At 39.4% G+C, this 58,966-nt stretch overlaps 4 protein-coding genes across 4 annotated transcripts; 2 read left to right on the top strand and 2 right to left on the bottom strand.

Moving 5' to 3' along the window:
* Window positions 1-12,151: 12,151 nt before the first annotated feature.
* On the bottom strand, window positions 12,152-24,367 carry mtfp1 (mitochondrial fission process 1). The gene is made up of 4 exons (XM_022215585.2): window positions 24,204-24,367; window positions 17,392-17,519; window positions 16,428-16,660; window positions 12,152-14,223 (listed from the first exon to the last, which is right to left on the bottom strand). The coding sequence occupies exons 1-4, from the start codon at window positions 24,271-24,273 to the stop codon at window positions 14,157-14,159; spliced, it is 498 nt and encodes a 165-aa protein (XP_022071277.1). The 5' UTR covers window positions 24,274-24,367; the 3' UTR covers window positions 12,152-14,156.
* Window positions 24,368-26,631: 2,264 nt separating this feature from the next.
* On the top strand, window positions 26,632-36,277 carry lman2la (lectin, mannose-binding 2-like a). The gene is made up of 9 exons (XM_022215596.2): window positions 26,632-26,860; window positions 27,180-27,298; window positions 30,858-30,975; window positions 31,055-31,137; window positions 31,288-31,320; window positions 31,950-32,111; window positions 32,559-32,673; window positions 34,957-35,079; window positions 35,197-36,277. Exons 1-9 carry the CDS (start codon window positions 26,659-26,661, stop codon window positions 35,337-35,339), a joined length of 1,098 nt encoding a protein of 365 aa, XP_022071288.1. The 5' UTR covers window positions 26,632-26,658; the 3' UTR covers window positions 35,340-36,277.
* A 2,187-nt stretch (window positions 36,278-38,464) lies between these two features.
* wbp1 (WW domain binding protein 1) lies at window positions 38,465-47,874 on the bottom strand. The gene is made up of 4 exons (XM_022215618.2): window positions 47,610-47,874; window positions 46,526-46,628; window positions 45,938-46,105; window positions 38,465-44,364 (listed from the first exon to the last, which is right to left on the bottom strand). Exons 1-4 carry the CDS (start codon window positions 47,670-47,672, stop codon window positions 43,823-43,825), a joined length of 876 nt encoding a protein of 291 aa, XP_022071310.2. The 5' UTR covers window positions 47,673-47,874; the 3' UTR covers window positions 38,465-43,822.
* Window positions 47,875-48,356: 482 nt separating this feature from the next.
* On the top strand, window positions 48,357-52,815 carry LOC110966300 (ADP-ribosylation factor-like protein 3). Its single transcript, XM_022215629.2, has 6 exons — window positions 48,357-48,511; window positions 50,246-50,389; window positions 50,547-50,663; window positions 51,305-51,355; window positions 51,602-51,787; window positions 52,439-52,815. Exons 1-6 carry the CDS (start codon window positions 48,509-48,511, stop codon window positions 52,484-52,486), a joined length of 549 nt encoding a protein of 182 aa, XP_022071321.1. The 5' UTR covers window positions 48,357-48,508; the 3' UTR covers window positions 52,487-52,815.
* Window positions 52,816-58,966: the final 6,151 nt, after the last annotated feature.

Raw genomic sequence — 58,966 nt, 5'->3', positions numbered from 1 at the left:
TGGAGAGAATACACATGTGTGTGTGTGTTTGACTGGGGGGAGTGTGTGGCTCTATTGAAGCCTATTTGTGTGATATAAAGTGATAATGAGCTGCAAACTATCAACATATACTCACATTATATCAGCTGACACAAACTTCTTTGCAACATATGAAGTATGTTTACTGTCCTGTAGCATTTTTATCTCTTTACTTTGTCTTTTTATCCTTTAAAATGGATCAAACCTAATAGAAGTGTTAGTAAGCATCTAAAGAAAATTAGATTTTAATCTTTTTTTTAGCTGATTCTCTGAAAATTTGGCCACAAATCTTTGATATTTCTTTATGATATTAAATATTCTTGATTATTAGAAAAAAAATTAGCTCAAAAAACATCCTTATTCAGTAAGTTTTTACTCTAACGATGATCTAATCAGCAGGAGATTAAAAAAACATTTATGGGCACTAAAAAATATTGTTCCCTCATCAAAAAATCCAAAAATTCAGCAAAAAATTCCCCAAATTTATTTAAAAAAAATTGCAAAATCTTCAGAAAGAAAATTCCAAAAAATCCTTGACAGTTTCTCTTAAAAGTTTTATTTTTAAAAAATCCCCAAAGTTGGCAAGAAATTTTAAAAGAATATATATATATATATATATATATATTTTAAATTGTACATATTTTCAAAAAATAAACCAAAATCTTCCAATAGAAAAATCCTAAAAATATCTAAAGTGATTACATATTCATCAGTAAAACTTCTAATGTTTTCTTTGGGAACATTCAGGAAAAAAAAATCAACCAAAACCCATCAAATTTCACTGGATTTTGGTTGATTTTTTTCTGAATGTTCTTAGAGAAACAATTTTTTAAACATTTATTTTCCACCAAAAAATTTTCAAAAATTTCCCAAAAATATTGAAAATGTGGAAATTTCCGCTGTGAAAATATGTTTTTTTCCCCCCAAAATGTTCAAACTTTAAAACAGGGGTGGCAGGAGGGTTAACAAAGTTAGTGTTAGCCTGCTAATACACTCAACAAAAATATAAATGCGACACTTTTGTTTTTGCTCCCATTTTTTATGAGATGAACTCAAAGATCTGTGGCATTGTGCTGTGTGATCAAACTGCACCTTTCAGAGTCTCCTTTTATTGTGGGCAGTCTAAGGCACACCTGTGAGGTGGGATGGATTATCTCAGCAACAGAGAAGTGCTCACTGTCACAGATTTAGACAGATTTGTGAACAATATTTGAGAGAAATGGTGATATTGTGTATGTGGAAAAAGTTTGAGATCTTTGAGTTCATCTCATAAGAAAATGGGAGCAAAAACAAAAGTGTTTATATTTTGTTGAGCGTATACTACCAATTCAGCGCCAAAAACATTGACTGTATACAGTTATGGTCAAGAGTAGCAGACATTTGACTGAAATACTTGGATGTAATTTGAGAATATTTTCAAATAATTTTCATAAAAACATGATATAACCTTAAATCTTCTTTAAAAATGCTACGCTAATAGCATGACAACCAAATTGCATTCACTCTACGCTAAATTATATGCTACTAATGCTACTAATTCTGATCAATATTTCTTCATGTATCCATGCATGAATAAAGCAAAGTAGTACTGATACATACAAAGAATTCTCAGTTCTGTTTAATATGTTGTTTGGCCTGTGTTTTAAAATCACCTCTCCTAGTCTTTCCTAGAGATTGCTTTGAAAATATCTGAGATAATTGGTTTTCTGAGGGTTTAAAACATTCCAAATAATAATTTTTAAAAAACTGCTATGTTTTCTAAATGTCTTACACGACTGTTCTCATTATTACTATTTCAGGATGAGCATATTGCAAGGGGTTATGGGCATCAAAGGAAGGGTGTTCATCATTCACACCCAGAGAGGAATGTGTTTCTTTGAAGAACGAGCAGCAGCCTCGCAGTATCTTCATTAGTGATTGATGGATTACCGTGCGCTGAGTTAACACACACCTAGCAGCAAATTCTCTCCATAAAATCAGATGGGAGTCTCGCCTCTCTTCGTGGGTCCAATACCGCTCTGGCATTTCCTGGAGCGCGGAGAGTCTGGCTGAGAAGAATAGATGGTGTGCATTATAATGAACATGGGCTGACACCGCCTCATCCATCATTCCACCCAGGAAAATTATAGCAGAGCCAGAGAGAGAGGCAGCGAGAGAGACTTTAAATCACAGAATGCGTACAGGTCCAACTCCTCTTGGACTGTCATGAGCTCACTGTTGGTGTTGTTTTTAACTGCTCAGCACACTTCTGGTTTTACTCTCAGAAAGAGGCTGTCTAACTGTTTGTCACCTTGTCAAGCTGCTGCACTGTAACTCTTTTAATGCATATTGTCTGCAATACGCTTGTCTGTTTCCACTTACATGCTTATGTGTCTGTCTATTTGCCATTCAGACGGCCTTTTTGCAGCAACTATGTACTGTTTTCATTATCTAGTAATCAGTGGATTATTTTGATAATTAATCTTTTGGCCTTTAATACCAAGCAATAGAGAAAAATGCCCATCATCAGTTCCCATTGGCCAGGGTCCAGTACTCCAAGATTTTCAGTTTATTAAGATATAAAGCAGAGCAAAACAGCAAATCCTGACATTTAAAGAGCTGGAACCGGGGTGAGTTTGCCATTTTTAGCCACGCGAGAGACCCGGCTCGATGGCAGGGTTCCCACAGGTGCTGGAACTCCTTGAAAACGATTGTAGCTGAAAGTGGTATTTTCAAGATTTGTAAAGTGCCTGGATTTTGAGTAGAGTGCTTGGACTGCTTGAAATTGTAATAGTATTACAGCCAGCATAAATCACCGGCTTGATGACACAACTAGTCTTCTTTCTGACGTGTTTCCATTCATAAAATGCAGTCACAAAACCTAATTTTAGTTTTTTGGTGCACAAAATATGCTGGATTTAATCTGCTGAAGAAGTAGCATCATATTTTTGTATACGTACACTGCCAATCAAAAGTTTGGACACGCCTCCTCACTCGCTTTTAATTTATTTGTTTTATTTTATACATTGTAGACTAATACTGAAGATTGACATTTTTTTGTTTACGACATAATTCCATATGTATTCTTTTATAGTTTTGATGTCGTCAGTATTAATCTACAATGTACAAAACCATTAAATAAAAATCACTGAATGACAAAGTGTGTCCCAACTTTTGACTAGTAGTGTACATGGATGTACAGTGTAAATGCTGCATATACAAACTCACCACAGTTGAGAGCACACTTTAAGTGCTAGTATGATAGCACATGGATTACCGTCAGATTTTAGACATTAATTTTCCCCAAACGGATAAATCCCATTGATTTAAAATATGACTGACTTTCCTACAGGACCACCAACAGGTTGAAAGTTTTTAGAATTTACTGCTTTATCTCAACATTTTTGTGATGGATTGGCTCAACATTTCAGACACGCATTCATGATCCTCACAGGATGAATCCCTCTGACTTTGGCAAGCCTCCATATTGCCATAATAAAGGTGTGTTTCTTTGTGTTGCTTATTTAAACATCTAATTGGTTGGTACAGTCCTGGCCTCCAGAGGATGAATTGTAGTAACTTCTAAACCCCTGCCTCGATCATGTGGAGTCATCATCAGGCAAACAATTTATATCTTTAATGCTTCAGTTCAAAACTCATTAAAGTGCCATTAGCTGTAGGTGTGCTTCGTGGTTAACATGCTAAACTTTAGTGAACATGATAACGTTTGCATTTAGCTCAGAGAAACTTTGCCTGCAGCCTTGCAGAGATGCCAGCATGGTTGAGGTCACACACACACGACTTGCATGACTACAATGTGGTGTCACATATTTTAATACCATCAGCCAGACTCGCTTCTCCTTTAGAGGGTCGCAGAGCTGAGAGTTGGGCGACACTCAGATCACAGGGTTAACACAGAGAGACAGACGACCCTTCACGTTCACATTTACAGCTACATCAGAACTGCAAAATAAACTAGAAAATATCATCGAGGCACGAGGAGAATTTGTAAACTGAATGCTTGAACCCAGACAACATCTTGCTGAGAAGTGACATGTCACCCAAATATTCTGCCGTCTTCTTTTTTTCTGTCCTGCTTCGGGATGCTGATGTTTTCAACCATTTCTCCTTTGCTACTAATGACTGCCATGTGCTGTTTGGATGCATTTCTCCAGCCGAATTCCTCCCGGTACTGGTTCTGATTTACTGATTCTATGCACATTTCTCAACGTGCACCGAGACACGATTAAATCACACCGAGAACTCTTGAGCTTTTGCGGACTTTTCGAGTCAGTCTAGGAAACGGTGTGTTCGTCTACCTGAGCCTGTGTGTCTCTTTGTCTGCCGGCGTGAGCATGTTCGTCTGTGATCTCGAGTGAGTCACTCAAGCACTGTGAAGTCTGTTGTAATGGTGTTTCCGCAGCATATTGATTTCATGATGAGCAGATGATGTCTTTGTAAGATGACTCAAGAGATGGGAAATTAGATGTTATCTCAAAACAACAGACGATGAGGAATCATACGGTGCGTTATCTGATTTTGGAATTATGTCAAGCTATCAAACTGATACACGGATGACATGTGTGCAGTGAGCCTCTTATGTTGCAGACACGGGTGATTACCATAGATACACTGTGATTAGTAAATCAAGCGCAAGGTGGTAAACAAAATATAGACGTTGATTTAAATTGCAAAATAGTGCTTTAAAGTTATGCAGGGTGGGAGATAGCCCGAGGGTTAGTGCAAGGCCTTTAATCCCCAGCTGCCCCGGTAAAGCTCCTCCGTGGCCACTATAGAAACGTGGTAGTGTTGCATATTTCAGCCTGCAAGCAGAAGAATATAGCTTGAGCCGTGTGCCACGCTTTCAAGTAGAAAGATTACCACAGATAGTGTGCTTTAAGTGACCAGCCAGCATTTCCACTTGGCTGCACCCTCTGATGCCACCTGAACAGAATTCAGTAGGAGCCTTCAAGCCTCTCATACATAATGTATCGCTGAAGGTCTGCTCAGTTTTCATGTTCTCCTAATTCATTTCACAAAGAGAGAGCGCTCTGCCGGCATACAGAACACACAACCTGTATCACGCTGTACATTGTCAAATCAGGAATTGCCACTTCTGTTTGTTTAAACCAGTCGTGTTGCTTAGTGTTTGGTTTTAATCTTGCATATTAAGCCAATGCACACTGACCCACATTCAATAGAAACATTAATGCCATTAATCATCATTATAAACACCGTTAAATCCTAGTCTATAGGATGTATCTGCTAGACACAGCATTGCGGTTATCTATGATGCCATAATATCTGTCATTTTATTCAAATTATTTGCTTGTACCTTAGATTTAGCCGTTATTTTCTTGTGTCACCATCCAAAAATAAATCACAAACTATATAATACCAATAATGTGCTAATTTTACCCCCTTCAAGCGTAAAGACTTTGATCAAATCGATGTAACAGCTCAATCCAGCAGGATTCTCCATGCTCTTTGTCTTCACAATTCAGAGACACAAACTGATATTTATTAGCTTAATGCTCGCTGACACAGCTCTGGCCTTGCCCTTCATTTTTTATGTTGCCTTCCCTTACTCCTTTTGTGGCCTGATTTGATGTGCCGTGATTGTCTTTTGTTTCTCTTTGGCTCACAGCATAAAATCATTCATGAAAATCAATCCAAACCTAGCCCTGCGCTCTGTTTTTCAAAACGTAGCCTTCTGCTGACCTCAATAAATCGACCGGTGAACGTTAAACATTTCAGTTAGTGCCCTCAAAGTGGCCTTTCCACAAACATAGTCCTTCACTAAAGGGGGACGCTAAGAGCTGTGTGTGTGCCTCAGAGAGCAGCGGAGGAACCACCGCTGTCGCCTAACAAAATTATGGCCCATTGCCCATTTCTAATGATTGCGTGTGTTCATTTCAGTTTATGGTATTTTAAGGAGTGGGGTCCTGCTCCGTCTGATCTTTCATCTGGGAGTCAAATGTAAGAACAGGGTCAAATGTAAGATTTTAAATCAGGGCTAACAGGTTCACAGATCAGGAGCTAAAGTCTCTTTTGCATTTATTCATAGGAGGTGAAGTGAACCCAGTCGTTGATGCTTTAGTTATGTTTGATGATTTTCAGCCTTTCTAGGTGCCTGAATTAGACATGCTGGTCTGCTGGGCACTCTGCTGGTCCACTACTTTGGTCCAGACTGAAATATCTAAACAGCTGTCTGATGGGTTGACCTGCAATTTCATAAAACTGCAGCAGAAAGGCAAAGTTTTCATTCGTCCTTCAAAACATTGCAAAAAACGTGATGAATTTTAAGCAGACAGTGGGATGCCTCCAGAGCTTTCCATGTATGACGGTACCTGGATTTAAACTATTGCTGAATGTCATCCCATTTCTGCAATCTGTCTTTTCTCTGTCTCCCTAACCTTGCTATAGATTAAAACATTTACATTTCCGGTTTCTGGAAGATGAATCCCACTGACTCTGGTAATCCCTTTACTTTCTCTCTGCTGCCACTATGAGGTTCATATTTGTGTTTTGAAGTGACACAGCTTGTAAAATTCCTCCGATTCCTCCCACAAAGAACAAAGACACACTCTGACAAAGAGTTACAAAATAAGTACAAACTCCACAGATGTGCTTTGAGCCTCTTTCGTGTTGTTTTGCAGTTGTTTCGCATGTCTTAGTGGTGATTTTACTTCTCTTTGCAGACCTTTTCGGTCTCATAATGAGCTTTCTGCATCTTTCAGCAGCTGTTCGTTAGTTGTCTGGCTTTACATCTATTTTTGCTCATTGTGCATCTCTTTTGAGTCTGTGTTGCTTCTTAGTAGTCCATTTGCATCTCTCTCTAGTTGTTTTGAAGCTGTTTTGTATCTCTTTCTTGCAATTTTGAGTCTGTTGGGGCTGTCTCAAATCTGCAAGTGGTCATTTTGCATCTTTTAGTGCACGTGTTGTGTCTTTTTTTGTTGATTTAGGCCTCTTTGTATTCATTTTGCAATTCTTTACCGCAGTTTTGAGTCTCTTTGCAGCTGTTTTGCTTCATTTTGTGTCATTTTTTACTGTTTTGTATCTCCTGGTGGTTGTTTTATTGATTTTCTATCATGCTGGCATTTTTATTGTCAGCATTGAGCACAAAGCATTGCTGTGGTATCACAGAGCTGATACTATGGCTGTGGAGACTCTTATTTATTTTACTGTAAAATGCAAGAAAGCAAGCATCATCTTCTCCCACTTACCAAAAAGCTGTTAATGCCTTGTTATGCTGTTGCTTCAGAGTCTGTTCAGCCCCCTGTGACCATGACTGGACTCTATACCAGCACTCATTGTGCACGAGGCTCATCCTCTCCACAGCATCCTATTGTAACTTCTGCTACTCCCAGTTTTTCTTTGGGCCCGTCTCCTCTGCACCCAGTGCCAGAGTGGTGCATTGGCATCCTTTCCATCCAGTCTTCACTCAGCATGACTGCTCCTTTACCTCCTGCAGTATATTCAGAGCACTCTCCTGCATCGTCTGCTCTCAGGCAGCAGATATTATCTGGTGACTGATTAGATCTTAATTTGTAATCCACACATAGCACAAAAGCAGCGAAGAAATCGGAGCTCTGTTTTCTCTATTGAATCGCCTTTAAGCATCTGTGCCTTTAGCGGGGCAGCTGCCTTTGAAGGGGCAGATGCTTCAGAGAAACAATGGAGACTAAAGACGGAGAGCAAAGTCGGTTTCCCCACCAGCTCACAAGTTTAAGTTTAAACAGGTTGAGTTCCTAAAGGAGGGAAGATGTCTTAAGTCTGTCAAACTTACTTTGTTTATTGATATAGAATCTTGAAGAGCATCGCAACGATTCATGCTAACTCTCTGACTCTGAGCAAACCGGGTTAGATTAAACAAAATATTAGCTTTTTATAGTCTGGAAGTCCAAACAAGGCAGCTTAGACGGGAGGTCTGGTTAAAAGCCAAGCTCCTCCACTTTGCACTTATATGGACTTTACCAGTTAAAGCAAGAAAAGAGGATTAGAGAAGACATTATGGAAATAAATGTAGGCATGACATGGCTTTTTCTGTGTTCAACACATAATTTAATAGAACAGAATAATGCATATAAGCTCAGACGGCAGGTTTCAAGTACAATAACCTGAATATAACCTTGTAGCAAAATCCCATACAGACAACTAATAATGTAGTTTTTGAGCAGCTTCTCTGTGCTGTGAAATAATGTGGATGCAATCCTCTGGACATTTTTCTTTTTATTGGACTTTGATGGTATATATAATTCACTTTTGTGTTACCTTACGGACAGGAAACGTAATAAAATTTTATTATATTATGAAAAATATATTAGTCATTTGTGATTTTAAAAATGTGTTTGCAATGTAGTCACACAGATTTTGTAAATTATGACTTGCTCCATGTGCACACCATAGTTTAGCTTGTGGCTGTGCATGTTTTGGTTGTTAATATTGATTTCTAGTCGCCTATGACAGGATTTTTTTAAAATCTAAATTCCGTCTGAAATTCAAACATTCAACAGTACAAAGCAGCCCTGAAAACTGTATGTTAAACAAGGCAAGAGTGACAGATATTTATGTTTCCCTGTCCTGGCTGAAGGCTTGTTTTTCTGCATCACGCTGTATGGATATCAGTGTGGGTTATAGGAGTGGAGAGGAGCAATTCAAAGTCTGGGAATTCCTGAAAAAACACAGCAAGACAAGTGAGAAGGAGAGAGGGAGGTCTTTTGGCCACTTGTGGCCTTCACAACCCAGGCACAAATCATAGAGGGACATGGCAATTGGAGTGACAGATGAACAATGCCCCCATTTTCCAACCCCCTGTGAACAGGCCCATCCATCACGGCTGGGGAGATTAATTCAATTCATCAGCTTTTTGTCTCCTTAGGCCCCCTAATGCCACCTGATATTGCTCAACGGGGACTTATAAATGTTTGTGGATTTGATCCGAGCTCGCTTGCTTGACACCGAATTAAAACATTACTCTTTACTCTTAGCAGTCGGCTGGTTTTGCCAACAGCCTGGCAGCCACTTCTGCCATAATTCTGATCAAGATGAATTCTTATGAAGACGAAAATGTTTGCCAGCGGCAGCCGGCAAGAGCACGAAGCTGTGTGGATAGAGAGAGGCTTGGTAATAGTTGGGACTGATGGTAGCAAAAGAAAGTGCAGGTCATGAAAAAAACATTTAATAAAAGCTGCATCATCGTTGTAGAGATTTTTATTTACGTTTTTATATATGCACAGAGGAGGTGCAGCATCTTTAGACATGTCAGTTGAAGACAAACCTTATTTACACCAAGAGCAACATAATTTACCATGTTCTACAAGTCTGGGCAATCACTATTTACATTTGTCATGTACATAAATGCATAAATAATCAGACTAAGATTAAATTCTTGATGCTTGTCATTGGAAATACAAAACTGCAAAGCATACACACGACCATTCAAAAGCTTGTTTTCCGTGAAAACTCACACTTTAATCCTTGTGTTAAGATAGCTGCACGAGGGTTTTCTAATCATCAATTAGCCTTTCTACACCATTAGCTAACACAATGTAGCATTAGAACACAGGAGTGACGGTTGCTGGAAATGTTCCTCTTCCATTCCATTAAAAATCAGCCGCTTCCAGCTGGAATAGTCATTTACCACATTAACTACATCTAGACTGGATTTCTGATTAATTTAATGTTATCTACATTGAAAAGATGATTTTCTTTCAAAAATACAGACATTTCTAAATGACCCCAAACTTTTGAATGGTAGTGTGTTTATATATACACATATACAAATTTAATATTGTGCAAAACAATATTTAGAAGTGTGCATTAGATGCAGTGTCTGATTGTTGGACAGGAGGAGCCTGAAGCATAAACAATGTTAGTGATGACATCTAGTGGCCATTACTTTAATTATAAGATGGAGTGTAGCAATTCAAAGCACAGAAATGTCTACTTACATTTGTAATTTAAAATGTCAAATATTGAGTTTTGTTTGAAAATTGTCTGTCAGAAAGGAAAACATGCATGAGATATGGCTGTGGGTCACTAAAAACAGCCTTTCCAATGCAATACAAGGATTTTTCCCCCCCTTTTTTTTGGTTTTCAAGAGAAGCCAGACACTGGAGCCACCCAGTTATAGGAATATCATAGCTTTTATTGTATAACTTAATTCTTATTTTACACACTTTAAAATGGCACTTTGAGAGAGCACATTGTGAAGCTAATACTTCTTAGCGATTACGAAGTTTTGGACTTGAGTCTCGGTGTCTCATTAACAAATATCCATGTTTGATCGGTACTCACATTGAAACCCAGAACAAATGCCTGTTCTGGAAGCAAACTTGTCAGCTAAACCCACAAATGAATGTCACAACTGCAGAAAAGACATTTCCTCATATGCAGCACATCAGGCAATACAGAGTTATGGTTTAAGGCATATTTTAATGTAGGGCATATTGGCAAAAACTCCAATATATACACAAAGAAAAGGCAAAAATGCTTTTTGGGTATTTTTTCTCTACACAACAACCTGTGACGAGAAACTTACAAGGCATCAGATCCATGAGTGACACATTCACATACAAGGACAGTACATCAACCAACACTTTCAAAAACTTTTTCCGACACGAAGTTCTCTTTATTTACATTCATGGAGATCCCTCTTTGTGAGACTGATAGTGAATCCTGCCTCCTCTCCAGACACACAGGTAATAGGCCATGCTCAGAGATCCCACCACAGACACCAGCAGGATGGCGACTACCAGCACTATTTTCCACACCGCCCATTGTTTCGCTTCTTTTCTGGAATCTAACAGGAAAAAAACATGAAAGAGGACATTTTTAAACAGGAAAAACCTCAAGCGAAGACATCACAACGAATGCTCGGCTACCTTGATCCTTCATCAGATGTGGTTCTGGAGTAGCCGACAAATTCTGATCGGCCTCCGTCACCGGGTCATGCATTGCTTGTGCAGTTTCAGGCCAAATGACTTTCCCTTCCATTAGAAACAAGCCACCAACATCATCAAACTGTGGAGTCTCATAGTTGTTGATCCAGCGGTCGCGAGCGTGTCGATGATTGCCTGCAGCATGAAGGTGGAAGGGGGACATATGCTGTATTTTACACTGATAAAACAGAACCAAAGCCTGAATCAACACATGCAGTGCTGCTTTTTCTTACCTGACTGACCACTTGATATGGTCAAATGGGCCAAAACCAGAAGAATAAGCGCAAACATCACTGTGCCTACAAACAGTTGGAGTTTCTTTGCTCTTTTATGCGGGTACTTCATCTGCGCGAGTGGCATCAGCTGTGCTCTCCGGACTCAATCAAGACAAATTGTGCTCTCAAATGGTCCGATGTCTTTTTGAGAGCTTCCCTTTCATTGGCTAAGTGACAGTTGGTTAAGTAGAAAGAGCTCCCACAAAGAAGAGGTTGTATTGCCATTTGATATCAGTGCAGTGTTTTAATATCATGGCCTTGCTACAGACAGTGTTTGGATCGCATTAGATTTTCTTTTCTTCTTGAAATAGAGCTGTTCATCATTATTTCCCAACACTGCAAGGTGGCACTGCTGCAGGAGGGTTTAACCTTCGTGTCAACCTGTGGGTCAAAATTGACCCGTTTTAGAAAAAAACACATATTTTCAGTGAAACTTCTGATGTCCACATTTTTAACATTTTTGGGAAATCTTTGAACATTTTTTGGTGGAAAAAAATGTTAAAAATGTTTCTTAAAAGCATTCACAGAAAAAAATCAACCAAAATCCAGCAAATTTCACTGGATTTTGGTTGATATTTTGTGAATGTTCTTGAAGAAAATATTACAAGTTTTACTGACATACACATAATTATTTTAGATATTTTTAGGATTTTTTTTGAAGATGTTTACTCATTTTTTGAAAATATTTACAAGAATTTTCTGACCAAATCTGGGGGATTTTTTTAAAAATATAACTTAAGGAATTTTTGGAATTTTCTTCCTGAAGTTTTTGCAAATTTTCAGAAATTTGGGGAATTTTTTGGGGATTTTTTTCAGACAAGGAAACAATATTGTTTGGTGCCGGTAAATGAGGACAACAGGAGGTTTAAATAAGAGCAAAGATTTGACAAGCAGTTGTACAACCTTAATATTCATTCACGAAACTGACCAAAAATCTAGACATTATATCATTTATTTCACCAGTTTCAGAAGTTACAGGACATCAGGATTAGGTGACCACTCTAACGAATGGAGCTTTAACTTTCAACAGTTATTTTCACATTTGAAAAAATAATCTCCAGCTCGTGAACTAACACAGTTTGAGGTGTGACCCTTTTTTTGTTGTCAGGAAAGACTGAAAATCCTCCAAACACACGGTCATACATGTCAAAAAAAGTTTAAAAATCATGACTTTTGTTTTTGCAGCATGCAACAGAACAGTAGAAATACAAAAAAGTTCAAATCTGAAATGTTAAAACCGAATATAGACATTTTCACAAAGGAGGCACCGATGCACTTTGTTTCCCAAGGCAGGAAGTCATAGCAGGAAAAGTACCGCTGTAATAGATTACATTGTTTGTGGCTATATTACATTTAAATGTAGTAACTGGTACACACACTGTTGATACATTCCTGCTATGACAAATCAAACTATCAGTGTAAAAACTGTCCATTTATGTACATGAGGTAAAAGTAAAGTATGTGCTTAAGTGAATGTGTTTGTTAATGGCAACCCCCCTAAAATAAACATTTTTTCAGCGATCTTTCTCCTGATCGTGCAATTAAACACTATTGACTAGGTTGCATCATTTGTAAGAATCAGCAATCTGTAGCGCTCCAGCTTTTCTGTGACAAACACATTAAACAAAGGTTATTGCTACGACGGTACACTGGTGTAAACTGACACAAAAACCGACAACCGTTGCCAAAATGTGCCTCGCTGTCTTAGTTACAGCTCAAAATGTAAAGCTACATTTTTAGTTTTTCCCTTTAGATTTCTAAAAATGTTCACGACATGTAACCACATACTTTATTTTTTAACAATCCCCAACATTTTCTAAGCTCTTTTATGCACACAGTTGTTTTTTCCCCCTTGCATAGTTCAGCATGAGATACAGTATATATTCTTTTTTTGGCTCCTTTAACAAAAGCAATTATCTACATATAGTATAGCGGATTTCTTTAATACCTAAATCATTTTCTGCATAGGAACTAGACTGGCCTTCACAAACAGTTGAGAAGGATAACACTAAATTTAATTGCATTATTGACAAAAAGCTGTTTAACTTCTGCACCAGTTATATGCTGGCCTCATAATAATCTGAAGTCAAGTGGAGTCGAGACATCTTTACTCTCTGTCCTTGCTTTAAATTTGTTAGACATACATCTGTGGATCTAAAACTGGCATTTCTCACATTTTTAAACTACAATCAGTTACACTATTTCTATACATGCTGTATGTAGAAGTAACTATTGTGAAGAACTCTCAATGAAAACCTCAGTGGCTTCCATTATTGACAATAAAGCAGAATAAAACAAGAGAAAGGTGCTTCTTTTCTATCAAACAGCAACAGAAGTCTTCAAAAAGAAACAAAAACAAAGTCATATTTTAAGTTGGCAACAAATAATAGGACATCATGGCTTTTTTAGGCCTGCCTCTAAATATGGCTAACAAATGCAGCAAGTGTGGATTTGTGTGTAACCGCATTTCTACCTGAACATAAAGCGATATCCTGCAAGCCAGAGTAATAGCTCTCAGCTGTAGCCCACGAGGGCAACCTTGGAGGTTTTTCTCTGTATAAAAGATCAGAGGAATATATCAGGACACCGTACGCCTGCCAAAGAAGCAGGAATTCACCCTGTCGAATGGAGTATTCATACAACTTTTACACTGCTACATTCCCATTTACACATTTCGGTGTCGCTACCCAGATCGCCCTGAGATGTAAAAATTCAGTTTCCCCCAAGGGGTATTTCACACAGCAGGATTTCGCTTTAATAACTTAACCTGGTATAGAAATGTTAGAATTCTGCAATGCAACTATTTTACTGTAGGTATCTTTGCCTAAAATCTTGCTCCGTGAACGCCTTCTTTGCACGTCTTCTGGATAATCGGCACAGCAGCACATAGGCTGGACCGATATCTATCCAGGAGAGGAAGTTTGTGCAGCATGATCCCTTTCTATTCGTGCTTCTCTCCCTCATTGTAGACTTTACGAAGGCTCGAGTCTAGCAGGAAATCCACTGACCTACAGGGCAGAAACAGAGGAAACATTTTTGTTAGACACACAGCGCAGTATTTCAGGATAGGTTTCATAAAGGAGAAGTGGTCTTGAAACACTTCTGCTTTTGAAGGCCGGCATTTTTGTTGCCGAGTGGGAAAAGCTCTGGCATTGAAGGCAAGAGCAGCTAAAAACTACCACGACTGCTAGTGATAATAGAACACTTGTTGTCTTTGATTATGGCAGTAAAATGTGACAGTACAGACGTTTTATTTATTTTCCTGCATAATTGATTGCAATACCAGATGTCAAATAAAAACATGAAAGTAGTGGCACTATTAAATATTTTGGCACCATGTAATTTTAACAAACATCTTGTGATGTAAAATTTAGACCCCATTACAAAAACACTAAATGCTGGAATGTCCCTGGTTGAAGTAGCTGTTGGTTTAGATTTGTCAAAGAAAATCTGTTTGTACGGCGCTCTAAACGCTCTCAGACTAACACAAAAACACAAAGCTCCAAACTATTTTGGCATCATTCAGACAAACACTGTTGAATTTAGAAGTTTGTGTTGTTTATTTGATTGGACTTTGAATGATGCATCTAGTGCTGTTCTACTGGATAAACTACCTTTTCCTCCCTGATTAAAGCTAAAAATACATGATTGAATGTCTGTTCTTTTTGATTTCCGTACCTTTTTTTTGACACTTTTCAAAGAATCTGACAGTTGTTAGCATTATTATCACTGTCAACACTAACGAACAGCACATTTGTTGGAGACTATTTTGAGCGGATATATTATACTCAATACTTGTTGGGTTAATTTGATAGTTAGTTTTGGCCTTACTTCTAGAGAGAAACATCAGGCAGACATCAGCAGAATTATCCTGTCACACTAAAAACATGACAAACCTCATGACGACATGTTAGCATGATCATTTTTGACTATTTTTTTTGATCATTCCAAATGAGTTTCAAGTCACTTTGGTCAATTTTTAATCATTTGGACCATTTTTGAGTCACTTTGAATGAGTTTCATGTCATGTTGGTCAATTTTCGGTCATTTTGGACGAGTTTCAATCATCTTCTGCCATTTTTGAGTCATTCCAAATGAGTTTCAATTCATTTTGGACCATTTTTGAGTCACTTTGATTAGTTTGAAGTCATTTTGGTCAATTTTAAGTCAGTTTTAACGAGTTTCAAGTCATTTTTGACAATTTTCGAGTCATTCCAAATGAGTTTCAAGTCATTTTGGACCATTTTTGAGTCACTTTGATTAGTTTGAAGTCATTTTGGTCAATTTTAAGTCAGTTTTAACGAGTTTCAAGTCATTTTTGACAATTTTCGAGTCATTCCAAATGAGTTTCAAGTCATTTTGGACCATTTTTGAGTCACTTTGATTAGTTTGAAGTCATTTTGGTCAATTTTAAGTCAGTTTTAACGAGTTTCAAGTCATTTTTGACAATTTTCGAGTCATTCCAAATGAGTTTCAAGTCATTTTGGTATTTTAAATAATTTTGGACCATTTTTGAGTCACTTTGTATGAGTTTCAAGTCATGTTGGTCAGTTTTAAGTCAGATTAAATGAATTTCAATTATCGTCTGCAACTTTTGAGTCCTTCCTAATGAGTTTCAAGTCCTTTTGGTCAATTTTAAGTCCGTTTTAATGATTTTCAAGTCATGTTAGTCAATTTCAACTTAGTTTGAATGAGTTTCAAGTCATTTTTGAGCATTTTGAATAATTCTTGAATTAATTTGTACAAGTCTGAAGTCATCATGGACAATTTTTGCGTCATTTTGGACAATTTATGAGTCATTTTTCAGTGTCATCTTCCATTTGATTCAGCTCCTTGTCTATTGACTCCATTTCCAATAAACAGAGGCAAGGTTTTAAAGCATTTTAGACCAGCGTTGAGTCACTTTGGGTAACTTTTTAGTCTTTGGAAATGAGCTTCAATTTCTTTTGAGTCATTTTTGGGTACTTTTTTGAGGACTCTTGGACAAGTTTTAGGTTATTTCGGAGTGTTATGTCGATTCTTCCAGTTTTCTCCTCAGTCAGCAGCAGAACGGTGAGTTCAGTCTTTCTGCCAGCATCGTTCTAGTTTTGTCTTTGTGTAGTATAGAGCTGCTACACATTTGTTGATGGTCAGAAGCTTAGAATTAAATCTTGCATAACAGCATGTTACATAACCCATGTACAGATGCAAACAAAACACAGGTAGTACCAACCGGTCTATCGGAGTAATGATGAAGGGGATCGTGGAGAGGCCTATAGCTGTGGTGGTCCACTTGCGGGCGGCCAGCGGCCACTTAGTGGTTCTGCCCAGCAGGTACAGTGAAGCAGCACACACACGGTTGATGGTGAAGCCTGGGATGATCACAGAGGCGAGGGCCTGCCACACAAACGTGTCCACTACAGCCACCGCAACCCGTGTTGTCCTCCCTGGGTTGTCCCCATGGGCCTTGAGGAACAGATGGAGGGACAGAAAATGAGGGTAGAAACAGCTATCACAATCTGCTTTTAGAAAACAGAGTGCAGTCATAATTCGGGGCCTGAATTTTGTCGTTTTTGTTTCTCAGGATTTCAAGCTCCTCTTACACAGAGGTGCTTAAAGCTTGTAAAACTTGCAAATTGCGTCTGTAAAATCCAACCCAAGTAAATCTAGAGGTGAATGAAGATGCATTTCTACCCCTTCATACATAATAAGGACTGGGGGGCCAATACCCTCCTGAGAACTGAGGAAATAAAGTATCTTTCAGTGTAATTTTTGAGGGATTTCCTGCCTTTTTGGAGCTAAAACAACAGCTCACAATTTAGAATTTTATGAAAATATTTTTATTTATAAACATAAAAATAAACAGCGACACTTCTAAATCAAAATAAGCTGACAAGAAAAAAAAAAGAACGCCAATCCATTTTCTAATGAAGCTTTCAGAAAGTGAATTAAACTGAACGTCTCCATTTTGTCTCAGCATGAAAACAAAGTTTCCCTCATCCCACCCAATCACATATCACTGGAAAGGCCAGGACGTCCTCTATGGAGCTCATCAGGATGTAGTACGGTAGCTCAAATGAGTCAAAAGACATGGCTCAAAAACAAACGCCCACTACAGAGAACATAAATGAATGGGCCGGGTCTCAGGAGGATATGATTATCAATGAAGATAACCCAAACAAACCGTAACATCCTACCACAGCTGCTTTCTTCCCTTTGTCCACAGCGTCAGCCGTAACATACGCAGTGGCCACAGCATAGCTTCCCCATACGAGACTCACTGGAACCAGAGCACGGAAGGCCTCCCCGACTTCATTGGCATAGCCTGTGGAAACACATACACATTTACACGCAAGCCTTTAAACTCCTTAGTCTCCTCTAAACGCACAGTAGTCTTAGTTAGCCACACTGCTATCAAATATTGAGGCACAAGACTATAAAAGTAGGCATTAGTGGTATACATTTATTCAAATATTAAGCCATGTTTAGTGTCTTTCTCAGTAGTGGAGCCGTGCATTAAATATTCAAAAGCTCAATTACTGAGTGGCAAATTACAGTATGGCAAAACATTTTCAACGTCAAACCGTTCCGTCACTACGATTAGCATTAAATCCCACAGCTTCCACATCCTGAAACGTGAAGGCAGCTAATCACTCTCGGCTTTATCTCTCGCACTGTCTTGGTGAAAATGGGAAGCGGCATTTGGAAAATTATGCAATATCCATTCCATGAGGGCGGAATGACTTAAATGTCCTTGATCCCTTATTAAAGAGTCACCAGCGCCATATGCCACAGTATACATGTACATCACTGGTAAATTTAACTCCAGTCACACGGGGAGCGTTATCTCTGGTTCAATGACAACAGAACCATCGGAGCGTGGTGGAGTCAAATTCTGCTGCGACTCCATCACGGGGGCTGCGGGCGTAACTGTGGCGACTGCATTTAGAGGAAGAAACGAGCAGTCGAGCCTTTTGAACACAGCCTGGTGACAGTCTACGAGCTCTGCAGTGATGGCCATTTGCTACATAAATAGGGTAATCATTGGCAATACTTGTTAAAGCTAATGCTTCGATTGATAACATATCACGCATGCCTTTGATCCAGATTATGGATTTCATGACTAGTATTTACTCAGTGGATAATACAAAGATGAAACGTGTTGATTTTATCTGTCAAGCAGCTACAATAAAACCTGCAGGATGACGCACCTCTGTGGGGTTTTTTTGGCCTTGACTGTGTGTGTCATGAATATAAACAAAGCAAAATAAAGCACAGTCATCTCAAAAATTACATCCTGTAGTGAGACCCACTCCCTAAATAAAAACACGTATGCTATCTTAAATGCACGTCCACGACAAAGTTAACATGCATTTCACGTGAGAATCAGTCACATCGGCTCCTTAACAACATGCTTTGTGTTTTTATTAAGCTTCCCTACGCTGATTAATTACGGAGCAAAAAACATCCTTGCGCTATTTGTACGGCGTTAAGGGCTCTTATTTCTACAGAACTGAAGAGGGCCTGACTGGAAGGGGATTATTCATACAAAACATGGAAGCAAATAGTATGCTTATGAGTAACAATTGCTCAATAATTTTTCCCCTCTATCTGTACGTGCCTAAATGCAGTCAGTACAAGAAGCAGGAATGAATCATACTTCCTCCTCTACAGTCTCTCAAATGGAGGCACTTTCCTGCTTCACAGTTCTTCAGAGAATTATATAAATGAGTCCTAAAAACTATAGAATACAATCAATAAAATAAAAAATATCAATGTAAACATGATGTGATCTAAAGCTAAGTCACAAGTCTTGATGCAATGGAGAGAAAAACGGTCAAATCTGAATAGTAGAGAAATAAAATGCCAATTTAAATAAAAATATATTCTGTAAAACATTCAACACTAACAGTGAAATTAACAGCCGGGTCAACTACTACTGGATCGGGAGCTTTGGAAGGTCAGCAGAGGGTCAGCAAGGTGATAAGAGCTCTACTTGTGTAATGATGTATGATAACAAGGGAAGTATAGATAAGACTATCTTCCGGCGATGCATTTAGCTAATGAGAAAGTATGTCGTGCCGCGGTGTAATAGACGGCAATTTGCCCTTTTTGCTCTGTGCCCAGCAAGGCATGAAAAGAGCGAGTGTGTGTTTAAAAGGTGTTGAAGCTGGGAGAAGCAGAAACGGCAGAGATAAGGAATCCACACGCTGAGAAAGACAGAGCGGGGTTCGGATGATAAAAGAGAGGTTCAGAGACGACCAATAACAATGAACGATGGCCAGACAAGACGAGAACCACATCCAATCTTGGATCTCCTGCCGCACATTTCTGCTGTATTATTTATCAACAGCGGATTTCAGAAGTGACCTGCTATCACCTCAGAGGACATCAGAAAAGCTCGTCTTCAGTCTGCTGCCAAAATACTTTCAATCGAAAAGGAGTTGGACTCAATCCATCATGTTAGTAAAGTGCTGCATGATCTTGTATAATATATGCTGGTTCTATTCCAAAATGAAAAAAATGAGGAATTTTAAATCAGGAAATAATTATTCCTAATTCTAGAACAATTAGGGAGATTTTTTTTTTTTTTATAAGCGTACACTTCCATAGAAATTCAAACAAGTGTTCTAAAAAAGCAGAACAAAGCTGTTTGGAGCCCGTCTTCTATGGTGTGACACTAGCAAAAGCAACCAAAATAGGTTTTCATTTTGGATGGCATTCAGATTTTGGCTTCGCTTTGTACTCTTTGTCATACAGAATTTTGCGCCGCTGATGTAAATTGTAAAACAAATGAGTCATGTTGCCTCATGTAGTTCCAACAGTTTCAAGGCGGCGCAGACAGAGAGTACCTGTTTTTGGTCAGCATCATGCCGTGTTTCTTTTCACAACCAAATCTTTCTTTTTAGTGTTTCTTTCCTGCTTTTGTTCATCTGCTGTGCACATGTGGAGACGGCATGTCAAAAAACTGGGTGTATCCAAGGATGCTTAACTTGGACTAAATTCTCTCAGTCAGGGAAAATAAGAGCCGTGAGTTTTTCTTTTTGTGTCATGCAGGGAACAATGTGCTTGAATTCATTCTTATTGTTTCACATCATGCTTCCTACAATAAGAGAGTGGCAACCTTGAAATGATATATTTTACAGCTCAAACATGAGTAGTGTCGGTCATTTATTTAGTAAAAGTCTCGGGTTTCTGACTACCAGAATTACCAGGAAGTAATTCTAAATTATTTTAACGCATGTGAGAAACAGAAAATGATTACAGTCACTAATATTCAGTCTACTTATGTGTTTGTTTTACATCATGAAGAGAGTAAAATCGAACCGAGCAACTAACCATTGTCACAGGGTGCATTAACTTACATAAAATTCTTCATCCTGCCGAACATGCACCACAAACCTACCGCTTCAACTGTCTGATTTTGCCTTAACGTTCAACCTCATGCAGTCTCTGTTCAGCAAATCTTGTGTCCTGAACACTGCAGACTTACACTATGGTTTCTGATGAGGCTACATCATGCAGTGAAGTTTAAAAAAAACCTTTAAATCAAAGCTTTCTTGGACAGTTTCCACACAGACCATCCTCGTATATTATCATTCTTAACCTTCTCGTTGTTTACTATCATAATATTTAGCTATTTTATCATCCCAAGGCATGTTAAGCAGATGCAAACACACAGAATGAATACTCTAAATGGTTAAACACTTGATCAGTATCACAGTTTTTCCATATTAGTTTTAACGAGGCATGAGGTGTGTGTAGCCATTTCCAGAAAACACAACATTCAAACGTGTTATCGTGAAACGACAGGTGTTGGAAACTATAATCAAGTGTGTGTCCAAGCAGGCCATTTTCACCGTGTGTTTACATGTGTTTAATAGATACTGTTAGCGTTGAACTTGTAAATACATTTATCATAATCAAGCCCTAGGGCATTAACTGTACATAGTGTTTTTATATAATAATTTTCACTAAATACCCACACACACACGTATCTTGCTCTCCTAGTCAGTATACCGGGCTTTGCAAAAGTTCTGTTACACTCGGTTTCATGATCTTTAGAAATGTTTACATGTCGGACTGAAAAATTCCATTAAATAAACTGAAAGTTCTACCTTATAGGCAGGTGTCCTTAATACAATTTTTTTTCTCCGGTGAAGTTGTATCAAGATGGAAGTCAGAAGAGTTGAGATATCTGCTCTCCTTTGTGCTGAACATCAGCCGGATGACCGTCCACAGAGTTGCGGAGAGGCTAAAGAATGGTGAAGATCTTTCAGGTCTTCACCATTCTTGAAAGATCACTGAAAGATCTTCACCATTCTTGAGCCTCTCCGCGACTCTGTGGACGGTCATCCGGCTGATGTTCAGCTGCTTGGCTCTGTCAGACTTGTTGTGGCCAGCATGAAGGAGAGCAGATATCTCAACTCTTTTGACTTCCATCTTGATACAACTTCACCGGAGAAAAAAAATTGTATTAAGGACACCTGCCTATAAGGTAGAACTTTCAGTTTATTTAATGGAATTTTTCACTCCGACATGTAAACGTCTCTAAAGATCATGAAACCGTGTAACAGAACTTTCGCAAAGCCCGGTATTTCCACTCTTTCAGCTTAGCACACCCACTTGTGTAACTCGAGCTATTTCTTATCTTATGCCATGTCTTCACTTCTGCTTGTGTATAAAATAAACCTTGTATGGGAGTAGCCCTTTGTATATTCCTTCGAATTTCTTTTAAATCACTTTTTAAAACCCAATTTTACAGATTTGCTTTTATGTGACGTTTACCTTTAGCTTTAGTATTCTGTATTGTGTCCTGTTTATTTCAGATGTTCTCTCATATTATTTTGCTTTTAGCTGCCTTGTTCCTTGGTGTGACGTCATCTCTCTAATTTTTTTTTAATTCTCTGACTTTTTGATTTCTAATTTCTAACTTTAAACCTCAATCTTGTTCTTTAATTTTCAAAGTGCCTAGTTCCTTTGTTTGTCATGACTGCTAATTTACCTAATTATTAATTTGATTTATTATAATTTTTTAGTATTTATGCTACTTGACTGCTCCGACTTGTCTCCTATATCTTGTTTGATTGTCTGTGTTGCAAGCTTTAACTGTCAAAGCACTTAGTGAACACTGTTCATAAGGGAGCTATATCAATAAAGTTATTATTATCATAAACATAAAAAGAAACTTTAATGAGGGTGTTCTGTGAGCCCTCTTGTGCTACATCTGTCAACATTAAAATCATTTAACATAACAGAAACAAGGGCTGCACAGTGGAGTAGTGGTTAGCACTTTTGCCTTGCAGCAAGAAGATCCCGGTTCGAATCCCGGGGTGGGCCTGGGATCTTTCTGCATGGAGTTTGCATGTTCTCCCTGTGCATGCGTGGGTTTTCTCCGGGTACTCCAGCTTCCTCCCACAGTCCAAAAATATGCTGAGGTTAATTGGTTACTCTAAATTGTCTGTAGGTGTGAATGTGAGTGTGATTGTGTGTCTGTATATGTAGCCCTGTGACAGACTGGTGACCTGTCCAGGGTGTCCCCTGCCTTCGCTCAAGTCAGCTGAGATAGACTCCAGCACCCCCTGTGACCCTAATGAGGATAAAGCGGTGTATAGAGGATGGATGGATAACAGAAACAAAGACTGAACTGGGTTTGAATGTAAAGAAAAAAGCCCAGAAAGCTGATCACACACAATGTGGTGATGCTGCTCATGACAGGACGTGCGAATGAGGGCCAAAGTAAACATATTTTGGGAAGACCTATGATGCATGTTGGGCATTTAAGAATCTTATTTAAGCAAATGCCTTCTATGACAACTTCAGGTCTGTTTGTCACAAGCTACTCTATGACAGCGATACACAACTTTACAAATTCCCAGTTCTTTGTGCAGTCTACACACCTAGATACAGTGACTACTAGTTTAAAAACATACCTTACAGACCATCCATCCATCCTCTATACACTGCTTTATCCTCACTAGGGTCGCGGGGGGTGCTGGAGCCTATCCCAGCTGACTCGGGCGAAGGCAGGGGACACCCTGGACAGGTCGCCAGTCCGTCACAGGGCTACATATACAGACAAACAATCACACTCACATTCACACCTACGGGCAATTTAGAGTAACCAATTAACCTCAGCATATTTTTGGACTGTGGGAGAAAGCCGGAGTATCCGGAGAAAACCCACGCATGCACAGGGAGAACATGCAAACTCCATGCAGAAAGATCCCAGGCCGGGATTTGAACCGGGGATCTTCTTGCTGCAAGGCAAAAGTGCTAACCACAATTCTACTGTGCAGCCCGGTCTTACAGACCAAAAAGCACAAATATTACAGCAGGTTGAACAGTGTGTTTACATATTTCTAAATGTAGATGTGGAGATAATCCTGCACAGACAGGATTAAAGACAGAAGCAAAAAGATTAGGATTTTAAAAGGTGGATAAAATGATTCACATTACATTACATGCAAGCTGAGCTACAGAGGAGCTGCAGCATGGATGCCCTTCAGACCTGCACGGCTCAGCTCACCAGGGGAGCCACCAAGGAGAAACTACTCATTCACTGATACTAAGTTTTATCTACAAACCAGTCCCGGTGCTTCAGTTTTCAGTCAGCTCCTGCCTTAGGGCGTTTCTTTGTGGTTGTTGTGAGTCACTGCCTCAACTTGTCAAACAAGTACATTTAATGAGTCAGGACTCGGTTACACGGACAACTCCGACGCCTTTATACCGGATATCAGTACACTAATGTTGTATAACGTTAAGGGAACAAAGCATGAACATGACACCGTTGTCCCTTTTTGGCTGCCCTTTACGTCCTGTGCTGACAAAATGTCCTTCAAGTTGGCTATAAATAGACGTTTAAAAGAGCAGTTAGCCGGCTGTGCTAACTCCCAGCTAACAGCTAGCATACAGCTCCGGTGTAACGACGGTTTTGGTCTACCTGTGTGTTCTGTTCTTTAGGAAAACAGAGTACTGGCACGGTAAATATGTTTCAAAAAACACATACCTAAGAAGCGAACCCACGTGTCGCGATAAATGTCGACTGTTTTGCCGTTTTTTTCTTCGGTGGGATCCATGGTTCTCTTCCTTCCTCTACTCCATCCCCCGATGCTGTGGACTCGGAGAGCGTGTCGGGAAGCCGACGGGCAGCCAAGACCGTGAAGGGGGCGTGGACGTAACTACAGCATCCAACTGGCTGCAGAAGCACCGATACCTGCAGTCAGACACCAGGCGGTGCAGCACCGCCTGCACTGTACTACAGCTACAATGAACTGCATACATAGAAGAAGAGTCATTCCCATAGACATATGGTCATTCCAACTCAAATAATTAATTTTTTTAGAGCAGTTTCCATCTCTGATTTGCCAGACCTTTTTGTAGCACAAAATGTAAATGTTTATAAAGATGTAAGTAACAATTTTAGCTTGATATATTCAATTTTTTTTTAAAAAAATTGCCCATTTTGAACATGGTTTTTCGCATATTAAAATTTCAGGTTTCGTTTAAATGGCACTATTGAAGCCTGCAAATATTAATCCACCCTGAGCTTTGGTGACACCTTGTGGTAGAAAAGGAGAAGAATCTGGTCATGGTCAAGTTTTGTCTGTACACCACAGAGTATACACATATGATATGTAAAAAATGTGGTACTTGCTTAACAACCAAGTGTACACTGCATTTAAAATGACAGTAGTTGCTTAACAACCAAGTGTACACTGCATTTAAAATGACAGTAGTTGCTTAACAACCAAGTGTACACTGCATTTAAAATGACAGAATGATTTATACTGTATAACACATTTATAGTTACAGTCCTTGTGCTAGTCATTTTTAGTAGAAATGGTGATGTTATGAATTAGCCTAACAAGATCAAATATGAAGTTTAATACCCTAGGGTGTTATTTATGACATGAATATACTCCAGTAATTTAAATACTAAGTATTAAAACCCTTAATAAATGTTTTGTAAAAATGTAACTCCTCCTGACTCAAACAAATATGAAGGCTAAGACCCCAAAGTAATATTATCATGAAGGCCTTACTAATTTAAAATTAAAGTGTTGATGCCACAAAAATAAACGTGAAAACACAACAAATCCAAGGATTCCCTGGATTTTCTATGAGGGAATTTTGTTTTTATTTTTTATGTTTATTATTTTATGTAATATTCTAGAGACATAAGGGAAAATGGAAAATAATTTTAAAAAAAAAACATTTCCAACATGAGGGAGAGTCAGGTGATTGCAGTGGCAAGCTGATACAGGTTGGGAAGGCAGATTGTCTGTCATACTGTCTGAAACTATTTCTTAGATGACAAATGGTGAAGTCATGAACATTCAGTATCCTGGCTGCAGCCCTAAATTACCTTCCAGTATCCATCACGCCAGCAACCCGCTCTCATCAGTCACCTGTCATCTGTGGCATCGCATCATTTGAATAAAGCTGCATTTTAAGGTGACATTTTTTTAAAGTCAAATGAGTATCTGAGTACTAGTCACACAGTCTGATTATTGCTTTCTAAAGCCACACCTAACTAGTGAGTGGATAAACTCTAAAGTTCAGAATTTATCATGAGTTGAACAGCTCTAAACCTTTTGTGCAAAGATGGCTGAGTTTAGCCCTTTTCTTACCACACCCAACCATTCACTTTTTAGAAAATAAAAAAACATTTGCATGCTGTGTCTATTTTTTGGTTCAGTGAATGTTGTATATTACTGCACTTTATTGATTAAGGAAATTATATGATGTTGCAGCACCAGTTTTAGTTTCAGACAGGTAAGATGTATCAAGGTGAAAGCATTACAGGCCAGCAGATACATTTTGTCTACATACCAGTTCATTTATTTTTTGAACAATTTGTACATGTATTTGTACCTATTGCAATTGCAATGAGTCACAGATATAGTGGGAATGGTATTTTTCATTTATTAGCTATGAAAAATCTAGAAAAGAATGGTATGATTATTTAGTCTGTAGCAAACAAGCTTGCTGCTTTATGTCTTGAGTGTATACTTAAAAAGGCAGAGCATCTCTGTTGCACCATAATTCACAATTATATTAATATTTTGACATAAATTGTTTAATTGGAAAATTTCAGCCCCTGCACGTTGAAAAGAAAAGAAAGAAACTTACTGTAAAAAACATAACATGTAGGAGAACGCATAATAATAATAATAATAATAATAATAATAATAATAATAATAATAATAATAATAATAATAATAATAATAATAATAATAATGTTTTAAAACTTATGTAGAGAAACTGCATGGAATATCATGACCATTAAGAATGATTTAATTCTAATCTTTTTTGGCTCATTTAAAACAACCGCACAGTCCATCCAATAAACAGCGCTTATTCTAATTGACAATCAAACTGACCAATAACAATAAGCCAAGCAACACCCTGGACCAATTGGATGGAAGGTGACGCTGCAGTGGGTGGAGTTTTGACCCACCATGGCCGCCACCAGCAGGAGCAATCATTGCAGCCACTCCAAACCGCAGTTCAGCTTCCTTTTTGCAGGGAAGAAAATGCCTTTAAAATTATTCTGGGCTTTCGCTCTTGTTATTTTTACCATCAGCCGGTGTTTTGCAGACGATGACCACGAAATGGAGGAGTTCCTGAAGCGGGAGTTTTCTCTTTCCAAGCCTTACCAAGGTATCTGTTACTGTAACGCTGGTTCAGAGGGGCAGGCGAGGGACAGATGTTTCCAGAAGAACGCATCCGGCGATTAGATCATATTAATAATTCTCCAGCTGCTTTTCTAATGAAATGACTCGGTTTGTCAGTAAATGTTTCCTTTCTTGTGCCATACCGTTATCCTAACACATACATTGATAAAACAGTATATTACAGTCTTTGTGTCTGATTTTTCTAACTCTCAGCTCGTTTGTGCGGTGACAAAGCAGAGCTGCTCATCGTTGTGCTGTGTCAGCCGTTGTCATGGTGACGGTAACCTCACCTTTTGTGTACTCAGGTGTGGGATCTTCAGGCTCCTCCCACTGGGAGCTGATGGGGGATGCCATGGTAACCACCGAGCAGGTGCGCCTCACACCTGACATGCAGAGCAGGCAGGGGGCGGTATGGAGCCGCATAGTGAGTACACACTGACCTGCACACATGAGCTACAGAGACATATCCCACTGGTCTGTAGATCTGAGCCTGATATTTACAATTTGTCGAGCTATTTCAGAGGAAAATATGAACATAAAGTGTGAGACAATTTGCTCTATAATGAATCATAATGTAGGGTATTAGCCTTAATATTTATTATAGTCAGGTAGAGTTGTATTTTATTGTAATATTTAATCCCTCATATATAAATTACTTAGGTAAATTCACACCTTAAATAACAATGTATCCTCAACATTTAAGCTATTTTTCTCTTCTTGATATGGCACACCTGTGAGGTGGGATGGATTATCTCAACAAAGGAGAAGTGCTCACTGTCACAGATTTAGACAGATTTGTGAACAATATTTGAGAGAAATGGTGATATTGTGTATGTGGAAAAAGTTTGAGATCTTTGAGTTCATCTCATAAAAAATGGGAGCAAAAACAAAAGTGTTGCTTTTATATTTTTGTTGAGTGTATGTTGCTGTATAAATAGCAGTGACCTGACTTGACTTTCTTTCTATGCTTAACCAACATTTCACAGTAATGACTCGCTGAATGCAGACTAGCTAAACCAGTATTTTTTAATCTCTCTGCTTCGGAATTAAGCGCATTCATAGTGACTTACACAGCTATAATCATGTGTAATGAAAATAATGGCATGTCTTGTGACTAAAACATTTCAGGGAGGACCGGAGTTGGCAGTTTCAGCTACCAGTTTCAATGAGATATATCTTATAGGTTATTAGTGCGTCTTTGTGAATTTCCCCGATATCTTAATTTTTTTTTATCATTGACTTCATTTATTAGTCATTTGAGTGAACAATCCTTTAAATAGTCCGGAAGAAGGAATGCAGGTGTTGGAGAACAGAAAACGTTCGCATGTAAAGCCACTGTTAAAACACAATTTCCCAAATAAATAAAATAAATATAGAATACTGAAATAACGAGGCGATTAGATTTGACAGAGAGAGAAAGGCTCTTCCAGGCTGTGAATTTTGTCTAATGTCATATAATTTAATGATTTAAAGGCTCTTGGGGGTACTTTTTTCACCTTGCAGGCTCCACTTGCACAGGAAAATGACGTAGAACAGAGAAGAAACACTAAAAGGGAAGATTTGGTTACAAAAGATGAAATGTAAGGTCTGCTAAAGGGCTGCATAATTAAGTGAATTGTTGATTACAATCACCAGTTTTGATTCCCATAATTAAATCATCAATTATTGACAATAAAAAAACTCATATTATTACACAGGAACTAAGTGGAGACTAGAGGCTTCTCTGTGCACAGCCACATAGCTAGTTTCAACTCTAGCCTGCATGTGAAGCTTTTAGGGAATGTCAGTAAATTGTAGTGTCTGTCGATAAGCAGATGTTTGGCAAGTGAGGTGTTTCGGTACACTTTCCTAGATAGTTTGCCTCTGAGGTCGTAGTTCAGACGAAGAATTCTAAGGCTGATTTGTATATTTGCAAGAATGTAGCCAAATGTGTAAACTCAAGCGCTGTTTTTTTTTAAAGTGAAAGTGCAACAAAAATCTAAAACCAATGAGTACTTGAAAAAAGTAATCGTGTAAGAAAGCATCAACGGTAAAAGCAGGTTTTCAGCTTTTTAAAAATAATTTGAATGTCCTTCTCCTTGACAAAATCCACCCAAATCATTCTAGAATGAATCCTTCTTTCCAAGTAGTTATTCAAGTCATCTGCTGAAAATCTCTGTATTTTTCATATGTCAGTATACAGTATATCACAGAAACACTGAGGGTTTTTTTAACATATTGACCATGCCTTACTGTATTTCCGTATTTCTTGTGTCACTTCTTCCATTCCTCAGTTGTCGAAGCTCCTGCAACATGTACATTTCTTATCTTTCGGTATCATACTGCTGTCAATCTAACGCAATGTAATACAAAAGGAAACATTCAATTCCACCGTGAGGCACTTGACATTTGACATGTTAACCAAATACAATAACAAGTTAGGAACAAATATCACTTCGAGCAATTTGTTTGTTGTTGTCAGCCCAGTTGTGTGGAGGTAAGAAAGGGCTTTGCAGGCCAAAAGAGTGAATAACTTCCTGGTGTGTGTCTCCCAGGATGACCTGCTGAGCGCTGAGTTAGGATTGGTGGTTTCAGGTCAGGTGAGGAACTTGAAAAATGACCAAGATATTAACTGACTCACTGACGACAATTTCAGCTCTGTGTGGGATTTCCTAGGGCTGTATTTCAAACACTTGTAGAAACAAGTTAAAATACCAATGTTTTTGATGTACAGTTGTTATTCACAGTAAGAGCCAAACAGTTACAAAATGCCGATGAAGAGGGATGGGTGTTGGGAAATCTCAGACGGTTGTAATCATTGAGCAACACTCAATAAACTGTGCACTTGTGCAGTTTCAGATTTATTAGATTGACCTACTGCCAGTCAAAAGTTTGGACACACGTCTCATTTAGTAGTTTTTTTTGTTTGTTTTCATGAATCTTTACATTGTAGATTCTCACTGAAGGCATCAAAACTATGAATGAACGCATATGGAATTATGTAGTAAACAAAAAAGTGTGAATGCTAAGAGTGTGTAAAGCAGTAATCAAAGCAAAGTGTGGCTATTTTGAAGAATCTAAAATATAAAACATGTTTTGACTTATTTCATACTTTTGTTTGTCACATAATTCCACATGTGTTCGTTCGTAGTTTTGATGCCTTCAGTGAGAATCTACAATGTACAAAGTCACGAAAAACAGAAAGAACATTAAATGACAAGGTGTGTTCAAACCTTTGGACTGGTAGTGTAGATAAACAGAATGTAGGTTAACACAACACAACAACCCTGCAATAAATGTTACTCTCGGGAGCGTTTAGTTTTTACTTGACACTGTTGCTGTTTGCAATAATTCGTCTGCTTTCACTGACATACAGGAAATAAATTATACAGGTCAAGGTTAAGAACAAGAGCTGTATGGGAGAATAATAATAAAACTACCATTTAGTGTTAGTAATTATAACACTCCTAAGTAGACATTTACTGTCATCTTTGGAGATATGGTTTAGTCATGCTTATGTTCAATCACTATATGATAGAGACTGGTAACTTTATATTGGGTTTAGATGCAGTTCAGGTCAGTGAGAGAAAACTTGCTGGATTTGATCACTCACCTCCCCAAACAAATCACTCATACCTCATGATCGTGGTTGAGTTAAAACCACACGCAACATGCCTAGACTGGCCTGGATATTACAATGATGTCTTTTTCTATTTTGATTTGAGCTTTCTCTTGCTTTGACCTCAACCTTGAGCCTAACTCAGCAAGTCGTCTCAGCCACACCAGATATAAGCCCGAATGGCAGATCTAGTGGAAGTGATTCAGGGGACAGTGTTCGAAGGGAAACCGGGTTGTGACTATTTGAGGTTTGGTGGTCACATTATCAGGTATTATTGGTGTCATGTCATACTAAAGACCCAAACAAATCCAGTATTCGTGAATGTCTCGTCATTCTCTCAGTGTTTATAGCCTCAGTAGCTTCATATTTTGTTTGTGTTTTCCAGCCGTGTCATCTTAAGGACTGGGAGATGCAGGTGCACTTTAAGATCCATGGTCAAGGAAAGAAGAACCTGAATGGTGACGGGATGGCCATTTGGTACACTAAGGAGCGTATGCAGAAAGGTAAACACTATAGGACATAATGTAAACCTAATTATAGCTCTTAATCTATGAGAAAGTAATTGTTGTATGTAATTTGCAGGTCCTGTATTTGGAAATATGGACAACTTCACCGGCTTGGGTGTTTTTGTGGACACGTATCCCAACGAGGAGAAGCACATAGAGGTATGCTGCGGTAGCTCTGCTTAGATCTCAGCTATTGTGTGCAAACGCAGCGGGGTTAACAGATGAGTGGCACCCATGGACACAGTGTTTTTTGCAGATTTGTGTAAAGGGGATGTATTTGTGTTCTTTTGTGCAACCACTTGGAGACAGGCGCAGAAGAAGAGATACACTCCTCGCACACAGGTAAACATGCTTTGGAACGTTTGACCCCAACCCTTTGACTAACCTCTTAATCCAGCCTCCACTGGGCCTTAATCATGGTTCACTGACTGGAAACATTCATCGGTTTTTGTCCCTGCATGGTTGCTGTGTTGTACTCAGAGTGAGATCAGTTTCAAAATGGTGATAAAATTCTGCGAAAACAAGAGATAATACACACAAGTGAAACATTGAATATTGCATTTGAAGCTTCAAAATAATGAGGAGCATCATCTTGATGCAACCTAGAGTATAATTGCTCTTTCTGTCAGTGTTGTTTTTTTCTCCTATAGCTTAGTTCTAGTTTGAATTATTTCCACAAATTGATCTACGATTACTAAAACCATCCTTTTATGCTATTAAGCTTATTTCTGCTACAAAACTCACTATTTGTTTTTTAATAAATATATATGTGTCTCTTTTTGACATCCTGAGGGACAATATTTGTTGTTTTTAATGAAAAAAAGCCATGTACAGTTTGGATTAGAAGTCTTGTCAGTTTGCATGGTGCTGCAAAATGTGCAAATGTCTCGCCTTAAAACAGCATGCGGTAAGAGACTGATTTAAATCAAGCTTTGTTCCGTATTTCTCTCCTTTCTTTCTGCAACCACAAGAGGATCTTCCCCTTCGTTTTGGCCATGGTGGGAAATGGCAGCGTCAGCTATGACCACGAGCGGGACGGTCGGCCCACTGAGCTGGGCGGCTGCAACGCCATGGTGCGAAACCTCAAACACGACACCTTTCTCTTCATCCGATACATCCGCCGCAGGCTCACGGTGAGGAACACACCGTTTGTTCTCGAGTTTCGGTTATCTGCAGTAAAAGCAGTGTCTGACTTTCCCAGAGATTGCTCATGTTCTCTACTCTCTAACCTGTTATTATTAGCAATTAATTTTATATGACTGGAGCACAGTAAAAAAATAAAAATAAAAACCTAATGTTGGTAAAATCTTGGGCACTCATGGAAAAGCAGCTGTCATGCAAAGTATTCTGAGTCATATGATAACTGCAAACCTTAGATAGAAATTAATATAAATTCATGTCTTGAAGCTGTAGGCTGCATCATGTTGATAAGCTGCAGTCACAAAACACACATATTTCATGCATAACTTAAGGGTTCAGTGGTTTCTCCATGATGCTCAGTAAGTTATAGGACACTTAAGGTGCCGAGATAAATATGCTGTGTGATTCTCTAAAAGTAACCGATTGCCTCTGTTGATTAGGTGATGATAGATATCGACGGGCAGCATGAGTGGAGGGACTGCCTGGATATTCCCGGGGTGCGGCTGCCACAAGGTTATTATTTTGGAGCTACTGCAATCACTGGAGATCTCTCAGGTAAACAGCTCCCGGGTGACTGTTGCACTTTAAACACTAATAACTACTTTTGGCCTCGTCTCTGGGATCTCACCACAGATTGATGTCCTTTTGCGTAATGCTAGTGCTTGATTTAATACGCGTCTGTATTTGTTCAAGTCATCAATTTATAACTGGAGTACAAAGTAGGACATTTCTTTCTAGCCGTTGTGTACACGTAGCTTAAATAAACTGATTATTTTTGGGGGATTCTGTACTTAAAAGCCAAGCCAGTTTTGGTAGATGCTTTGCTGGTGTCACAGAAATTCAGAGATTTGTTTTTAAACAGGATATGCATGTCGGAGAATAAGTATGTAGCACTGAACTGCACTCAGTTTTTCATCATTTTTGTGTGCAGGATGTTTTTTGGGCAGAAATCATGTCTTGATGCACTGGAACTATCCTTTCCATGACCTCTTGTTACTACTCTGGTCTGATGTGTAGAAGGCCACGCATCATACAGATGTCTTTTAACGTTTATTTGCTCTTCGGTCAGCCGACACTGTGAAAACTATAAAAATAAAAACGTACAAGCATGTCAAATTTACACAAAGTTTCACAAAAATGTCTCGAATTAGACGGATTCCAAAAGTTTTTCAAGCCAGCTTTCTGTCTTTAGACGGGTCCCGTATGCTAGCTTGCGCCAACACTGCATTAAACCATCCATGACAACAAATATGAAACAAAATAAAACTCACAGTTACCGTGTGAGCCTCTCAGACTGTGCAGAATTGTTCTTAGGTCTTTTATAGGTCTTTTAGGCCTTGTCTTTTCCTCTCTGGCAATGTTAGTGTTTTCCCTCTGCAGCCGTATTGCATCTGACCCACAATCCCACACGTGTGACCCTGAACTAAACTAACTGCAGTCATGTGACTTGTTTCATATTACGTCAAATGAACATTCTAAAACAGCGTTAGATTTTAAGCCAAACATCAGTTTTTAAAGGTGTACATTTACCTTTCTTAACATCTTATTTATTGCATTTTTAATTAGTTTTAATTAACCTTATGAACTCAAACATTTATGAAATGACGACAAAAAACAACAACCAACTTGAAACCGGAAATTATACCCCTCTCTCTAACACTGTAATCTGATTTCAAACTACAGAATAATACCTTCTACACACTGCAGTTTGTAACCTACAATTCTACAATTTCAAGCGAATCATGAGTGGATAAGTGATATTTTATAGTCATGCAGATCTAGCTGGGTGGTTAACCCTCTGAACCCTAAGACCTGCCAGTAGGTTTGAAAGGCATGTTAACTTTTTAAAGTCACCAAATTTTAGCCAAATGCTGTAAAAACATAGCCTAGCTGCGCTAGACAACTCACGACAACGAATTTAATTCTCTGCCAGGGTGGGTCTAGTTACCCTCCATAAGGCTCGAGGCTGGATTCTCCTAAAACTGGCCGGACCAATCACCATGAAGTGTAGAGTCAGAAGGCGGGCGTAACGAAGTGACGACAGAGGCGCTACGATTCTGACAGAAACAATCGGCGCACAATAAACAGTTATCTTTCGACTCGGCTTTGGCCACAGCCCTTAAAGATTTGAAGCTAAAATTCAACTTGAAAGATAAACAAAGGACGGCACTGAAGTGTTTCATTGAGAAGAAAAACGTATTTGGACTTATGCCGACGGGATATGGCAAATCCTTAATATACCAGTTGGCTCCGCTGGTTGGGAAGCTAATAGCCACAATCCACCGGCGCTCTAGGAACTACATCAGCCTATTCGTTATGCTGATTGGTTGTATACCTACCCAATTGCTGCAGAGTGATTTGATAGACAACCTTTTAGCCCGCCTCCCTCCCTGTTGAGCGTGCCTAGACCCTTGCGTCTTCAGAACATGGGTCTAGTGCGGCTAGGCTAGTAAAAACATCAACTTTTCCAACAGTCTGTGAATTAATCGTGAGTGGCATGTCGGTCCATCTGGACTACCTGTTGGATAAGATGGTAAAGATATGTGTGAAAGTGCAGAATAGGAATGTGTGCAGGTGATTTTAGAGAGGAGAGCTACACTCCCAGAATCATGGACAGGAAGAGTTACACTCCTGTGATGCATAAGGAGATTTTGTGCTTCTCTGCTGTGACAGAACAGAAGTCTAACTATTCAAAAAAGGAAGACCTTACATGTAGCTAAACAACGTGATACAAATGTAGAAATATTGTCATCCCTCTTGTTCGGTGCTGTATTTTTCCATAATTTTATTTATTTATTTATTTGCATATAATCATATCTTCTTGCCCTCTGTTCATAGATAACCATGATGTCATTTCACTGAAACTCTACCAACTGACGGTGTTGCGGAGTAAAAAGGAAGAAGAGGAGGAGGAAGAGGAAATAACTATACCCAGTGTAGACAACATGGAGCTGCTCAGATGTAAGACACACATGCCCGTATCTTATTGTATATTTATGTGACTCCAGCTGTCAGATCGTTGTTTTTCATCACATTTTCTGCCCCTTGTTTCCCTCTGACTGCGATCCTCTCATTCAGTGGGTCAGACTGAAGAGGGGATGAGTGGAATAGCCATTTTCTTCACCGCGCTCTTCTCCATGCTGGGCTGCGTGTTCCTCATCGTCATCGGCCTGGTGGTCTACAGCCACTGGAACGAGAGCCGACGCAAACGCTTCTACTGAGGAGAGTGAGAAAAGGAGGCGGCGACTGTGAAGATAACTGCGGTCCGAGGACCCAACTGCACTGAGACGGAAGTGAGACGCTGCCGGTGGATCTGCCGCTTCGACATTAAACTGACAGGAGGCGGATTAGATGAATCCTCTGTTACTAAAAGCCATCCTCCAACTTTGCCATCGGTGGACGTGAACCATTCGGAGGACTTTGTTTGTACCCTTTGTGCGCAACTCCTGCCTGGCACACACCATCTGGGCCTTACCATCTCCACCTGTGTACCTGTTGCACAGCAGTATCTTCCACAACTTCTTATGAGCAGCTCCAGTTTATTTTTGTTGCCTTTTGCTGCATTTGACAGATATAAGACTTTACATTGTTTTCACATGTTCAGTGCACTGATATTGATTTTATGGCTTTGAAAAGTTTTAATATACAACTATCTGATGTGTTTCTGCTTGTGATTCATTGACCGCCTGCAGTACAAAGCGCTTACCAAATCACTCATCTTTGAAATCTGCTCAATCATGTGGACTCTGTGGATACGATATGATGTACTGTAAGTTCTTATTCTGTAGTTGCTGTAGTGTGCATGACATTCGCTAGAGTACTTTCTTTAATTGAATTGAAGGCTACTGCTGTTCTTTGTTTACATCATAAGTGACCATTTAATGCGGTGATGTAAACTGACCTCTTCCTCACTGATGCATGTGCTGATGGCAAAACTGTGGGTGTTTCAGGGAAATATTTAATTGTAATTATTCTAGAATTTTATTTATATTCGATCACTGTTCCTTCCTCTGAGTGTTTGTGCACATTTGATAAAACGATTACAAATTTCCTGGTCGGTTCAGAGCAGTTTCCTCTGAATATATTTCTAACAGGTACATTTGTGAATCTTTACAATAAAGCGAGACCTGAGAGAGATTAAAAGAATTTATAATCCGTATTAGAGCTGTGTATTTTCTCTTTCACTGCCATATTTGACCTTTTGTTTTGCGTTTCTTTTGCTACATGTTAAAACATCACCTCTGTTTTCCTGTTGAATGCTTCATATATGCTTTTGCAGTGACCCAAACAGACATACTGGTTTGGCCTGAGGCTGACTCTTGCAAATTTAGGCGTTGGCCAGTTGTGGTTGACTCGGCCTCATCTTCTCCTATATGGTCTACAAATGATTTCAAGCCTTCAGTCAACATCATATGTCTTTTATGTGGTGTGGTTTGCTTTTATTGTGCAATTCCTGAGGACTTCCTCATTTGCAGCAGCCACTTTGACAGCCGCCCTACTATATTTACATTCTCTCACGTTGTTGTTTTATATGGAAATTGTTTGCCTTATGTATCCATCCAGTGACCCACAAATTCTAATTTATAAATTTAACATTTTTTATCTTGTCTTTTTGTCCACAGCTATTTCCTTTGACCATTTATAGAAAATCATACCTACAGTACACCTACAGTACACTGAAGTGTAGACCTGTAGTGTAAATGAGGTTTACATGCATTGTGCTAACATGCAGATATACAACTGCGCAGCGTTTTTCCTGCATAGGGAAATTTTCGCTGCCCCCCAAAGACGTTTTAGCGAGTGGCAAAGTAAATCATCAGAGCCAAAATGATAACAATTGAGAATTTTAAAAAGATTAATCTACATAAGTCATTTTTGTATATCAGATGGTCAGAAATGACAGCAAAAGGCATAGATTTGTGTCAAAAAACACACTTTTTTGTACTTGTCAAACCTCACTAAACCAGGAAAACCTCTGCTGTATGTGTAATCACAGTTTTACATAATAATGACTGAAATCCTAATGTTTTCAGCTTGACCACAACAAAGTTTTAAGTAACAAGCATTTTTTCAAAGCATGCTGCAGCAGTCTTGTGATTCCACGGTGTGTGTACAACAGCACGCTGTTATCCAGATTTTTCAATGATGCAACAGCCATCAATAATTCAGGCTAACAGCCTCAGGGTCCTCTCACCCTGTTGTGCGATGATCCTCCAGATCAATGTCTGAGCCTTGTTACATGTCCAGCTGGAGCATCGCTTTCACTCAAGTGCTTAAAGCTCACTTCAGAGTACTAAGAACTAATGAAGACTGTAAATGACCTCTTGATTCTTTTAGATAGACTTCACAGCCCGACTGGCCCCTTTAGTGCCGTTATTCACTGGTTCAAATTTTATCTCACCAATTGATATTTTTTGTGAGCATGGATTGTTTATCTAAATGCAGTGAAATCGATTAAGGTGGTCCTCAAGGTACAATTTTAGGCCCTGTACTTTTTAGCCTTTACAATTTGTTACTTGGAAACTCTATAAAAAATCATGTTTACCACTGTGGTTACATCACTGTATCCTCCGATGACTGGGGGCTAATCAGGGCCCTTTTAAGTTGTATTTAAGCATGAAGTTACAGACAACGGCTTAGTCATAAACAGAGGGAAGTCTTGGCCATCACTGCAGCACTGGCATTAAACACATGCGAACAAATGAAGAAACTGGGAGTCATCTTTGACTCAGGTCTCATTTTTGAGTCTCACATTAGAAACAGAAAGCAAGAATGCCTTTAATCATTTGAAGAACACCACCAAAGTGCAACCGTTTCTTCCTCAAAACAGTACAAAGACACCTAGAGTAAAAGAATATGTAAGAGTATCTTCCAAAGTCAGCTGCATGTGTGTTAACTAGGACCCAATTTTAAGGTCTCTGCACTGGCTATCAGTCTGTTTTAGAATTATTTAAAGATCTTTTTATTGGTTCATGAAGCTCTTAATGGTCTTGGTCCTCCCTCCTGATCAGATTTGCTTTTATCCTATGAACTCACAGGTCTTCTTACAGCGGTCAGAATAAAAATCCATCCCTTTGTTGTTACGGTTTAAATTTCCTTTAAGGCCTTCCTGAAAACTTGAGAGCCCTATTATGAAATATTATATATTACTCACTATTAGTAGTAATATTTATTTTTTCTTTTATCACAGTTTTTTATAGTCTTATTTTTCTGTTGTGAATTAATCCTGCGTCTGGTGTTCCTCATTGCTCGTCATGCAAATATTCAAGACAACAAGTTTCCTGTAAACGACAATCAGTTACACGTGAAAGTAATACATTTCAGTCAAAAAGAAAATGCGAATCGGTTAGCAGAGCGCCAGTGTTTGTTTTATTAAAAAATAAAATACAAATGATGACCCAAAGAGTACACAGCAGACTTCATACTAAAACCAGAGCATTTTTTTTCCATCAGTCAGACAATGCTTGAATTTTTTTCTCTTTTTTTGTTTCCTCTTTACTCATTTTGGCTTGTTTAAAGTTTCTAGGAATACAATGTAGAAAGAGTCACATCTGTGTCTTTTTTAGATGCCTGCTTCCCTCTCAAACTAGGATGTTTCTCATTTTGGCAAAAAAGAAAAAAAAATATCCACATAACTCAACCATGGCACCTCCATCTGTTTGGTATTATCTATGGTTGAGAAAAAAACAAAACAAGAAGTACAATTCACAGGTTTGATAGAAACAATCACACTGATGATGATGATGATGGGGATCGTATTTCGTTCGGATAAGTGTCGAGAGCTGTGTGCTGGTCTAATGCGAACTGTCTGTGTTCCATGTTGAGGTCTTTCATGTGTATAATATGAAAAACTGATGGTGCTGCATTAACTGAGGATTAAAGGCAACAGTTAAATATTCATTCTGAAAATCTGCGAAGGTGAAATAAGAAGCCGTTTAAAGTGAAAAACCAAACACAGCGACAAAAACGAGGGATGGAAAAGTGACGAAAAGATACCAAATACGAGTTCACCCGACAGAAACAATATATTCAACTTTTTTAACAATGTGGTTTATCCAAAAAGTCAGAAGTAGGATGTGTTAGTGGTTGAGGGAGCAGACAGACAGGGGGAAGCCAAAAAGAAGGGAAAACTATATATATATATATAAACTAGAATGGCTTTTTAACTCAAGCCCCTCGAAGGACACTGAAGCAGACATACTCACATCATTGTAGTAGCAATAAAAGTATATTTTTTTTTACAAGCTTTTTTCTTTAAACAAATACATATACACAGACCGACCAAAGTAGATTACAGTACAGTGAGAGTTATATTGCTTGTACTGGTGCCCACAAACAAAATGGCAGAGAAAGTGAGAAAGGGGTCGCAGCATATAAACAGTAGGTTTATGTTTTTTTGCATAGCCTAGTTGAGTAAAGTTCACAGAGACGCGTGATGCAGAAATAACACACGACAACGGGGAGACGATAATCGAGAAGCTTTGGCTTTATGAGACTTGTGGGTCAGAAATGTGTCGATTTCAAATCCTAGCACTGCTTGTTAAAGATAACCCTGAGAGTGTGAAACCAAACGGACCATTGTCATGACGACGACAGACACACACAAAAAAACAGAGCGGTAAAAACAGTGATGATCCATGGAGATGGTGAAAACTTTGGTAGATTATTCTGTCGACGGTTCTGCATGGGTGGATGTGTTCTTTTGTTACCGAGCGTCCGCATGCAGGGCGCTGCAGCTGAGAAAAACAAACAGCTACACAGTCGGCTACAGTTTCTGTTACCAAGACACAGCCTGGCGGAGGGTGGAGTCAAGATCCACAAGGAGCAAAGCGAGAACTCCTGCCACAGCCACACGTCCAGCTAGTTAGTAAAAATCATTTTCGATATATGTGGGGAAGAAGAGTATGTCGCATCACGCACCTCTGTTGAGGGTGACAAAACAAGAAGGCAAAGTTAAAGCCTCGAAAACAACACATACATGGTCATATACAATCAGCTGTTAGATAAATACGAGCTCCACCACAACATTAAGAGACATCCACATCCAAACATGTTAACGTGACACATTTCTGACCATGTTCGGAGGGTGGATCTCGGCAACTGTGGCTTCAAAACGAACAGCGACAGATGAATCACCGGATGAAATGGATGGACGTCTGTCAACAATTCATGACTGATTTAGCCCTTACTCTCAGTAAACATGTGAAAACCAGGGAGGCATAGCAGTTGTTTGGCAATGAGAAAACTATGGACCTCCAGTTCACTGATGCACAAAAGAACCTCAGTCCTTCCCTCATTGCTCACACCCGTCCCCTGTTGTATTAATCTTCTACATATGTATACAAGTAAGCAAAGACGCACCTTAGCAGAAAGGATGAAAAGCAATCACTCGTTGGAGTTCCTATTTGTCCCCCAAGTAAGAAGAATCAAAACAGCCACAGAAAACAAAAAATGAGAATTTTCTTTTACTCATTCTCCTCATGCTTTCAGTTAATTTCAAAAACTAATTGCAACCAGATTCATGGAAGAAAAACAGTATGAGTAATAACTCGACAAACTCCATCAGTGCCACAACTAACTACACACACAGTATTTCAAATTCAACACAACCACCTCTCAGTTAGAAAACCAATGTAAGTAAAACCGTACAGGACATGTGACAGTTTCAATCTTGAGGCTTTCAAATGTTTACAAACCACATCCTTTTCTCATAAAGCGAGCACACTTTCTCGGAAGGAGCTCAAACGCTATTTTCTATTGATACAAAACCATTCCTCTACATCAACCATGCTTGGAACAACACAACCATTTTACCTTTCAAAAATAACAATAATAACAAAATCACATGACTACATCTACTCTAATAAGGCAGTATCACATCTGTTTCCACATACAGAGGTTATATTTTATGGTGCAGCTCAATAATCAAGACATTTGCTCTCTAGAAATGCAGCAAGGCAGCTTGAGGTGTGTTGTCAAAAGATGTCTTTTATTACTTCTACCAACGGGTGTGCAGTCATGCTCACAGTGTAAGTTCTCCTCTGAAAAGGTCGTTGTCATGTCAGTACGGCTTCATGTTTAAGCACCTGCTCAACTACGCAACACAAGGACTGCAAGCCTTTTATTAATGCTGGAAAGCTAAATAGTAGCATGTTTGGTTAAACCAGTTAAATGAATGTAAAATGAAGTCTTTCAGTTTAAGCCGGAGGCAGCTGAGAACTAATTTTTCTTTCACTCTACTGACATATTTGCTACAGTTGCCCTCTTGTATTGTTTTCCCACAACGCTAAGGAGTCTAGCTCACACAAACCCAGCCAGCACAGGTTGCTGCTCGCTGGAAAAGAAAAACGGGAGCTGCATGGGACCTAAAAATCATACATATCGGAGTGCAGAACCAAGCGTCGTGTCATTTTCCAAAAGTATCCTTGTCAGAGTTCAATCAGTGCTGAAGATAAAGATCAGGAATAAATTCTCCTCCAATTTTTAACAGTTACTCCCCCACTTTGCCAAGCAGAATCATATCCTTAGCGCTATTATACTGCATTTGGGGAGTTGTTACCTTTGACAAATTGACCCTGAACATGGAATATTGCAACACTGTACACATCATGACAGTGATAAAGTCCAATCAGGAGCAGTGCTTTGTAGGTGCTGGTGTGAAGCAGAATGACAGACCTGAGTCTTTACACTGCGCCCATTTTGACACACAGTATGAAGCAGACAAATAAAAAGCTGTTGATCACCGTTCCAAACTAAATTCATCATTAAACATTTACTGACTCATCAGTTACTGCTCGCCTTGCACAGAAGTTTATCTTACAAGGAATCATTTTATTCTGCTATGGTTTTCCTAACCGGCAACAACCAGTCTGACTGCTATGTTTTGAACAAAAATTGTGCAATATGTTGGGCAAGCAACATGCATGCTGAAGAGTATGCGGCTAATCGCAACAGATTCTGCATCTGTGCCAGTGCTGAATTAACTGCAGAGCAGAGCCTGCATCCATCTCAGCTTGCTAATGCACCGACCCTCTGCTGCCAATGGAAAATACCACTGCAAATCCCTCGCACTGCCAAGAGCTACAGGGGCCACAAAGAGCCAAGACAGCACCATCTAACTAAAGACCAGCACAGCATAGCATGGCTCACACCCTCATGACAACACAACGAAACTAGATCCAGACATCCAAAGTTATACCTTGGTTAATTTCTTTACCCCAACATCTGGGCACAGAGTTCTGATGCCACTGCAGCCCACCACTATTGTGACTGATTAGCCAAGCAAGTAGCACAACCGCTAGAAAATGCTAATGAACTCAAACACAAACACAGAAAATCATGCCTCATGCAAAATACCAGTGCTTTTAACTGTTAATCAACCTCAGTGATTTCAACCAGATGCTACAGCACTTAAAAAATGTACACACACACAACTCAACCCTTCTCTACTGCACAAAAACACCCAGTCACTAGTACACACGCTAGCAGCCCGTCAGGGGCTTTGTTGCAATTATTGGTGACACCTGTGGCATTTACTGAAGCACAGCTGGTTATGAAACGAAAAAAAAGCAAGTACATCCTTCAATATGAACATCCAAACTATATACTGAGCGATAAATTCACTCGGACACAATGCAGTAAATAAAACACACTAATATAGAGCCACCACAAGGCTTTATATCGATTACAAAAAATTGGTGGCATAGCCCACTTGGTTATTACTATAAATTCAATGCAGTCAGAAACTGGAGTGGGGAGATCACATGCACACAATTAATTAATCACTGAAACGGTGAACACCCCTTACGTCATGCTAATTGGTAGCCACACAGCTCAGGAGACCACAATATGGATGCCAACAGAAGAAAGAGCTCTGGAAGGGGGCTGTGTGACATTTAAAACCCACAGACCAAACAAGAAAGCAAACTCCTCTCCTTCCTGCATCGCTCCTCTGTTATGTGTGAGTGTATAGTCTCCCCCTCTCAAGTCCCACAGACTCCGCACCAGAGGACACTAGAGGCTGGCTGTAGTGACCTCAGAGCTGACATCACCATGCAGCTGTGGCCTACATTTCACAGCATTCGCACAGTCTTACACACACCCAGGTTTGGGGCAAACTAACTGTAATCACTTGTCCATTCATCCGGTATCAACCTAGGTTTTGAAGAGATTTGTTTTTGACTCCTCTGCTTAGTCATAGTGGGGATGGGGGGGGAATGTTGTTGACCGTGTTGGTATGCTCCTGAATGACCATCCCACCAGAGGTAAAATGTCAGATGGAAGGACAGCTGGAAATGACCGGACCAAGGAGATTTGCGAGAGAGAAACGGAAACATGACCGCAGTGCTGAAGGAGAGGCCAAGGGAAACAGTCAATTCTGCTTTCAGTCACAATCAATTGCTGTCTTCTCACTACCCAATGACGACAAACCAAAAGGAGCAACGTGTGTGTGCTGGTTCCCCAATAAGAAAAGCAAAGCAAAAAAAAAAAAAAGAAAAAAAGAGGAGTTTGTCCATTTTATCATTTACGTTCCCTAATCAGGAGCCATTAAAGATCAGTCATCATCATCATCCTAACGTCATGTCTATGTGTTAGCTAAGACAACTAAAACACAGACAGTTCCTGTGGTGATGATAATGGCAACACCTGTTACCCTGCGTGAAGCATGAAGCCCCACTAGTTGGCTGGTTAGTTACGATGTCGGTCACACCATGTGGTCTCCAGTGCTGGTGCTGGCGATCTGGTTGGGCAGCTCAGAGTTGTGTTCCTTCTGTCTGAAGGGCTGCTGCTGGTGCCCGGGGCAGCAGTCCCTCCCGGTGACGTTGCACATCCGGTGCCCCTCATCGCTTTCCTCCTCAAGTCCTGAACCTTCGTCTACGTCCAGCTGGCAAACGCACACCTCGATCCCTGAGTCGCCGGTGACATGCCGACGCCGAGTGACAAGCTCCTCGTCCTCCTCATCTGCCGCCGCCATCAACGCGGCCTCTACATTCTCCTCCGCCACACATTGCACTTGGATCGGGAGCGACACCGCGTCCTGGTCGGATGATGAGCCCGAGGCTTGACTATCTGCCCTTGGATCTACCTCGGACAGAGGTTGTGGCACAGGTGCAGTGTCTGGCTGGCTCACTTGAGGAGGGAGTGCTGGAGTAGACTCAGGAGGGTTTTCAGAGTAAGGAGGAGGTGGTGTCGGGGGGTGGCCTACTACCTCTTCATAGTCAGGAAGCTTACAGTCATTCCAGAATCCTGGAAGTCAGCAAACACAAACATTTTAGTTTTTCAGCTATCATCATAACAGACAAGATTAAATTGATTAGTTGATTAACATTTAACATCTTTATCTGAAGCTAAAACACCAAAAAGTCATCAGCTCCAGCTTTTCAGATGTTAAAGACATCTACAACATGTTTCTGAATATGCTTTGGTTTTGTGAAATGTGGTAGGTATATTTTGCTAGTAGCTTTTATTGTATAGCCCAAATAATAAATGGAGAAAATAAAGTAAATATTAGCCCATACTGATAAGAACAATTAGTCTCAGCACTACAACCAAGCCCATAACTCATGCTAATCACACAACAAGTTTAGTATAAGTTAAAAATGACTGCAGGAATATAACTACAATGCTATCACATACTCAGCTGTCAAGCTTTAAAACATTGGTACCTGAAGCTTCCGTAAACCCAAGACATGAAATCAAAAAGACAGACAGCCAAAACAATATGAACTTTCTGTTATAATTTGATGAAAACTTTGCGTACTAAATATCAACACTGATTTAACCACACACTGGGAATCAAAGTCTGATAGCTGTTCTACACTGCTGGCACCACACACCATTGCACAGAGGGATGTGTTGATCAGTTTTTGCAGAAATGTCTATTGCTAGTTGCCCATGATATCTAGACAGAGGAGCAACAAGAGAACATGTTGCCAGGATTTCAGTCTGAGTCACTGTCCAAGTATGCCTACAGTCAAGAGTTGTGTTCACATTCTTGACATCAAGTCAAGCACGTTCACTGTGGTCCTCAGACCCTGACAAACATGTACCTTGTCCAAGCCCGACTCCTGATATTAGTGGACATGATATCATGTTTCAGACAAAGTCCAGAGTGACCACTGACATTAGGGTGGCATCTCTGCTGTTTGCTGTCGCTCTGGCAACTTTAAGCCACAATGTCCAGTAGGCACTTGGGCAATTTTGAAGCTACGTACGACAAGATCAGGATGACGATCAATTTCTACAGACGTATTAGACCTTTGTGACACAGAGAGCAATGTCATGACCCTCACCTATAGGCATGAACTTCAGGCGATGCCCAATGATTAATAGTGTACATACAAGGTGACAACATGAAGCATGTAGGACAGTTGGCTTCAATTTGTAGATAGGTGGAACAATAAAGTAGTCAAAGATAACGTTATCAAGCTGCAGCTCAGCGCTGTATTCAGGGAGACATGAAGACAGACTCAGCAGAAATAAAATCTCTCAGCAGGTCCAGGAGCCCACGGGAGGTGCTGGAGAAAGTTCCAACAGATTAGATTATCTGGGTCTCTATGTTTACACCACCACAACCCTGTCTGTGGCTCCCTGTTGGTATTTCTGATACAGATATGAATGTGAGGGTGCCCTCTTCATGTGACAGATTGAGCACTAAAGAACTGTCATATGTTTTAACCAAATGCACCACCTACACATAATGCTGTAAGATGACAACATGTAATCGCAAGGGAATAAAAAAACTAAAATATGAAGAGCATGTTAGGCACCCATAATTAAATATTGTCACATTCTGGAAGGCGAAAGAAAGATGACTCACTTAAATTGAGAGGTGGAGGTGAAATAAAGGAGCTGGAGGCTCCTTGATAGGCCATGAGGCTGATCTCACGTTGACGTTGCTCCTGCTGCAGACGCATTTTAACCCTCCGGTGTCGGTAGGCGCAGCAGCAGCTTAGCATGATGATCAGCGTCCAAACCAACCAGAACCCTATGAGAGGGCACAGATCCAATGAAATCTTATCATAAGAGAGGAGGAGTTGTTCTGTCTGTAGTTAAGCAGCAAATCCATGTTGGTATCTCAGATAAATATAGCATATCACTAACATAAAAGCATTGATTTCCTGGATGAAACTACAATTGGAACATCCGAACAAATCAACTCATAAAACAGAATCAACTCATTTTTAGTTTTTATTCCATTTGATGGACTTTAATTCGATAACCATGCAGCAGTTCAATTGTGAAAGCAAAACTAACTCAATGATGAAACCACACACATCAAACAAAAGCCAAGAATTCAATCTCAAAATGAAAGAAATAAAACAACAAGAGGAAAAGTTAGAAAGATGTGGCAATCTAAATGAAGAGCTGGGGAAATATAAAAATGAAAGTCGACAATTTTACTTACACCAAAGCTCGTAGTAGTAAGTGCAGCACTCTGTCTCACCACAGCAGTACCCCATCTCACAGCGGTACTGCTCATTGTTTACCCCAAAACAGAACTCCTTCCCCTTAAATACACACAGAACACACAAAGTGAATGACTGAGTCAATACCAAATCACACAAGTAAACAAGAAGATGCACAGCAAACTCTGGATGGACTGACCTATTTCTAGGATCTATTTAACCTGTGTCATTGTCACCCCAGTGTCACTCTGTTTGCACATTTCTGTATCATGTGTCACCACTATTTAAACAAATAAAATACACTGAGATTTTACGATTTGATTTTCTCTCAGATGCCTGAATAAGGCCTGCAGCTGCAGCTCAAAGTTGGCAAAGGTGAAGCGCAATTAAAGCAGGTACTGAAACTAATACACAACTACCTCACAAAAATATGCATCACCAAGGGGAAAAGGCTTGGTTATACCATGCAGTAATTACAGCAATTCTGTATCATTATCTTAAATTTATACCACATCTGGCTACGAGTCATTTAAAATATGATTTTGAAACCAAACTGTAATTCTGTTGCACTGTGAAAATGATGTCAACATGTTGCAAATACGTAACAATAAACTGTTCAGGGGCTTGTCTGCTACTGAAAGAGTTCATTTGGCTATTCGCATTATTTAACAAATTTGAAAACATCGTTTCAATATGGAGAGCTAATCGGACAAACAGGCTGACTGCTCAGCCTGTCCAGCTAACATCAACAGCTCTGAATAAATACGTCGATTTGCCGGGTACCAGCTAGCAGCGGCTAACGTTAATCTTAACATCGTTGGTTTAAAACGTATAATTAACGTAATGAAACACACCCGTGAGGCTTTTACAATTAGGACCTGACACTGACGGCGAATTATCTGTCGAAATATAAATAAAAACTTTTACTAACTGACGTCATCCCCAGTATACAGTAGCAAACTGTTCCCAGTTTCCTTTGTGGAGGAGACAAAAAGGATCGACAGCTCGGCCTTCACTCTGCCCAGAAGCCGCGGCCTCGACTGCGAGCTTCCGCCGGGCCCGGAAGCTCTAGCGGCGGCTTACCTGCACCAGACAGGTCCCGGTACAAAGAAGACCTACAATGGATCCCAGTGCTTTCTGCGGCATCTTTCTGGGTTTTCGGCCGTGAACACGACGGGAACCATATAGCAGTCGGTGGATTCGACGACTTGTTGAGGTGACAGCGGATAGATGCGGCTACTAGCGGTTCGGCTTGTCGCACTCAGACGTGTTTTTGTTGTTCCTGGACTCAACCCCGATGTGTGTCAGTGAGACGGCTGTAGGAGGCGCTGTGTGTGCGTGTGTGGAGGATTTCACACACTACACGACCAAGTTGAACGGTGAGCACTTCTACACACAAATGAAGTTAATAATTTTATTGCCTAAAACTCGAAATCTTCTCATGGTTTAACGGATTTAATCAGTTCTGGCAACCTGTTGCTGATTGATAACCCGCCAAGTTTAATCAGCTCCTTCGCAATGCCAACTGCCTCAAGCTTCTTGCTACATCAGACCACCGACGTTAAATAGTTTCACAACAGCAATAACAATAAGCCGAGGCGTAGCACTTAAGTAACACAAAAAGTAGGTCAGTGTAATGTTAGGTATCTACAAAACCTGGAGCTGATACCACAGCTTTGAAATGTATTTTAATGCATCTAATCATTTCATAGCTTTGTAGTTGTCCATCTTTTCGGTACCTGCCCAGGGACAACAGGTGCAAATTAGCTGCTTAAATTGCGCATTGTCTCTGTAAAAATAAGTATAGATTTATTTATAATAATCTTTTTATGTATTTTTCGCGCAAGAGAAGTCGTTGTTTACGCTGACGTCACGGTATCCCGGGTAACTGACCCTGGCAGCTGTTCTCCCAGGAAGCATGGTCAGAAAAATGCTAATCCACTTCAGCCTGAGCAAGCACCACAAAACCACCTGAGGAAAACATGGTGAGTTATCACGATTCACAGCTACAACCTGTTTGAGGATTTCTATTTGCACTGAGATATATATATATATATATATATATATATATATATATATATATATATATATATATATATATATATATATATATATAGATAGATAGATAGATAGATAGATAGATAGATAGATAGATAGATATTGTGCTGTAGGAAGCTGATTTAGTTTTAAGAGAGTTGTCACTGTCAGATCAGGTCATCTTTTGGTTAATACCAATGTCGATAATGGTAATATTGGTTGTCACACTAGACTGTAAATAATTGTGCATATACAGTATATTGTTTTCACTGAAATAAGATAACATCAGCTAGATACATATGAAGTTTAGTAAGAAACAAGATACGAAGTACAAAAGTGTGGTGAGGAAAAAGATAAAGATATATTAAAGACACCTTTCACGTACACAGATATGTTATTTATTTATAATTGTGTCTTAGATTTAGATTTGCTGTATAGTTTAGAGTAACAGAGCTTTTTGTTACCGCAAAAGTTTTTTGTTATCACACTTGTTAATGTTGCATGATGGTGGCAGTTTTATTCCTTCTAAGTGCCTGTTTAAATTTCAGTGTCAGATTCAAGTTAAATATCTGGTTTTCCTGGTGTAATATTCACTTGTGGTTCATTTAACGTTACAGGGGAAGAAAATAAAACAAAAAGATGATTGAGATGCAGTATATACGAAAAGATAAAGTGTACAAATCACAAATGCTAAAGCTATAAAACAAGACAACAAGGAAAAAGAGTGACTTTTGGGCTGTTTTTTTTAAACATGTAGTCTATATGAACTGGTGTGTTTGCTGTCAGTAGATTTTAAATTGGATGAATGTTACAGGTTACAGTGCAGTGACCATCTTCACCTTAACAAAACACACTGCAAGGCAAATAGCTTGAGCTGGACACAAGCCACGTACTCACTGTTCGTATGTCTAATCTTGGTTGACCACAGACAGCTTTTAGGCTGATATATTTATAGATCACCGCAGGTACCAGGAGCTAAATCCTCCTGCTCTAGATGATTCTAGCTGTGGGTTAGAAATGTTTATAGAGATCATGCTATCAGGTTGGCCTCTGGTGACTAGGGCAGGCTGCACAAGGCCAGCAGCTTACCCGAGCTTTACTTCAACCATGACATGCTTGCAACCCAGATAGCAAACTATGGGTGAATCAATGTTGAATCTATGCTGAGACCTAACGTAGAAATTATACAGAAAGCGCAAGGTTGATAAAGTGTTGAGTCAACGTTTGCTTTTCAACCATAAATCACACTTTACCCAGATAGCAAAAGATGTTAAATCAATGTTGAATTAGGGTTAAGAAGGTTGAATTGTGGTTACGGTTGAAGACTGATGGTTGGATCAATGATGATTCAACAACATTTTGTCAACATTGAAGTTTGTGTTTAAAAGATGCCATTGAATCTACGTTGTATTTTGGTTTAATTAAAATGTTTGACAGGTCAATGTTTAATTAATGTTAAATCTATGTTTGCAAACATGTAATCCATGTAAGCAAACGTTGACTCAACATTTTATCAACCTTGCGCTTTCTGTATAATTTCTACATTAGGTCTCGACATAGATTCAACATTGATTCACCCATAGTTTGCTATCTGGGAAGTGTGTCCCAGTGTTGTGACATCTTTTAAACGGTTATCCTTTTGAGGCTAATCACCTCTAATTGGTTCTCTGATCCACCTGCAGGGCTTGTTGTCCATTCTACGGAGACTTAAGCAGACTCCAGAACAGGAGGTGCGCTTGCTGCTGTTAGGCTTGGACAATGCTGGCAAGACCACTCTTCTAAAACAGCTGGCAGCCGAAGACATCAGCCACATCACTCCCACACAAGTATGAATATTAAACACACACAAACTGGTGTAATCCCACACTGCAGAAATCTAGTCTCTAAGCATTTCTTATTCTAGTCAGAGATTTCTGACTTTTACTTCTTTGCCTGCTTTGAATATAAAATCCCACATCATCAATCTCTATTGTCTGTCGACAGGGCTTTAATATAAAGAGCGTCCAGTCTTCTGGCTTTAAGTTGAATGTTTGGGACATTGGAGGGCAGCGCAAGATCCGTCCATACTGGAGGAATTACTTTGAGAACACAGATGTGCTGGTAGGTTCTGTTTGATAAACTGTTTGCTACCAGAAATGAATAAACTCAAAATTTACAGATCATGCTGTGATAAGTCTGTTAACCCTCCTGTTATCTTCATTTATGGAAAAAAAAAAACCAATTTGTTTCTTTGTCTGACAAAAATTCAGCAAGATTTTCCGAAAATTTGCAAAACCTTCAGGAAGAAAATTCCAATAATTCCTTAAAAGTTTCCCTTAAATTGTTTTTATGAATCCCCCAAATTTGGCAAGAAAATTCTTATAAATATTTTCAAAAAAATGAGTAAAAATCTACCCAAAAAATCCTAAAAATATCTAAAGTGATTCCATATATATCAGTAAAACTTCTAATGTTTTTGTTAAGAACATTCATAAAAAAATCAACCAAAATCCATTGAAATTCACTGGATTTTGGTTGATTTTTTTGTTTTTGTGAATGTTCTTAAGAAACATTTTTAACATTTTTTTTTTCACCAAACAAATTTCAAAAAATTCCCTAAAATGTTGAAAATGTGGAGATCATAAGTTTCACTGTGATTCTTTTTATTTATTTATTTTCCCCACATTTTCAAACTTTAAAACGAGTCAGTTCGTCCCGCAGGACGACGCCAGGGTTAATCTTTGTGATTGTATTGTTGGCAGATCTATGTGATCGACAGCTCAGATCGGAAAAGGTTTGAAGAGACGAGTCTGGTGAGACAACATTTACGATTCCTTTAAACATGTGCAATTGAAAAATGTTACCGTGAGATCAGATGTTACTGGAGAACATTGTGAGGTTGAGAAAATATGCTGACTCAGCAGAAACTGCAGGACTTCGTGTATAATTTCATGCGATTACAGTCATAGCATGCTAATTGTATGTGTGTTTCTTAATACTGTTGACTGCAGTTAGGGCCAAAGTAACTGTAATTAATCAGCGTATCTCTGTTTCTGCAGGAGCTTGCTGAGTTGCTGGAGGAGGAGAAGCTTGCTGCCGTGCCACTGCTAATCTTTGCCAACAAGCAGGACCTGATGACAGCCACTCCTGCATCTGAGCTGGCCGAAAGTCTCAATTTGCACACCATCCGGGATCGCATGTGGCAGGTGCAGGCCTGCTCAGGAGTCACTGCTGAGGGAGTGCAGGTAATGCAACACACAAGACCTCCAAACACAACATGGACGCACTGCAAAGGCTGAGACAGAGCAGGCCGCAGAGGGGCAACAACTGCTTTTGCAGTCAGCTTTAGAACTCACACAATATTAACTACCCAAATTTACATTGTCGTGTCACCTGGAAATTACAAAATATGTGTTTGATCATATGTAAATCCCGTAAATTAACATGCAGGCAACTTCTTGGCAAGTATTTACTGAGTGTTAATTAACAAATCAGCAGCTTTCTTGTTGTATTAAAGTGACTCTGAGTCCCTGTCAAACAAAATTATAATCAGTTGAAGCAAACTGGAGCAAGCAGCACTTCTCCCTGCTCAAACTATTCATAGTATTTATGAGATTGCCTGGATTAGAGGTCCAGAGTAAAGCATGTTATCACCTTTGTAAAGACTAAAGGCAGCTGTGTCTCTACTAGATTTCCCAAAACGGTTTGCTAGCATGACTAAATATAAACGTATATCACTGATTCATGCTTAATTTTGTTGGCCAAAAGTAATCAGGGAGGCAGACACTTTGTAGTGATCATGTTGCCTTTCTCCTCTGATAAATATAGAAATATATTACTCAAAAATACTACATACTTTTCTCAGCATAATCGCCTTTTTTTCCATTTTTTTCCAGGATGGCATGACCTGGGTTTGCAGAAATATACGTTTTAAGAAGAAATAACTCAGGAATACATGAAAAAAAGTAAAGTTGCACTTTAAACTTCCAGTTATTTTACTATCAGGTCAAGGAGACAGAGTGTGTTTTTATGGCACTGTCTCTTTTGTCATTTTGTCTCCACTCAGCAATACAAAAATAATTTCTTAAGTATTCAATACAGTTATCCTTTACAAGCTAACTTCTCAATCCTGTGTCACATATCTTGACATGTATATATTGTATATAGGCTGTTTTACTTAGATGTTTCAGAGTACTATTTTTTGTAATGTGATTATTGTAATCTAAGGTATGGAGATATTAATTTCCTGAATAAATATTCAGTATTTACCGTGGTGGATTTCTGACTGATAGGTGTTTGTCAGCCTGTGAGTCTCTCCAGTCAAAGCTAGAGGGCGGCCTCGCTCTTGTGTTGTAGATCACAGCCTCATGCCCAATTATCATATCCCCTGCTTCCAATCAGTGATGTGGCATCCAGTGCCATGTTTGATTTGTTCATTTTGTAATCAGCATTTTTTTCCCTCACACTGTTTTGCTCACACAGTCTTGTATGCTGCTCAAAGCGTGTTTTCGGCGTATAGCAGACTTCAGTCGGCTCTGCTTTGCTCATTCACGCTTTGATTTGTCACAGAGCTGCCCACCTCCACGCCGTGTGTGCAGAAAAACTCTATATCATGAACGAAATGGCCATAAAACATGAACACCTGCATATGCACGCAGGAAACAGACCTCGACACATCTCTCTTGCATACGCAATAAACCACACAGAAAACACCTTGGCCATTCAATTACTCAACTTCTCACCTTGTTCACCATGATTTACCACAAGGCAATTGCATTTTCTGTCTATTTTTTTCTTTTTTTGTCTTTTGCAGCACATTTGCCACAGACCCCACTAATCTGAACTGGATGAGTGCTCCACTGTGGTCCTATAGGGCATTTACATACAAACCTTTTCCAGGACTAATAGCTCTCCAATACGATTTGCATTTATATAGCCCCCTTCATACCAACATGATTTGGCACCTTTGCCCATGATAAAAACAAACCTCCTCCTTTGGCCTTGAGTTACTGCCCTGCTGCTGGTGCTGCTACTGGTTTTGTGTGTGCACTTGTGTGTCCGTCTACGCATGTAAGGTTGGCTGATTTTAATATGTCAGAGCTGCTTGGTCCGGCGATGGAAACAAGTGCAGAAACCCTCAAAACGGGCCTCATAATGATTCAGCCGCCTTCGTGGCTCTCATGCTGTGTGTGCGTGTTTTCTGCTGTGTATTTGAATTTTGTTGATACAGCACAGTTGGACACTTGGTCAGGCCAAAGAGTCAAAAGGTAAATATTAAGCCAGAACAGATCTTGTTGGATAATCTAAAAGAGAAAACCTACATTTTTAAGCCAGCAGATTGTGGCACACGTGCATCCGACGCTTTTACAACCTCTAGAGAGAGTACATCAAAGGATAAAAAAGAAAAATGAATGAAGAAATTGTACCATGTGAAAGTGACGATAAAAGGCCTGCTCTCTCCCTCTGGATTGCTTAATCATTAACATCTTATGCGAGTGATAATCACTCAACCTGTAAAAACATATACCCAATTACACATAAAAGTGCTCTGATAAATCTTTCCTGTTTTATCTAGCAATAGCATGTGAGTCAGATGGCACAGGCTGTGAAGTGGCTTCAAATCCCAAATGAATAAAACGGGAATTACCAAATAGAAGAGCGGATTGGAGCGACCGTTCCTCGTTACCTCTGGCTCTATCATCAGAGAGGTGAGAGGCAGTCAGGCCTGCGAGAGGCCATAAATCATGGGACTTTCCCAGCTACTCAAGCCAGCACACCGGCCTCCCACACAGGGGAAACGAAGGGCAGAGAGGCTGATTGACTCGCAAGGCCAGTGAAAGAGAGATCCTGTGACTTCGAGTGCCGTGGATCTCACACGCTGTAGCTCAGTCATGTGTGTGCTGCAGCAGCTGTCAGCGTTTAGATTCAGATGATCTGACTCTAAAGAAAATGCTCCATTAGAGGAGGGAAAAATTGAATCCGGTGTGAGACATCAGTGGGATTAACTCTCAAGATTTGTCTGTATGTTCTAATTTTGTAACAAATCAAAACAAACAGTTGGAAGCCGGTACTGTGGATGTGTGTTTTTTTTAAAAGGGGAAACTGATCTGTTTGGTATCATGAATGCTTTTTGAATTGGTTGTATGATTTGTTCTGTTGCTCCAAAGGAAGCGTTGTTTGAAAGAATAACTCCAGTGATGTTATGTCAGTGACTGGTGCTCAGGGATGAAAGAATTTTAAAGAAAAGTCTGTCTTACAAATTAGAGAGTTTGATTTTTAAGACACTCGTGTGCTTGTCAGACAGAGGGTTTCAAAATTAAAAGTTTAACTCACACAAATTAGTAACATTTAGGATAATGCAGCCTCTACTGCTCCATTTAATCTGCATCTTATGAGTCCCCTATTTTTATGTAAGTGCATTAGAATACTAAATATCACTAATTAGTTGCTTTATATTACTGATTTGCCCCCACACATTAAAATTCCATAAATAACTGCTTATTTTGAGATCATTTGTGGACCAAAGGTAGCATTGTTTTTTTGTTTTTAAAGAAGATAAGAAAAGCACAATTAGAAATGGTGCACCAGGGATTCTGTGATATGATGTATTGTGAAGACGTCACATTCAATACATTAATATTACTGTGACTGAAGTGGAAAAGATACCATAGATGTAAGACGTGATTAAAAAAACAGAAAGGAGATATGGCCATTTTCATGAAAATCTGTGCACTTTTAAGCAACATAAATATGTACATTCCCTTAAATTTACAACCGTAAAAGCATGTCAAAAAGGGAGAAAAACGGGAAACAAACACTTCCCCTTTTGTTACACACATTATTTTTGGAACTGCTACTTTTTTGCTTCTCTAATATGAGCATTTGCAATTATTTCACTGTATATTATTTATTTTTCAGCATTTTGAAGTGTTTGTTCAGCCATATAGACAGTCTGATGAGTTAATCTCTGAGTTGTTGTGATTTATTTTTTTTACATTTCCATTATCAGACAGGTAATGGATTAATCAGGAATTCCAAGAATTAGAGCTGCAATCATAATTTCATTCAAAATCATAGTAACTGTTATCAATGTACGCTAGTATATTAACAATATATCAGTAATATTTTGCAAGAAATCATATTACAACTTGTCTTTTCCAGCCTTCTTAAAAAAAGACATAAACTTATGTCTGTGGGTCACTCAGGCGCATCTTTACTCTAATAGCAACACTTCATCCTTTTCCATGATTTAACTTTAAAGTAAGCTACGGTCTCTTATATTCTGCTTTTCTCTCGTCAGATAAACCTCCCATCTGAGCAGCTATAAGCACAATGAATCAGGCACGCCCCTCCGCTCGCAATTACAGTGTTGGGAAGAGTTTGTTTGGCCAGCGCAGCGTCCATCCTGCCTCATTCCCAGGCCAATCCTTTATGATTAAGTAGATAAGTGCTGGTACGGGATGATAAAACAAACAGCAAATGCCCACATTCCTCTCATAGCTCCTTTGATGGGTGTGTGCTGTGCCTCTGCAGGGCTCTTACATCTCCAAGTGCCCCCCACCCCACCCCTCTTTGCTATAATCAAACTGCAGAGTCATAAAGAGCGAAGGATGGGGACTATAAAAATGATCAGGAGGCTCTATCAGCTGGGGGGACAGAAGTTCACACCTTGGAGCGGGTCAGTTTCAGAGCGAGGAAGAGGGGGTCGGGGTCGGCCTGGGAGGGGGTCTGTTTGATGCCGCGGAGACAGAAAGCAGAGAGGGGGAGATTGTGTGGTGATACGGTGGGATGCTACCAGAAAATGTGACTTTTTTGGGTTTTTTTTTTGGAGAGTTTGTGAGTCTTGTTGCAGATTGTGTTTCAGTTTATTACACAGATGTTTGTGGGAGTTCATCATTTTGTTTTGGATCTCCTAACAACATATATGATGTGCACATGCAAATGTTTCCACTTGGAAAGCTTTTATTTTGTAGGATTCAGTAGTTGTTTCACATTCTTCTTTCCAGGCAAAATCACTAGAAATAAGATTAGAAATGACATTACATTACTCACATTAATTGTAAGATCTATTTTAAATTATGCCTCTTGCCTGTGGAGTTTTTGTGAACACGCAAATTGTGGTAGAGTTATTTATGGGAGTTCATAATTATGGATTAGTTTTGGACATCATAGCAACATATATAATGTGTGCATCCAACTGCTTCCACTTGGCCAGCTTTTATTTTGTAGGATTCGGTGATTGTTCATTTATCAAATTATTTTTTACAGGGAAAATCACTATAAACAAAGCTAATTATTTCAGAAATGCCATTAAGTGTGTGAAATTCTGTGCCATTGCAAGTTTAATTTATCCCCCTTTTAGTAAAAAACCCATGTCACCATTGCTTCCTACACAGATATTTACTCATGTTAATTTACTGCAATTGGAAACCAATCATGTCCAATAGAGGCTAACATGGGTAAACTGAAGAGCATGAATCAATAAGTGACTGACTGGTGTCTCACTCTCCACTAGCAGCAGGTCAGAGGTCGTACTCTTGACCCCTCACCGACCCCTTGCACTGGGAGGAAATGACACTTTCCGTCGTCCGAAACCTCCCCAGATTAACCGATTGCCCTTATCATTTGACGGATCTTGTCCAATTCTCTCCCTCTGTCTCTGTCTCTGCTCCCCCACACTCTCTTGTCCCTCCCCGGCACTCATAATTTGACTTTTTATCACCTCTCGCTGAAAGAGAGACCCAGCGCCATCCGTCATTACAGCACGCGCTGACAGCTCCTCACACATGCTTGGATTTTTACATTTGACTCAATCCAGGGGCTTACTTTACTGTAACCGATTCAATATTTCTCAAATGAGCCGACCGATCTATATACACGCCACAGTGGATGGGATGATCTATAGCTGCGCCTTAATAGATTTCCCAGGCCTCAGAGCCTGACTAGTTTAGGGGAAAGGGCATAATCTGTGCAATAAAAACATAATTATTCATTTGAATTGCTTGATAATTTATGTTAGTCACGTGTTCTTATGGCATTAAGCTAGAACGTGTGTGTGTGTGTGTGTGTGTGTGTGTCTGTGTGTGTCTGTGTTCATACTGTAAAACACCCACACCAGATATTCATTAAAATCTCCTCATTTCTTAACTGCTAGTTTCAAATTAGTGATTTAAACTTCAGAAATGTCTCAAGGAAAGACAGTAAATCAGCAGATAAAAAAGATCTGTGTCCCTGTGCAATGAAAGGAAGCATCACAACACAACAAAAAGGTTTCTGAGGGCATCCATCCATCGATCCTCTATACACCGCTTTATCCTCACTAGGGTTGCGGGGGGTGCTGGAGCCTATCTCAGCTGACTCGGGCGAAGGCAGGGGGACACCCTGGACAGGTCGGGTTTCTGAGGGCAGCCTCTTATAAATGTCTGTTCTGTTTTGTCCTAATAGATGGAGAAATATGTGTTGGTAGTATTTTCGTAGTCATGTGATTGAGCTAGCCCGAACCAAACCAGCATTATTCCACCATTTTGCCCAACAGAAGCCATGTTTCCATATAACTGTCAAGCAAACTTTTGAAACATTGCGGAATTTTTTTTAAAAAGGCACTACAAATTCGTCATGGAGTGAATAAACCAGCCTGTGTGATATTGTCAGAAGGTGGCAGTATAGGCGACAGTATGCATGGTTATAATGAACGGAGTAGAAGAAGTCAGAAACAAAACAATACAGCCTAAGAGCAAAACCGCTCTAAAATCTTAATGAACAGAAGAAAACAAGCTAAACTTTTGTCTTTTATTGGAGAAAAAATGCAAAGAATCTAGGAATTGTACTACAAAAGTTGTAATTATTTGTTCACAACTGGACATGTCATGCTGTTCAGACAACAAAAGAAACAATCCATCACTCATGGGAGTTAAATGTTTGCTATATTAGAAGTGGTTAGAAAAATATGTTTCCATCAGCAGTTACATGGATTTTGACTAAGTAGTAAAAACAAACAAACAAAAAATTCACACAAGCGCAAAAATATTTCATGCAAACTTGGATAATTTTCCTGCGTTTGTGAACTTTTTCCAATGTAAAAATACTTTCGAACAATACGACTAAATGCTAAATCTCACCATTGCGATGTGAACATATGCAATAAACACATCACAAAGGACTGCCTGAAATGCAGTGGATAAGATATATCATTTTATGAACATGTGTCTATCAGATGGACCCCAACCTTCAGCTGCATTCATATCGGTCATCAGATTAGTTGCAACTTTAAGTCTAGCTGCACGACGGCTAAGGAAGGACAGAAAAGTGGAAACTTTCAAGAGATGTTTCTGTTGAATTTTGAGGAAAATGTTTTAACAGGAGCAAAGGAAATGCAAGTTTAATGTCTTGTGTAAATATATAATTGTGGGACTTTTTTATCATAG

This window comes from Acanthochromis polyacanthus, chromosome 18, assembly GCF_021347895.1.
Source record: "Acanthochromis polyacanthus isolate Apoly-LR-REF ecotype Palm Island chromosome 18, KAUST_Apoly_ChrSc, whole genome shotgun sequence".
NCBI lineage: Eukaryota > Metazoa > Chordata > Actinopteri > Pomacentridae > Acanthochromis > Acanthochromis polyacanthus.
This window is presented reverse-complemented; position numbering and strand designations above follow the sequence as displayed.

What these genes read in the sequence shown, in the direction of transcription:
- mtfp1 (XM_022215585.2), bottom strand. Translation starts at nt 24,273, where the DNA reads ATGGATCCCACCGAAGAAAAAAACGGCAAAACAGTCGACATTTATCGC. An exon ending in CACGTGGGTTCGCTTCTTAG is followed by an intron (nt 17,520 to 24,203) that starts GTATGTGTTTTT and finishes GTGTTTCCACAG; the next exon opens with GCTATGCCAATGAAGTCGGG. An exon ending in AAGGGAAGAAAGCAGCTGTG is followed by an intron (nt 16,661 to 17,391) that starts GTAGGATGTTAC and finishes CTGTTCCTCAAG; the next exon opens with GCCCATGGGGACAACCCAGG.
- LOC110966300 (XM_022215629.2), top strand. An exon ending in GCCACATCACTCCCACACAA is followed by an intron (nt 50,390 to 50,546) that starts GTATGAATATTA and finishes GTCTGTCGACAG; the next exon opens with GGCTTTAATATAAAGAGCGT. An exon ending in TTGAGAACACAGATGTGCTG is followed by an intron (nt 50,664 to 51,304) that starts GTAGGTTCTGTT and finishes TATTGTTGGCAG; the next exon opens with ATCTATGTGATCGACAGCTC.
- wbp1 (XM_022215618.2), bottom strand. Translation starts at nt 47,672, where the DNA reads ATGCCGCAGAAAGCACTGGGATCCATTGTAGGTCTTCTTTGTACCGGG. An exon ending in CCGGGACCTGTCTGGTGCAG is followed by an intron (nt 46,629 to 47,609) that starts GTAAGCCGCCGC and finishes TGTGTATTTAAG; the next exon opens with GGGAAGGAGTTCTGTTTTGG. An exon ending in TTACTACTACGAGCTTTGGT is followed by an intron (nt 46,106 to 46,525) that starts GTAAGTAAAATT and finishes GCCCTCTCATAG; the next exon opens with GGTTCTGGTTGGTTTGGACG.
- lman2la (XM_022215596.2), top strand. Translation starts at nt 26,659, where the DNA reads ATGGCCGCCACCAGCAGGAGCAATCATTGCAGCCACTCCAAACCGCAG. An exon ending in ACGAGGAGAAGCACATAGAG is followed by an intron (nt 31,138 to 31,287) that starts GTATGCTGCGGT and finishes ACTTGGAGACAG; the next exon opens with GCGCAGAAGAAGAGATACAC. An exon ending in GATACACTCCTCGCACACAG is followed by an intron (nt 31,321 to 31,949) that starts GTAAACATGCTT and finishes TGCAACCACAAG; the next exon opens with AGGATCTTCCCCTTCGTTTT.